A 72,089-nucleotide genomic window follows, 5' to 3' on the forward strand; every position below is an offset into this window, starting at 1 on the left:
TGAAAATCAATTTTCCTGCTCTATTCAACAACTTCAAACTGACAATTGGGGCGAATACATTTCTTATTTTTTTCGTTCATTTCTTGATTAACATGGTATTTTTCATCGCTTAAGTTGTCCCTACATTACACAACAAAATGGTCTCGCCGAGAGGAAGCATAGGCATCTTGTTGAAATGAGCCTTTCCATGCTTGCTTAATTTGGTTTATCTAATAAATTTTGGGTTGAAACACTTCTTACCTCTGTTTTTTTTTTTTATTAATCGACTACCTACTCCTACACTTCAAAACTCTACTCCTTTCTTTACTTTATTTAACCAACACCCTGACTACACATCCCTACGCACATTCGGTTGTGCTTGCTTTCCCATGCTAGGCCCATATACACCACATAAGTTGACATTTCACAGTAAACAATGCATCTTTGTTGGTTATGGCACTCATCAAAAAGGATATTGATGCCTTGACCCTCTAACTAACAAGGTGTATGTCATTCGTCATGTCGTATTCGATGAAACTAAATTTCCAGCCAAATCTTCCACTCCCTCTACTAATCCTCCTTCTCAATTTGTTCCATTTCTTTCATTACCTAAAGTCTCCACTTTAACAATAAACTCTACTCCATCAACACATTCCCTACCTTCTTCTACCCCTACTACAAATTCGTCTACCTATTCTCAGTCTTCTTCCCAAAATGATATCTCTATACCTTCTCTTTCTTCACCTCCTCCATGCTCTATTGTCACCCATAGTCAAACTGGGTCCTTACATCCTCGTAATTTCCTGATTATACTCTTTTCTACTCAACTAAACACCCTTTTAAAGCACTTAACAGTGTGGTTACTCCATCTGAACCAATATGTTATTCACAGGCTTTGGTCTCACCTGATTGGCGTGCTGCGATGGGGGTTGAATTTGATGCGTTAATTGCCAATGGCACTTGGACTTTGTGTCCTCGCCCTCTACATCAGAATATTGTTCGCAATAAATGGGTATATAAACTTAAAAGAAAACCTGATGGTTCTATCGAGCGATTTAAAGCTCCCTTTGTTGTCAAGGGCTTTGATCAAAAGAGTGGTGTTGATTTTGCTGAGACCTTTAGCCCCTAGTTAAATCATCCACTATCAAACTTATACTTGCATTGGCTGTTAATTTTGATTGGTGCATTCGACAGTTCAATGTATCTAATTCTTTTCTCAATAGATACTTGAATGAAACTATATATATGGAACAACTTTGTGGGTTTGTTGATCCCACTCATCCTGACCATGCATGTCTTCTCCGAAAAGCTCTTTATGGCCTTAAAGGCTCCAAGGGCTTGGTACCAACGCTTGTCTCAAGCTCTCATTGATCTTGGTTTTTGAATATTAGATATTGATACATCACTTTTTATCTATATTTTGGGTTCCATTTCTATATATATTTTAGTCTATGTTGCTGACATCTTAATCACAGGAAACCACTCTCCAACTATTTTCTCATTTATTACTTAGCTTAGGTCTACAATTTACTATGAAGGACCTTGGTGATCTGGGTTATTTTCATTGCATGCAAGCCCATCGAGATTCGACTGGTCTTCACCTTCGATAGTCCAAATATATAATCGACTTATTGCATCGTGCCAAAATGATTGATAGCAAACCTTAGGCAGCTCCATGTGTTAGTGGTTCTAAGCTCTCAGCTTTTGAAGGCATTCCACTCTCTAAGGATGAAACAAACACCTATCGCGAGCTAGTAGGTGCTCTTCAGTATTATACTATTACACGGCCAGATCTGGTCTCTCACTGGATTTCTCTTAAACGTGTCTTACGTTACCTAAAGGACAGTGTGGATCATGGCTTGTTTTACCGAAAGGGCTCTATGCAGCTACAAGTGTATTGTGACTCTGACTAGGCTGGTGATCTCGATAGCAGGTGTTCAACTACAGGTTTTGTGTTTTTCTTGGAAACTGTCTTATTGCCTAGAGTACTAAGAAACAATCAGTTGTAGTTTGATCCAACACTGAAGTTGAATATAGAGAGCTCTATCTATTGCCATTGCTGAGATTTATTGGCTGAGAATGCTTCTTCAAGATCTACACATTCCTCTATCTGCTCCTCCTATACTTTGGTGTGACAATATAGGTGCTCTTTCATTAGCTTCTAATCCAGTGTATCATGCACGTACGGAGCAAATTGAAATTAATTGTCATTTCATCCATGAAAAGGTTTTTAATAAAGATATTGTCATCAAACATATCTCCACCAATGATTAGATAGTTGATGTTTTTACTAAAGAGCTTCTCAATTTCTCCTTCTTCATTCCAAGCTTCATGTTGTTGTACCCCACTCAGCTTGTAGGAGTCTGTTAGTGAGGTATCCAATTCAACTACATCTAAAGGTTCCTCACAATTGAAGACCGATTATAAAGGATAACTCAGTTTCAATTCAAATACTTGTATACATTAGAAATGATTTCATTTATAATTTAATTTGATGTACAGCTCATACTCTATAATAGAATTGTTTATAAATGATATACATCACTCTGTTTTGGTAAGTTAGCCAAAACACTTTCAAACTTTCTTTCATTTTCAATATTGTATCTTTCCCATCAATGGTTTTTCATAGGAGCCTAGTTTTGGAATTTCCATCTATTATCCCTTTGCCTTTATGTATAAGGTATTCCGCCGTCACAAATAAATGTCTAGCAATAAAATTAAGATACCTTCTTTTTCATAAAAAATAAATTTACGGTTAAACCTTTTAATATGATCACATTTTATCAAATCATGCCATATAAACAGTATGGAAGGTGTGTCCACACTAACAGGCAAATAGAATTCTTTCCATTTTAACTTTTGGAGTAGTCAGAAAATACAGATTCTAAACACAACATAAGAATGGTAAAGCTCACTATGATTTCCATATTAAAAAGATATCCAAGAACTACACCAACGGGAATTCCCACAACATATGCTACTGAGCTCTGCCACCGTGCTCCAATGAGTCCTTAACTCAAAACTACATATATATAAATAATAAAATCTTATAATAGTTTAATGATAGCCCCAATTTATACTCATTATATGAGTAAGCCTGGTTCGCAGAATGAGGGTTCGTAAGAATTGAACATGATTTTCCTCAACTATAAGTAAGGATTATTAATAAAACTAGGAATACCATCCTCTTAAAAAATATCACGAGGGTGATCGGACAATCCTTTGGCCATGAGAGATGACATTTGCGAGGACTAAAATGTCCTCCTTGGAAGTATTACAGTTTTAAGTTTTGAAAATCTAAAAATTTCCTATCCTAATACACCGGGAGTTGGTTGTTATTACTAATTAGTGTTCATTAAAATGCAACCAAACCAAAGTATTATAGTCATCAGATAATAGCACGAGAGATTGAGAGGGGAAGAGTACCAGAGGGCACAGGTTGAATACTGTTCAATAGTATCGATACAGCCAACAAGGGTGACAACAAAGCACACTGCAGTAATACAGGCTATACATTGTACAGTGCACATGCACAATAATTTTAATATTATTTAATCTAATTTTTCTATTAATGTATTTAATTGTTTTATTTTTTTACAATGACTTCTTGCTACATAATTTTTCTAACAATTAAGTACTTTAACTAAATATGCAAAATATATAATTATAAGTTTATATTTTTTATCATTAATATATAATCATCTCTCTCTCTATTTATATAAATTTAATACTCTGTATATGTATTTATATTTTCTTTCACTACTATTATATAATCCCAATTGCTATATAAATGTATCTTTGTTTTTTTCCTAAGAGTGGGTGTTACAGTTAGTTAGTATATCTAGGAATACTTCTTGGTATATCTTGGAATATTTCATGATTTAGTGTATATTAGAATATTTCCATCTTACAAAATATTATAGAATATTTTACTATTAAGCATTAATTGAATTTGTATTTATGTTTTGAACTTATTTTCTATATATTGAATAGACACACTTGAATATATCAAAATTTTAAATTCTATTCCGGTGGCCATTTCGATTGATGTATTGAAACGGAATATTTCGATATTGGTATATTTCGATGTACTGTTTGGGAATTAAATAAATTATATAAATTTTATATAAATAAATTATATATATAAACAATTATATATCAATACAAAAAAAAAAGTTTGGATAACATATAAATATCATAAAAATAAATTATATGCTTAACATATAAATAAACTTAGTTATTAAAAAAAAACAATCGCACGTAGAAGAACTTGGACGATCTTCCAGAATTATCAATCTTTTATACGGAGAACATAAATATAAGAGACTTAAAGTTTAAATCTTTTTTATTTATGATTTTTTTAATCATTATTATAATTTATCTACATTTTACTCCCACTGTACATACTTAGTCATTGACACAGCACAGCCATTTTCCAAGAGCACGCCCCTTTCCCAAGATTATACGTAAACAATAAAGCACTTCACCTACACTGTCAGCCGGTGACCTCAAAAGCAAGTTGCCTCTTTTTTATTTTTACATCTCACCGTTTTGGATCGAAATACTAATTTTAGCTAGAATACCATAATATCAGTTTTCGGCTTGAATGAACTGAAACAAGCCGAAATGGCTGGAATTTTAGTTGATATGAAATATTTACCTCAACCATTCTGATTGCTATTCTGGCACAAAAAGTTTGGTCATTCCGACCGAAATAAAATGAAAATAAAAGCTATAGAATATATAGTTTTCTACATGGTATTAGAGAATACCAAATCCTGATATCTTTCATAGAATCATTTGTATCCATGCTCCATCTTTTTGTTAGCAAGCTTGTTCTTTCACTTTGCCATTCATAGCACACCATGTCCAATTTAATTTTTTTTTAGCATTTGACAGATAGGGTTCTTTACATGTCAATTACATCCATTTTTCAATCTGATTTTTTTCATATCAGACCACCAATTGATTGTACAAATTGTCGTCGGCATTTCTGTACAAACGTCAACACATTTCGGAAGCTCACACGCCCCCATGCACCTCCCATATTCTTAGCATGTCTAAGCATGCCCACCATGCTCCAATCTTGTTGATCGAATCCCTTCCCAACCGGTCCAGCCCACCTTAGGCCTGCCCATCTCAAGTAAGCCTCTCTTCCTTTTTTATGTTTCTGTCACTTTTTTATTATTGAAAGCCCATTCACCATTTTTAAGCCCATAATACTCTTGGGCCAATCTAACCCAACCCTCAAACCCATGCCACCTCATCTATCCAGTTAGCAATCACGTGTATGCCACGTCATCATTTGACTATTGACCATTGACAAAAAAAAAAGTCCCAAATACCTTCCAACCTTCATAGCAATGTCGTCCCATTGAAAATATCTTGGATGGCTCTAACTTCAATATGTGGGCTCAAAATATGGAAGTTTTTCTTCAAAGGCACAAATTGTGGCATTATGTATCTAGTGATCTTCCTACTCCCAAGCAACATGATAGTGAGAGTATTGAATTTCTTGCATGCCGTCTTGAAGATTGGCATAGTGTATATTATAAAATTATTTCTTAGTTTATTAACATTTCATTTCCATCCATTCATAATTTGCTTCCAAAATTTGGAAATGCCAAAGTTGCATGGGGTTTTCTTGTTAAATGCTACAATTGTACTCATGATACTTATTGTAAGAAAGCATAGCGGAAAGTACCTCAGACTTAGCTTAAAGAAATGCTCCACAAGTTTCTCCAGCGCCACAAAAACCAAGCGTTTTCTCTTAGTGGTAAAGTGTACTACGTAGTTATAAAACTAGAGTAACACTTAACAAATCCACAGCCTATAAACTATTTCAAGAGAGAACAAGTGAGAGAGAGATTTTCACTATTGTGATTGATGCACCATAATCAAAAGGAGGGGGGCTATATATAGCCCCCTACACGGCTGGCCTTAAAGGCCAGCCTTCAATACGCTGGAAACGCATGGCTTTAAGCCATACGTTATAACGCATGCAATCAAAGGGGGGTCTGCCCGTGTGGGCGCCCCCTCCATTTAACATCTCCCACTTGCACACAACGGGTATGACCCTAGGTCTGCATCTCTCTAATGTTCTCAATCTTATTCACACAAGTAAATAGGCGGTGCGACCACCAAGCATATCTTTAGAAAGGGGGGAGTACATACACTAAATCTCTCCCAGAGAAGACTAGCATAGTAATATTCCTAAAGTGTTTGGTTATGTCCTAGACTCATTCGATCGCATCAATTCAAGCATTTTCGAAACCCTCTTGAGTTTCAGAAAACTCAGAACAATGCTTGACTATCTCTAAATCATTTCAATATGTTCACAACCTTAGTCGCTACCAGTATGCAGCGTCATAGTTTGACGTCAGCAAACACTATCGAAGATGCGATATCGAAGAATCTTCCATTTGCACTCATATCATTCAATTTTAGTCAAACTGCTTTCCCAGCAATGCCTCTTTAGGCCGTATTAATCATGGTCATAGACAACATGCCAAAGTAGCAGATATTATAACCTCCATCTTGTGACATAGTCAAAAGTAAAGGACACTTAAAAAAAAAATGAGACTCACACAGTGAGAAAGAGGGGAACCATTTACTCACTTACTCATTTGGTCGAATAAGCACATGTAGTATGAAACACATGCTATGGTGGATTTCTCTCTTTTAAAGAGCATATGTCTATATCAACACCATACAGATCTTAGTCTAGCCGCTCCTTAAGCGTCTAACCCGAGTTCCTCTATTTGTGGGGTAACCCATGCGTAGTCCTCTCATTGGACCTGATCTTAGCTCCCACTAAAACCGACATATCTTTGTGTCAACTAACTTATCCATTGGACAAGTATCTTAGAACACAATGTCTCATCTCTACTCGCTTCTCAAGTGCTAGAGGCGATCGCTCGTGTGAGTGAGCCGATCTAAGCCTGTTGACATATCTTGTGTGTGAATTAGAAAGACAATACGATAAAGACAATAACTAAATCATATTGTATTAATATCCCAAAGGAAAGGTTACATCTCAATGTCATTTGAAACACAAAAAACATTTACAGTCTACGCAGTCCTAAATTCCTAACATGAGCCTCAAAGACATCTCTTGCTATGGGCTTCGTTAAGGAATCAGCAACCATGCGACTTGTAGAGAGGTGTTTCAGAACCACTTCCTTTTGCGCTACCATGTCTCTAATGTAGTGATATCTGATATCTATGTGTTTGGTTCTTCCATGGTACTTAGAGTCCTTAGCATATGCGAGAGCAGCAGTGCTATCGCAGAATATTGTCACCGAATCTGAAGAATCCGTGCCAATGTCTAAATGCTTGAGGAATCTCCGTAACCAAACAGCTTCTTGAACCGCTGCAGAACAAGCTATGTAGTCTGTCTCCATGGTGGATAAAGCTATACAGGGTTGTTTCTTGCTGCTCCATGTAATGGCGCCATTATTGAGCAGAAAGGCATACCCAGTGGTTGATTTACGCTCATCCAGGTCACTGCCCCAGTCGGCATCGCTGTAACCTTTTAGCTACAAATCTGAACCTTGATAGCACAGCACATAGTCTGCAGTTCCCTTGAGATATCGCATAATCCTCTTGACTGCTTTCCAGTGAGCCAGTCCGGGGTTAGATTGGAATCTACTCACTAAGCCAACTGCATAGAATATGTCAGGCCAAGTACACATCATTGCGTACATCAGACTACCCACAGCATTAGCATAAGGGACATGGGCCATCTTTTCCTTTTCTATTTGAGTCTTAGTACATAACTCTTTAGATAAGTTCTTGCTTTTTACAACAGGGGTGTCAATGGGTTTACATCCATTCATTAGGAAACGCTCGAGGACTTTCTTTATGTAAGTCTATTAGGACAAACACAAAAGTCTCTTTGAGCGATCTCTGTAGATCTTAACTCCCAGAATGTATTCTGCTTCACCCATATCCTTCATCTCAAAATTGAAGGATAACCACTCTTTTGTGGCGACTATCAACCCTTTATCATTTCCAGCTAGTAGTATGTCGTCAACATATAATAACAACATAATGAAACTCTTCTTGGACCTTTTGACATAGACACAATGGTCCTCTGTGATCATCGTAAACCCATTCGAAATAACGGCTCGATGGAATCTGAGGTACCATTGTCTAGATGATTGTTTTAGGCCATATATTGATCATTTGAGCTTGCACACTTTGCGCTCTTGACTTTTGACCTCAAAACCCGTTGGTTGATCCATATAGATCTCCTCATCTAGTTCTCCATTGAGAAATGCTGTCTTAACATCCATTTGGTAGAGTTCCAAATTCATGTTTGCTACTATAGCTAGAATCAGGCGAATTGAAGCAAAGCTCACCACTGGTGAAAAAGTTTCCTCATAGTCTATACCCTCCTGTTGGGTATATCCTTTCGCCACTAAGCGAGTTTTGTACTTATCTATCGATCCATTCGACTTGCGTTTGACTTTAAGAACCCATTTGTTCCCAATAGTCTTACGCCCTGTCGGTAGATCAACCAGATCCCAGATCTGGTTAGTCTTCATGGACTCAATTTCATCATTAAGAGATTTCATCCACTCATCTTTAGTAGAAGATGAGAGAGCCTCATGAATTGTCTTAGGCTCATCATCATCATGCGGAGCTACCATAAAAGCTTCCCCTTCAATCTCAAAACGACGACAGGGAATACTTTCACGTGTACTTCTACGCGGCTGAGATTGTTGTGATTGATTGACAAGCGGTGTACTCCCACTCGGATTTAAGTCCCTTTTATCATTTGTAGGAGCTTGAAGAATTTCTTCCTTATTCTCAACTAAATTCCTTGGAGCACTTTCCTCTTGTTCCACAATCTCATGAAGTTCTAAACTCCTATCAACCTCACCTCTACTTGGAAATTCATTTTCAATGAAGTCCACATCTCGTGATTCAATCTCAGTTACACTTCCATCAGTTTGTTCACCTATTAACACATACCCTTTAGAGTGTTCTGAGTACCTTATAAAGATACACTTCTTCCCTCTAGGGCCTAATTTCCCATACTTATGAGAAAGATCATGAACAAAACCCTTTGAACCCCATGGCTGCAAGTTACTCAAATTGGGTTTCTCGCCGGTCCATAATTCATATGGGGTGGAAGTTACTGATTTGGAGGGCATTCAGTTAAGAATGTAGGCAGCAGTCAAAAGTGCATCCCCCCAAAAAGAAATTGGTAGGTTTGCTTGCGCCATCATTGACCTAACCATCTCAAGCAGTGTTCGATTTCTCCTTTCCGCCACACCATTTTGCTGTGGCGTACTCGGCATCGTTAACTGTCTTTTGATTCGTTTTTCATCACAGAGCCTTTTAAATTGCTCAGAGAGATATTCTCGTCCTCGGTCAGTTCTTAGAGTTTTTAAACTCTTATCTAACTGATTCTCGACCATTCTTAGATATCACCTAAAACATTCCAATGCTTCAGACTTATAGGAGATTAAATAGACATGACCGTAACGTGAAAAATCATTTATAAAAGTGATGAAGTAGACACCTCCGTGTCTTGCCCTCACACTCATTGGACCACAGATGTCTGAGTGGACTAATTGCAGTGGAAAAGATGCCCAAGTGGCTTTTCCAAATGGTTTTCTCTTAGCTTTTTCCATTAGACAATGTTCACACATGAGCAAGATGACCTTAGCAAGATTGCCTATCAGGCCTTCTCTAGCTAATCGAGTCATTCTATCTTGCCCTATATGGCCAAGCCTAGCATGCCATGTATATGAATCCAAATTATCAATAGATGAAGAAAGAAAAGCAATAGATTCATTTATATTAGAATAAACCAAATCCAATATCATAAAACCGTCTTGAAGAAAAGCATTGCCATAAAACACATGACCCAAATGAAAGGAAACATAATTGTTTTAAAAAACAATCCAAAAACCAAGTTTTAATAGAGTAACAACTGAAAGTAAGTTTCGTCGGATATCGGAAGCGTATAGCACATTGTGGAGGAAAAGAGTGTGGCCACCCCGCAAGTCCAGCTTGTAAGTACCAAGTCCCAGTACCTCCACGCTAGCTCCATTCCCCACCTTGATATTACAGCTCCCAGTTGGAATCCAGCGATACTCCACAAATCCGACTCTATCTCGCGCTATGTGCTCGGTCGCTCCTGAATCAACAGTCCACAAAGGATAGGAGTCAGCAACCATCACATGACTAGTTACATAAACAGTGCGAGAAAAGTCAGAGTGTACCTTCTTCGGCTCAGTGCAGTCACGAGCGAAGTGGCCAATCTTTCCACAGTTGAAGCACTCTAATTTTGACTTGTTTTTCCCGCGTTTGCCCCTCTTGGTGCGTTGAGAAGTTCCTGACACTTTTTTAATATGTCCAGCAGCTACTCCATTCTTGGACTTCTTACGCTTAGGCCTTGATGCCTTGCACGGACCAGCATTAGCCACATAGGCCGTATGATTGGGCTTAGCAGCCTCTAGGCGCTCAGCCTCCAATTCCAAGTGACGCGAGACATCATCAAAGTCTTTGATTTCTCGTTATGCGTCAGGTTCTGGCTCATATTCTCCCAAGAATTCGGTAGTGATCTTATCACTGCCTGTACTTACTGTTCATCTGTCAGGTTGTTTCTTGCCGACCTAAGTTCGCAGATCATAGTTGACATAGCCCTAAGATGCTGCTTCATCATGTGGTCAGAACGCATCTTATAGGAGTCGAACCTCATGATTAATCCACGCAACCTAGTGGCTGAAGTTCCACCAAACTTCAACTTCAAAGCCTCCCACATGCTTTGGGCATTGTCATAGACCTCAAACTCACACATTAGATCATTGTGCATGCTGCTTAACATAATTATGCGCACGCACCAATTTTTCTTAGCCCATTGGGTATAGGCTTGTTGATTTATCTTGTGTTGTTCCGAGATCCCTTCCCCGGGCATAGTAAGGGTGTGAGATAAGGCCTCCAAGACTTTTTGCTCATCTAAGACATATTGGATCTTGCGATGCCATATGTCATAGTTTTTCCATCTAATTTCTCCCCTTTGTTTAAGTCGGCAACAATATTCTTGGATGCCATTTCACTACAATACGCAAAGAAGGGATATTACTCACACACCTAAGAAATCTGCCGCGTCCTTTCAAATTAGAAAAAGAATAATTCAGACATGTCGCAAGATCGAAAAATCGCTAAGCTTCATAATCATTTCTTGCGCCACAATATCCAATTATTAGATTTCTAGCTCAATTCCTGCGCAAATTAAAAAAAAAAAACAAATATGGGAGAATTTATCATCAAAAATCTCAACCATACTTCCACTATCTTAAGTAGTCATCTAGACCTAGTCACATGTAAAGACATAACCTACTAAAACCGCAGTAACCTTTTGAGCCAGTCTATAAGGACAGCTACCTAGAGCATGGCAACCTGTTGGGCCAGTCTACAAAGACAGCCAGACTACAGAAACCTGTTGGGCCAGTCTACAAAGACAGCCAGACTACAGCAACCTGTTGGGCCAGTCTACAAAGATGGTTCATATGAGACCATTACAGTCCATTTTTCATGTTCCATCAGTGCATTTATAGTTCTTACTGGGGCCACTGTAGTCTTTTTGGCTATACAGTGCATTTATAGTTCTTACTGGGGTCACCATGGTCTTTTGGCTATACAGTGCATTTACAGTTCTTACTGGGGTCACTGCAATTCTTTCAGCCTATCATTCACACTGACAATTCTAAGACTGCTTAGTGGGATTTTTCTATTTTATCACTAAAAGAAATAAAGACTAATGTCTAAACATTCAAGTCTAACATTCATAGATGATAAAATAATCACATTTCCACATGTTCAATACACACATACATGTTATCACATTTAATCTCAAAATTAAATAAAATATCACATGTAATAAAACATTATGGAAAAAAATAGCATGAAAATAAACAAATATTCACATGTTATCACATTTAATCTATAACATTAAATAAAAGATCACATGTAATATAACAATATATCTAAGCATATATTAAATCATGCCACAATTTTTTTTTTCGGTTTAAAAAAAAAACCCAAAAAAAACACTGGGCTGAAAAAGCGCAGCCCCCTTTTTTTTTTTTTTTTTTTTAAACCCAAACATAATGGGCCGAAGGGCCCAAGCCCATGCAAAAAACAGATGACATAAGTCATCTTCTTCCTCCAGCGAGTACTGTTCACGTGAACAGTAACTCGAAAAACATAGCAACTCCAGCCACCGTTTAGGGAGTTCACTGGCCGTGTTTTTCGTCAGAAAAAACCTTCGGAGGTGGCTGGGTGCTGCCGTAGCACCACGTTGGTGCTGGCAGCACCCCTCTGGTGCGCGCAGCATCGAGGTGGTGCTTGCAGCACCACTGGGTGCCTCCACGGTGCACCATGCACCATGGGCTCCATGGGTGCTTGCGGCACCGTGGTGCACGCAGCACCATTGCAGGGGTGTCGCGTAGCACCCTACGGTGCGCGCTGCACCACCATGCTTAGGTGGTGCGTGCTGCACCATCAGGTGGAGGGGTGGTGCGCGCTGCACCACTGCAGCGGCTTCGGCCTAAAAAAAATTTTTTTTTTTTTTAATTAAAAAAAATGAAGCATCACATGTGCGCAAATCACATAAAAAAAAAATACAATCACAGTTTACATGCATATGCCAAAAAGAAACTAGAAGCAATTATAAACCACGCTCTGATACTAATGTAAGAAAGCACAGCGGAAAGTACCTCAGGTTTAGCTTAAAGAAATGCTCCACAAGTTTCTCCAGCGCGACAAAAACCAAGCATTTTCTCTTAGTGGTAAAGTGTACTACGTAGTTATAAAACTAGAGTAACACTTAACAAATCCACAGCCTATAAACTATTTCAAGAGAGAACAAGTGAGAGAGAGATTTTCACTATTGTGATTGATGCACCATAATCAAAAGGAGGGGGTTATATATAGCCCCCCTACACGGTTGGCCTTAAAGGCCAGCTATCAATATGCTGGAAACGCATGGCTTTAAGCCATGCGTTATAACGCATGCAATCAAAGGGGGGCCTGCCCGTGTGGGCGCCCCCTCCATTTAACACTTATTTTTCAACTTAAGAATAAGCTATATTAGATGCATCAAGAATCAAGTGAAACTATTTCTAATTTCTATTCTCGAGCAAGAAATCTTTGGGAACAACTATCTATTGCAGATCCTCAACTGAAGTGCTATGAGGATCTTGAGTTGTGACATATCATGATCACCACAAGTTTATGCATTTCATGATGGTTCTTCATGAGGATTTTAAGTCCATTCAAGTATCTCTCCTGCATCGCACAGCGATTCCCTCTCTAGAAGCTGCTGTCGTTGAATTCATTTTTTAGGAAAACCGATACTCTACTATAAAGCTAAAAATTGTTGATTTTGTTGTTGTTGTTGCCTTTTCACTTACTTCCAAATCTACTTTTGGAAGTTTGCCTGGATGTTCCACTTCATAGTCATCTTCTAAGTATGTCTTTTGCAAATATTACAAATGTCCTAGTTACTCAGTTATAGAAGGTCATAAATTACAGCACAAGAATCAGTCACAGGCCCCTTTCTCACAAGCTACCATAGCAACTTGAACTGCTTCTTTTATGCTGGAGTCTTCTTCTAAGCAGTCCACTCCTCTCATTGCTACCAATGGTTCTCATTTGCATGTCAGTCACCTAGGATCTATTTCAACTACTAAATTGTTAGTTGACAACACATATCTAGCTCCAAAATTATCATTAAATCTCCTTTCAATTGGCCTACTTTCTAAAATAAGCTTTAAGATTATTTTTTTCTAAAGATGGTGTGGATGTGCAAGATCCTCAAAATGGGGCAGCAAATTGGGACAAACCGTAAGATTGGTAATCTTTTCAAACTCTCTTCTCTACATATCCCTTCCTCTACCTTTTGCTTCATTGTTGCAATTACCACCTCTTCCAACCTATGGCATTCTCGATCGGATCATGCCTCTCTACCACTTGTTCAAATTTTATCATCTCAAGCTCATCTAGATTCTTTAGATTTCAAGTCCTTTGATTGTGTAGCTTATCAACTTGGAAAACAAACACATTAATCCTTTGATAAAAGTGAATCTTTTTCTCATGCACCATTTGATTTGGTCCATTCTAACATTTGGGGTCCCGCTCCCATACCTACTTAGCAGGTCCTATTATTTTGTTATCTTTATTGATGATTACTCTCAATATACATGGCTTTATCTTATACATCATTGATCAAAACTCGTCCATGTTTATCAACTTTTCACAAAATGGCCCAAACACAATTCTCACATCCCATTAACGTGTTTGGTTAAGATAATGTCATGGAATATAATAAAAGTCTCTTAATTATTTTTTGAATCAGCAAGGCACACTCTCCCATTGCTCATGTGATCATGTCCTTATACTTCTCAATAGAATGTGTGTGCCGAAAGAAAACATTGTTACATTCTTGACACAGGAAGAGTGCTTTTACTTTCATCTTCTATATCAAAAAATTTTTTGGGGGAAACTGCTCTTATTGCTGTATACACAATCAATCGAGTACCTCACCCACAACAATAAATCTCCATGACAAAATTGCTTATTACTTCCTTCTTCAAATCTTTGATTGTACCTATTTTTTCACTCTTTCTCCCCATGAATGCACTTGAACACCATTCTCGGATGTGTTGTTTTCTTGGTTATGACTTAACCCAAAAAGGTTATCGCTACTATGACCCATAACCAAATGTTTGTGAGTCTCTCATCATGTAGAGTTTTGGGAACATAGACTCTTTACGAGCCTGTTTCACATTCTCACCCTCCTCCTCCACACATTCACCTATTTTCACTAACCCTTCCATTACCTTATTTTCTGACTCGTTTGTAGAGACTGCGAGCTCCTCAAACAGCCCTACTATGATTACTCTCCCTTTAGCTAATGCGTCTAAAGGTCCTCCTGCGCCAACACTGTCCCAGAGTCCTCTTAGCTTCCTCCCCCTTGTCAATCTAGTCAGGTAAGTGTTCTTCCTTCTCATGTTCAGGATTATTAGTACTTTTCTATTCTAGCTATCCTTTATGAACCTCACAATTATAATGAGACTCATACTAACCCACTTTGGCAGAAAACTATGTTTGATGAATTAGATGCCCTTACTAAAACCCACACTTGGGACTTGGCGGACCTTCCTCCAGGCAAAGTAGCAATTGGATGTTAGTAGATATATAAAATCAAGACTTGAATAGATGGAAAAGTTGAACGCCACAAGGCATGCCTTGTGGCCAAGGGTTTCACCTATTTGCCCCATTTGTTGAATGATGGGTTCCAAGGTAGACCGAGCCTTCGAGATCTTTTGCAAATTCCAGATGAGGCAATCACAAGTTCGAGGGCTAAGAAGAGCAAGGAAGTAATGTAAGAATTGGTACAATCCACTTGGACGTGTTTAGTAAGAGCCCAACATTCAAGATGGACTTGAGAAGAGGAGATCCAATTTTTATTCACGTGATACAAACTATGGAAGAGTGCAACATAAATTAGGATGTATTATTATGTTTATTTGATTGAAGGCCTTGAACTTGTTTATCTCATTAAAATGAATTATTTTATTAGTTATAGAAATTAGTCTAAAATAATTGGGCTTGAGAGATGTTTAGCCCACACATATATTTTATGAGCTAGGGTTTCAAGAGAAGTTTTTAAGGATAGTTTAGGGATTGTTTTAATTTTCGGTTAGGGTTTTTTAAGGGAATGCATTGTATTTCGCCTAGAGATATTTTGGAAAAGATTCTTAAATTCTTAGTTTAGAGTTTTATCTTGTTTAGGGGAAGGGTACTGTAGCGTGGCACTATTAATGGTACTGTAGCACAACACTGTTCACTTAAGATATTTTTGGAACAGAGGGATTTATTTTACCTAGAGTTTTGTGAGGTTTTGCTTTAAACACACTCTGTAGCCTCATTTTAAGACAAAATATGAAAGTTTATGAAAATTGACGAATTTTATTCATTGTGAGTTGAGTTTATCTCCTCTTATTCTTAATTGAACTTTTAAACTTATCAAAGGTAAATCACAACATTTATGACGTTTCTCCTTTATAATCTGGATTCTTGAGACAGATTTTTTAACGGATCTAGATTTTAATATAATTTAGGTTCTTGAAACGAGTCTTCAATGGGTTTAGATTCTTTCATCCAATTGATTTGATTTTAACTTTCTTATGTGAGTTTTCAAGTTGATTGTAAGTTCAAAAAATTCTAATTTTGTGGGTTCACATCACTGTTCCTCTAAGACTCATTGAGCTAGAAGAATTGGTACCCGGCCACAGTTTCACACCCGCCAGTATGGGTATACCTGGCTACTCAGACTGGGACCCGGTGACCAGCTTTAGTCCGTAAGGCCTTTTTATGGCTGACAAAGGCCTTGCAAAAATTCTAGTTCTTTCTCGAGATCTCTCCAAATGAAACTTCTTTCTTCCATTCCTTCGAATCATATGCCTATGGAATAATGACACTTGCAGGTCTATTTCAGCGAATAGTGCTAGAAGACCTCTAAAGTTTGGCAACAAAATTCAACTTGAACTGTAGGGGCTAAATTTAATGCGCTCAACTAAAATTTCATCAATTGTTGATAGCACAATGCACCTAATTTTCTCTGTTACTAGCAATATATGTGCTGATAATGGGGTTAAGATTGACTAATGTCTTAGTTGCAAAAGAAAACCTTCAACGGAATTGCTTTTCATAATGCTCAACGACATTCAGGCTTACACCATGTATACCTCTTATCAACTTGTATAGCTTCCAATGTTTAGTGAAAGATAACATTACTCATTAGTAGTAGCCTCAATGTTTTAATAAAGGGAACTTGTTAAAGACATGTTTGGTCCACAGAGAATTATAAAAAATCATTTTACATACGATGTTGACGTTTACCTTAAACCACGCCAATTCCTTAAAATTTTTGTTTTTATAAATTCTTTTTGTAGAATTAATGTTTCTTTAACTTCAATTCAAATCCCATATCCATCAGAACTCTAACCAATAAAAAGTGCACTCACCGTGTACGTTCCCCCCAGCAACCTCCAGCTTTTACAAAATTGGTCTTACAAATGAAACCAAAGCAGATATAAAGGAAACCAAAGCAAATATAAAAACTCCAGCTTTTACAAAACTGAGTCGAGGATGTGAGTTTGGCAATTTCAAGTAGAATCCGATTCTGTAGTAGTGCCCTCCTCGGTGCTTTCCAATGTATCATGCCCTTCCGACGACTCTTGTTCAGACTTTGCAGTCCCTGGACCAGCTGATACCTTTACCATTGATGGTCGCAAGAGTCTATCATCCAGCCTGAAGCCCCGGCGAAACTCATCGATAATGATGCCTTCTTCATACTCATCAGAATCCTCCCGCATAATTGCTTCGTGCAGCTTAAAAACATAAAAAACAGAAACAAAAAGAATATGATGAAAACTGTCCAAATATTTATATTCTAATAGAATGAAGGGTATTTTGACAAAAACGTCCTTCAAAATTCAACATCTAAAGATGGTAAGTGTTTTACAACCTACCAAGGAATGTACTGCTATAAAAGGAATTGAATGCGCAATAGAGACTAACACAAAGTTGCATGTGTGTTGGGCATATTTGATATAAATCACTTACATAAACTCTCCAAGTTGGCTCGAATCAATCAAGACCAGGTTTCAGTCAAAAGCGTATCCAGGTCTTCTTGAAACCTGAACAGACTTGATCAATTATTCGAAAAAGTTCATCAAGTACATGATTGGATTTCGAGCCAACTCGGAAGCTTACCTGCATCAAGCTAGCAATCAGATGGGACAACCAGTATCCTATGCTAGTTTGTAAAAAGGATTCTGATTTCATGTATGCATTCAGTGATCATCAGGAAATATCTTAAACTTTTTGAACATTGTACAGGAAGATTGCCTCTACTTCAGTAAAAATATCTAACCTACATTATCAGATTAAGCATCTTCGCTATTGTTTATCCAACAATGTATCTTCTCCGCAACACGTATTTTTACTGTTGATAATCCCTTTATTAGCTAAACCAAGAAAAGAACAGCAGAAGTGATGGGGTTAAGTACAAAATTAGTCCATCAGGCTTGTCTTAAAGTCAACTTCTTCCCGTTGGTTTGAGATTTTTACTTGTGATTTTTTAGAACAATCAAACGAGCCGCTTGTCAATAAAATATCGAAAACTTAATAAAAAAATGAAAAAAAAAAACATTAAAATCTAAGTCCCTTAAACTAAACATAGTGAATTAACATAACAAAAATAATAAACTCCTTTAAATTATATATATATATATAAGTAACATGGCCCCTAAAGCCACCTCATTGGTTCTGTCACAGGTGGCCATTTGACAACTCCTTGGCTCTAGTTTTTTTAGTCTTCTTTTTGTTTAAATTTAAAATAATTTTTTGGTTTTTTTTTTTAATTTTAAATAAATTTATTTTTGTTAAACTTCAGGTTTTTTTATCATAATAGTTTTATGTTTCTTTTTTCTTTTCATGTTTTGGGTCAGTTTTTTATTTTGATTGGTTTATTCTAAATTTAATGTTTATTCTGAGTTCTTAATGTTTTATGACCTGCCAAGTGAAGCTGTGAAACTGTGTTTGACTCAAAAAAATAAATAAATAAAGACCTGTGAAAATGTCATGGGGCTGATATAACGTTTTTAACAATTTGCTAACATAATCTGATACGGGGATAAATTTGATTGTTTCTAAAACCAATTTGACTTTAATGCAAACCACGTAAATCAGTTTTGTCTGTAAATCTAAATGATAATAGGAAGGACGTACTTGGGCTAATATAAGTCTCACTTTTATACTAGCAGTGATAGAGCTAAAAAACTCACCAATGGATCAAAGGGCTTTCCAACTGTCTCCACTGGAACTACACCAAGTGAGCTAAGTATCTCTACGAACTGCTTGTATATGCTTTGATAGCTATTGGTGATCTTCTCTTCCCCCTCAGTCTCTACCTTAATCTGGGCTTTAGCTCTCTCAAAATTATCCAATACTGGCAACAAGCTTTCCACAACTTCCCCCTGAGCATTTGTTAACGTTGAAAGCCTCTCCCTCTCTGTCCTTTTCCTAAAATTGTCAAAGTCTGCACTAATCCTAAGGACTCGACTCTTCTCTGCTGACAGTTCGTCAGACAAAGAAGCTAATTTCCTTTCAAGATCAATTTTCTCTTCCTCGATGGATTTTAAGAAAGATTCTATTTCAGCAACTCTGGATTCATCATTGCTTGATAAAGCTTCTTTATATGATTGGAGTGATAATAGAATGGCTGAAGTAGGTACTTCCTCAGCACCAGGAGCGTCATCATCACTAGTACCATCTTCAATGCCAACAGCACCATCCAGAATGTCCTGTAGACAAGATCTATTAGCCAGACCAATAAGGATATAAGAATTAATCACAAACTGTTCAGACATTTTGGATCACAGATATTTGTGCTCATACCAAAACACTAATCAAGTACAACATACTGAGAAACCAATGAATCCAAGTATCATCCTCGCAAAGCTATATCAACCCTCCGTTACCAAATGAATCATACTACTTGTGGAAAACCATATAAATCATTTTGTACATTTGTATTGGTCAAAGCGCAGGCTAATAACTTTTGTGTTTAGATTCAATAAATATTGTTAAATTCTTGCTATAATAGAGTGAAGCAGCAGGAAAAACCAATATATCAGTCATGCCTCCAGAAAATCATGCTAATAGTATTGAGGAAGTGTACCCCAGTAAGTTTTTAAGTAAAATTTCTTTTTGATAAGTAGCTTGAATAAGAAAAAAATAACAGCAGCATTAAAGAAAATACAGCAATTAATCCAAGTTTTTGCCTGAAATGTAGAAAACCTTGAAGAGCCTGAACAAAGGAGTAAACAATGGATGTAATCAGCATCAAAGCTGCAAGTATCATTGCAAAAGGAATCAATGCAATGGAGAATTACCAACGTACGATGACACACCTTTACTTGAACAACCCCTCATACATGTAAGGATGCACAAGGAAATCAACTGAACTAAACTTCCAACAAAATATGTCAGCTAAATGAATCTACATCAATTAACGGGCATGGGCTGTATGCATAGTTTTTCTTCATTTAACTATCTTTAATATGGAATAATTCTTTATTGAAAAGCAAAGGTGCAACTCAAGTACACAGGAACTATATAAGAGAGACACCCATTTAGAAGAAGGCAAAAATAAAGGAAAATCATGTGAATGTAACCCATTAAAGTCTATATAGAAGCAGTCAAAGAGAAAAAGGGTATTGATAAAAAAAACATTTGAGCTCTGCCAAAGTAGTTTTGCAGTCCTCAAAGATTTAATTTGTTCCTTTCTTCCAAATGCATCAAATGAGGCAAGTGGGAACAATTGTTTACACTGCTGCTATTTGTGGCTGCAGCCGAATCCAATCTGAGGATAAAATAGATCCACAACTCTTCTGGACATGTCCTACGCCAATCCAACCTGATTGATGAAGCCACTCAACGTTGCACTTTCAGTCCCACAATGAAGTAGAAAATGATCAATGGGATACCCACTCCTATTATACATACAACATCAATCAATCAACATAATGTCTCTTCCTTAAATTCATGGTAAGAATCTTCCCTAAAGAGGACGTCAAAGCAAAGAACACAGCTCTTGAGATAACCTTTATCTGCCAAATATTATTCCAATGAATTGGATCATTATCTTGAGGAATAAGGGTACTATAGAAGAATGAAACTGAACATTCCTCTTTCAGATGGAGCCCAGAGAACCTTGTCTTCACCTTCTCTTCTCCTCTTCTTGTTATAGTAGAATCCAACAGAGTAAAAAACTCACTAAAGGCATCCACCTCACAATCTTCAGCCACTCTGATGAAGCTAATATTACAATGAAGAGAATCGCCATAAATATCCAAATTGTCCGCTACTGAAATATCATTGGTACCAGCAACACCATAGACATCCAAGACAACTTCCTTGAGCGTCTTATCAGCTCACCACAGTCATGACATAATCCAATCCTGGATCTCCCACCTCAAATATGATATTGATAGAAAACTTCAGCAAATCTTTCCTTATATTCTTCCATAATCCCACCCTATGTGGTCCGTAGACCTCGTTTGAACACCACCCCTCCCCACAAGCATCCATAATTAAGTTCCACTACTGCTCTCCACAAGGCCTCTCTCTCATTCTTTTAAAGCCAAAGCCACTTCCCCAATAATGCAAAGCAAATCTGAGCATATTCTAAACTCCATATCCACCCTCAGAAATCAGAGAACATATCTTGGTCCATCTAACAGCCCAACTCACCAAGTGATGTTTTACCTTTTCCCCTAAACCCCACAAAGGAAGTTGTAACAACCCAGGGAAAGCTTAGCCACATTTTCACTATAACCCTAAAAATAGTGAGTCTATTGGAAGCTTCCCTAGCATTATTTTTAAAGCGTAGCTTCACCCAATATGTAGTTAATTCGGGACTTAGCACCCATGATTACTTTCATTGCTTGCCCACACTATGTGGGTTATTTATATTCCTAATGAGAGACTAGAGTGTTACAAGCTCCATCTCTTAAATTACTGTCCCTATTAGGGCCATGTCATGCAGTGCTCCAGTTTCAAATGGCTAGTAGCCTCACAAGGCAGCTCAAATACACTATATGACAACAAAGGAAAGAACTAGCATCATCTGCATTATAACCCAAAGAAAGAACAGTAAAGACCCAATGAAAGCCCAAGCCAGATCTAGACTCCAAAAGGACTGGTCAATGTCACAATTAGGAGTTTCTTGAAATCATTATAAAGGGCAAGAATTCTTCCCTCCCAAGCAATTTGGGATCCCATTCACCACTTTCCTAGACTCAATCGAGGGTAATTCAAGGTATTACAATCCGCTCTTAAATTCCCGACGTCCTCGTTGGGCCATCCATTGTTGCTGGGACAACTCAAGTCTCACACTTCTAGTTTAAGATTGGTTCTTATACCATTTGTAACAACCCAAGTAAGCTCAAGCCACATTTGAACCCATACTCCAAAAGGACCAGTCAATATTATAAATTGGAGTTTCCTAAGATCATTATAAAGGTTAAGAAATTCTCATTCCCAAGCAATGTGTGATTACATTCACCATCTTCCTATACTCAATCAGGGGTATTATAAGACTAGTCAATTTGAAGCTTCCCTAGAATCACTTATAAAGTCTAGTTTCACCTAGTAAGTAGCCAAGGTGGGAATTATCACCCATAACTTCCTTTTTAGCTTACTCTATGCATCTTATTCATATTCCCAATGTGGAATTGGGATGGTATTGTAGTCCTGCTCCAGTTTCTCAATGCTATTAGTGGTTAGCCACACTAGAAGGGAGTGGGAAAAGGGACATGAAATACGTAGGCAAGTTTGAAAAGTTCTTATAATCAATGAAATCATAACATATTTGGACAAATATATCCACTTCAAACTAGCCAACAGATACTTTAATTCTACCATTTTAAGACCATATTATATCACAGCTTGAGTTAATCACATCATTCTCTAATTATTATATCTGTATCATATTGGCCACTCTTAACCTTTTTTGTCTTATTAGTAAGTTACTCACATGGTAAATCTTGGACACAACCAGACAAACCATCCTGACATTTTTCCTCCTTTAACATGAATCAAATGAATCTTTCTTGCTTTCACTTGAATCAACCTTCATTGCATGTAATCAACCACTTTAGTCAACATTCCCTCACACTTTTCTCCAATCCATATATATGTTGGGTTTTTCTATGCGGGCTTGGTTAATTCCAATTAGAAGCTAGTTTAGTTTATAAGTCAAGTCGTATTCCTATGGAAAAGGTAAGAACCTAAAGTCCATAAAAACTTAGTGCTTGATTTATGAAAGGCTTAAGTGCCTAGAGTGATTTTACTTCTCTTATCTTTCTAGGGTACTGTTAACATGTTGTTCAGAGCTCTAGACACATTCAATTTCAGACCTCTTTTCACTTTTCTCCAATCTCAAAACAAACTCTTCTCCTCTTAACCAGTCAAACTACTAAAGCTCTACGCATGGTCCCTAATGATTAGCCTTCAAAAAGCCCTTCAAACATAACTCTAAAACCTACTGCAGAGAACCATGCAACCTATATTAGTTTCTGTTTCAAAGAAACCTGCAAATAAATTATTATAAAAATTCCGAGGTTATGAGCCAGCAACTTTCCAAGATCTGAACGAATGTAGACACCAACCAAACCAAGTCACAAACTAACCTTCAATGAAATTAAGTCATATAGAGGAAAATGTAACGTAAACTTGACCTCTACTGGTGAAGGAAAAACTTGTCATACCTCCTTGTATAATATTTCAATAATCCAGTATTTGAAAGAAATTTTTGTTTAAAGTACCTCCAACCTTATCTCTAATTTTCAACTGGACTATTCTCCTAAAACAAAAAAATGGGAACAAAGCAGTTCTTAAGCTTATTTTCAATCAGATGAAATGAAAGGAATATGAAATTTTTATTTGGAGAAAAAAGACCAATGCTGTTACACAATAGTTTTGATAATTAAGGGTGGCTCCAAACTAATAATTTATTGTGTTCTCATATATAGAAAGGATCCGCATCTCTCTCTACGTGTCTTCTCACTTGAGCACACCAAAGGCCCTTGTAAAGGCTGCGTATTTAAATAGGATTGCAATACTACTGATTTTCCTTCTCTTATATACTTGTACCAAAAATGCTATCAAGAGTTTGTCTAATTTAATTAAGAAAAATTTTAAGTCTTAGTCAATCCCTTAAGTCACGTTCAAATTCAATGCCATATCCAAGCAATGAAATCAATTTACACTCAAGTTACATAGGGAACTTGGGAATCTTGTATGAAAGTTGAAAGATTGATGGGATGTTGAGAAATCCTAGAAATTATTAAATTTTCATAGCTTAAATTCCATCACCATCCTTTGATAGTAAAGTCCGATTTGCTCATTCAGAATTCACCCATTGCGGCCAACCAAACGTACAATACAATAATATCCAAATACAATTACGCAATCAAGCGAGCAAACCGTCTAAGGAGTCAAAATTTTACTTTCGTTTTTCTAATCCACAAAAAATTTCTCAACTTCAAACGGAGCCACAAATAAAACCAATCAGATTCTCTCACAAAATATTAGAACCACTCTCTTACCTCGACTTGCTGAGGTTCTTGAACTTCCTCTTGGGACTCCTCAGCTTGCTGAGGTTCTTGAACCTTCCCTTGGTTCTCAGTGGTCTCAGTTTCTCCAGAGGAAGCAAAAGGCACGAACTTCACGAACCGGGGGGGGAAGGGTAGGTGGGAAAACGGGAGAGAGCTTAAACGAGAGTGTTTGACTGCATTATGTCTGAAGGACGCGCAGAAGGCTTTTGGGGTCTTGTATATGGTGGTGCTTGGGCGTGTCGGTAGAAGTGCACGAATTGTCGGAGTGTTCAGGATGGTGGCCATAGGTGAAGCTCAAAAGAGAGGAAGGGAGGTAGAGAGATAAGGGAGGTGCAAAATTGCAAGGGACACGGAGTGATTATTTTGCTCGGCTTTGTAAACCACGAAACTATTACATCGTACGACTACAATGAATCTGTAAACTGTATTTGTTTTTAAAATGAGCAAAATTTATTATTGAAAAATTATTTTTTTAATCTAAATTTTATATTTATTTATTATTTTTTAAATAAATGCACAGACTTTATAACTGAAAATATTATTTTTTTAGAGTTTTATTATTCATTAATTCTATACACTACACACTATATTTATTTTTATATTTTATTTTTTATAATTTTATTTTTCTTAAATTAATTAAATTTTTTAACTTATCATCTATACATCATGTATTTGATAAGAAAAAAAATTAAAAATCAAGAAATTGTGTATAATTTGTAGTGTGTGAAAATGATGAATAAAATTTTTGTTTCTATTATTATTATCATCATCTTAGTAAAAATAATATTTCTAAAATATTCTTCTTAAAATTTAAACAGTAAATTATTATTTAGGTCATCGAGATTATCTTTTGACGATTTTTCATATTAGTAGTTATGCTTTAACAAGTTTTGAAAAGGTTCTTAGGCTTTGTTTATGCAGTTGGTCTCATCTTATCTTTTCTTAATATTTAAATATTATTTAAACACAAATACTTTTCAATTTCTCTTTCATACTTTTTCATGTAATCATTAAAATTTTTCCAAACTTTCATATAAAACACAAAAAATAATTCAACTTTTTCAAATCTCAACACAAAAATTATATTAAAATTTTATATTCTAACGATAGTTTAATTTCATAATATTTTTATTCAACTCTTTTTCTATACTTTTCTAAAATTTAATTAAAAGATTAACTCAAACTATTTCATTACTTAGAGGGATATTTACTAACCCTATTAGGCCGACTCAACTCTCTTCCTCAAGGGCTCATTTGACCATGGACGGCTCACCTCGACCAGCCTGGAAAATGAGAACCCAAGCCTAGCCCATGACGCACATGCTAGGAGGATGAAGGGAAAGGGACATGTATCACCTGGATGTGTTGTGGCCAGCATGGCCGACAAGAGGCCACGCCACACTAAATGCCTATAGGTGGCCACTAGCAACCTCCTCAGCAAGCAGTACATCTCTTTTAGAGATCCTAAGAGTGGGCACACCTTCTCCCCTTGCTATAAGGAATGGGCGTGTGAAGAGACACACCCACAATCAAAATGGCAATGCAATGCCTGAAGCAGCTAGTAGTCGACTACCTTGCCACCAATGTGGCATCTAATACGACGAGCAATGACCACTTTAGTCAATGTATATAAACCCAACTCTAGGTAGAGGTAAGGGGACTTCCTTCTCCTTTGTTTTCATTGAAGCAATTCTCCCTCTAAACAATACTCCGATTTTCCAGTAACTTAGGCATCGGAGGTGTTCCTACCATCCTGAGCCCCCATTCTTGAAGCATCTTGCGGGTCAACAAGACTCTCCTGAAAAAGTTGCCTAGGATACAAAACACATCCTCAACAGTGGCGTCGTCTGTGGGACAATCTAGAATAACGTGTCATTTGTATGCCAGCAACAATGCATTCACAAACCACTTGCGGGTAGGAAGAATCTTCAAGAAGCATAGAAGCAAGGGTCATCGATATGGAGGACATGATAAAGAAGCTAATGATGGAAGTGGGTAGACTTCGGCAAGAAAATGAAGACTTGAGCATAGCGAACGGCGAGTGATGACTTGCAAAATTTCGTATTGCAGATTTTACAAGATCGCTCGAGTGGAGGCTTCTGGCCGCTCAAGCGAATTCAGGCAGATTCAAACGCTCGACTGCCGCTCGACAGTGAGCTCGAGCGGGTTGCTGGAAAACAAAGATTGCTTGAGCGGAGACATTGGCCGCTCGAGCGAAATCAGGCAGAGTCGAACGCTCGATGTGCACTCGATAGGACGCTCGAGTGAAATCAGGCAAAGTCGAACACTCGATGTGCGCTCGACACCCTGCTCGAGCGAACATCGTATTTTGACAGATCTAGGGTCTTCCGCTGTCACACCATATAAAAGTGATTTTTCACTCTATGGTCGTGCCTTTTGACTAGAGAACAATTTTTGGGACAGAAAAACACAGTTAGAAGGATTCAATTCATCTGTTTTGGAGAGGAAATTCCATATATTGCACGTACGTTGGAATCATACACGAGCACAGATGGGAGAAAAGCATTGAATCATTTCCTTGAGTTTTTGAAGACGAGTTGCGGCTGCAAGGAGTATTTTTCAGCGTTTATTTTCTTCCAATATTCTCGGAACAATTAATGTGAATTCGTTTATGTTGAATTCCATTTCTAGCATGAGCTAAATTTTATTTATTTTAGGAAAACAATGTAACCTAGTTCCGAACTATGCTTGATTGTCTATACTAATTTAAAGCAATTCTCTCTTTGTTTATCTGATTTATTCTGAGTTGATTACCTTTAATTAACTAGTCATTGATTAAATGATATTTAATCTTGTGATTTGCTATCGAAAGAGGGAATCATAGGGTAGATCTTGAATATTTCAGCATAGGTGAGTATAGAGATCGAAAGACTTGTATGAACCTATGTAGTAATTAAATCATTGGTCTTATTGCTTTCTTGCTTTATTAATTTGCACTATTGGAAATTTATTTTTTGATAGAGTTTTATGTGATCTTGGTGCTAGCATTAATCTTATGCCACTTTCTGTTTGCAGGAAATTAGGATTTGATGAGATGAAGCATACAACAATTTCTTTGCAACTAGCGGATCGGTCCATCAAGTATCCACGTGGAATCATAGAATACGTATTGGTAAAGGTGGATAAATTTATCTTCCCTGCTGATTTTGTGGTGTTAGATAGGAAGAAGATGAAGAAATCACACTAATTCTTGGCCGACCATTCTTGGCTATGGGAAGAGCTTTGATTGATGTTTAAAAGGATGAATTAACATTGAGAGTTAATAAGGAAGAAGTTATGTTCAATATCTACCAAGCCATGAAATTTCCAGAAGATCAAAGTACTTGCTTCCGGGTTGATGTCGTTAAGCAATGTGTAGAAGAGGCATTTCAAGAAGATATGCCAGCCGATCACCTAGAATGAGCCTTGCAGCAGGATACATCACTTAGCAATGAAGTGGAGAGCAACTGTACACTTATTCCTCTTGGAAATCCCGATTGATGAAGATTGAAAAGTCTGACTGTAGACTTTAAAACAAGCGCTTATGAGAGGCAACCCATAGATCTTTCTTTCATTCTTTCATTTATTTTATTATCTTTATTTATTTAGTGTTAATAATTTAGTTTTTGATGCAGGTTTATTTAGCATGAATAAATAGCTGAAAAATTTTAAACTACGGAAGATTCATCATGAAACCAGGGAAGTTCATTTTATTTCTTCAATCCTTTTTACTTTTGCATTACAATGAGGACACTGTTTAGTTTAAATTTGGGGGTGTAAACTCCTATAGTCATTTGATCCTCTTGTTTTCTAAGTCTTGGGTTGTTGATGGGTCGTCTGATTCTCTTACCAAGCATGCATTGGAGTAAGATTTAATTCTCTATGACTCTGAAATTTGTGATTGAAGATGGTTTTGATAAAAATTTTCAAAATTTTCTTTTATATCAAGTGGAGTTTTGTGGGTACTTTGGTTTAAATCTTTGACCTTGAACATAATTGAGCACATAGTCATTTTTCTCTTATTTCATTTTGCTTATGAAGAGAAGAAGTTGAATTAATTGAAAGAGGGAAGTTTGATTTTGCTTTGCTCTAGAATCCGTTGATGGGTCATTGAGGCGAAATCCTAGTTGAGACCAAATATTAGAGAAATGATCTAGGCATTTCTTTGGCATAACCAAAAAACTTTTCCAGCCGTCCTAAATATCATGCCATCATTACATGATGTGTTTCCATAGTCAACCCTCTTGAGCCTTCATAAGCCTTTATTTATTCTTTGAACTACATAAACCATGCTCACTCTAAGCCTGAAAAACAATGAATCTACCTTTGATAGTTTGAGAAAATACTTTGGTGGAGAGTTACATTTAAAAGAGAAAATTTGTTTCATGATAAACTGTATTATGTTTGCTCTCTCTGTTTGATCAAAGAAGAAGAAGAAAGAAAGAAGAAGAAAGATAGTAAAAAAAAAAAAAGGAAAAAAAAAAAGAGAAAAAAAAAACAAAAGAAAAAGAAGTCACTAAGCGGAGTATGTATCACCTCAAATTTTGTTAAAAGAATTGTTGGTATTGTTTCAGTGATTACAGCAACAATAATGCCACAAGTATGAGCATATTGCCAAGAAAGAGCTATGATTTGAATCATGTGGGTATCTCTTTTAGTGTTCTTTTCACTTAGTATTTTTCCAGTTTGCTTTGATTTTCCATATCCAGTTCTTTCTTAACCCTCACCCTGTGGTCTATCATTACAACCTTATTAAAGACCTATTGAGGTCTATCATTACAACCTTATTAAAGACCTATTGATCTCTGATTTTTGGTGTTGACTACATTAGTGGAGATGATTTCTGAAAACTGGACTTATGGGGTTAAGTTTTGAGAGAATTCTTCTGATTTTAGTTGTTCTACTTTTATTTGAGTTTGCAAGTGGTTTGAGGTTAAATTGACTATATCACACACACACTCAAGGTCTTAACTTTAGGTTGAAGTAAACGCCTAACTCTTGCTTGACAAATTGCAAAATTTTTGATTGATTTTCTTGCTGTCTTTGATTTTAAAAGAGTAAGATACTAGTGATGAAATCTAAATTCATAAAAGCTTGGTGAGTGATGATACTTCTCTTTGGGGTCGAGTTGATATTGCCTAAACTATCATTTGCTTTTCTTTTTATTTGAGGACAAACAAAGTTGTAAGTTTGGGGGGTATTTGATGACTTGCAAAATTTCGTATTGCAGATTTTACAAGATTGCTCGAGTGGAGGCTTCTGGCCGCTCATGATGCCTTCTAAGATACCTTTCAGCGGTAACTCATGATGCCTTGAAATATTTCCCATACGTTGGCACCAGTCACAAGTTTTCACCAAAGTGTAACTATCACGAAAAATAGAAGGCCAAAAGAACCCACTTTGAAGTACCTTAGCTGTTGTACTATGCACTTGCAGTTTCTTTGCACTAAGCCCAACAATTTCTTTGCACTTGCAGTTTTCCAGAAACTCCAAGTCATGAATTCCAGCAACCTTCTTAGCCAAAGTCCTCTCAGTTGGCCATTGATAGTTGTTTGAGGCAATTTCTTCCAAAAGGGCAGTAGCACCCTCAGTTGTCTTCGACATCAAAGTTCCACCAGAAGCAGCATCAACTATAGTTTGAGTTTGCCTATTTAACCCATTATAGAACATCTGAACTTGCAACCAATCTGGCAATCTATGTTGTGAGCAACGGACCAAGTCTTTATACCTCTCCCACGCTTCATAGAGTGACTCAAAATCATTTTGCTTGAACTGGTCAATCTCACTCCTGAGTTGGGCTGGTTTTACAGGAGGAAAGAGTTTAGCAAGAAACCTCTCAGCCATATCCTGCCAACTAATGATGCTTCCCGGTTGTAGAGATTGTAGCCAACTTCTAGCCTTGTCCCTCAAAGAAAAAGGAAACAATCTCAGTCTAATGGTGTTTTCAGTAACACCATTGATCTTCACAGTGTCGCAAATCTCCAAAAACATTGACAAATGAATATTGGGATCATCCAGTGGCGATCCGCTGAATTGAGCCTGCTGCACCATGCTAATCAAAGCTGGTTTGAGCTCAAAGTTGTTGGCATTAATTGTCTGGCGCATTATGCTCGAGTAATTTCCATTCACAACTGGTCATACATAGTCCTTCAAGGTGCGTGATAGTGCCTCACGTTCTTCTTCAGCCATGACTAGTATCTTATTCTTCTTCGTGATCTAAGAGTTCTTTCAATCTCTGGATCAAAAGGAATAATATCATGAGATCTAGCACGGCGCATCCAACGTCAAAAACACACCTGGAGAACAAAGATAAAATAAAATTCTAAATTAAAACCAAGATCACTTTGTATCGATATTGACAAAAAGAATAAGAATAAACCAATCCCCGGCAACGGCACCAAAAACTTGATCGGTGCAAAACTGCAAGTGCACAATATTGTAGTTTTATAATAAAGTGATAAGAAGAGAATCGTCCTCAGGAATTGGTACCTTACTTTTGCCAAATACCAAAATTATACTAATCTCGATTTTATCTAGAGGAATCACTAAGATTTTTGTAGTTGCAAATTAAACTAAGATCAACTCAAAGAGAAATACGCAAAGGAAATAAAACTGACGTTCAAAGATCAAATTAATGGGAAAGAAAACTTCTAGGAAATCGATTTCACTTAATTCTTCACTATGCTTTTCTCATCCAGCTAATTTAATTTAATTCTTTTTGTTCATTAACAAATCTCTAATTCATCTAACAGCCTCTTTCGATAGTCAATTAGAAATTATTCTTTTTCATCAATTCACACAAGAATATGCAAATTAATAAAGCAAGAAAGCAATAAGACCAATGATTTAATTACTACATAGGTTCATACAAGTCTTTCGATCTCTATACTTTCCTATGCTGAAATATTCAAGATCTACCCTATGATTCCCTCTTTCGATAGCAAATCACAAGATTAAATATCATCTAATCAATGGCCAGTTAATTAGAAGTAATAAACTCAGAATAAATCAAAAAAACAAAGAGAGAATTGCCTTAAATTAGCATAGACAATCAAGTATAGTTCGGAACTAGGTTACATTGTTTTCCTAAAATAAATAAAATTTAGCTCATGCTAGAAATGGAATTCAACATAAACGAATTCACCATAATTGTTCTAAGAATATTAGAAGAAAATAAATGCTGAAAAATACTCCTCGCAGTCGCAACTCGTCTTCAAAAACTCAAGGAATTGATTCAATGCTTTTCTCCCATCTGTGCCCGTGTATGATTCCAACGTATGTGCAATATATGGAATTCCCTCTCCAAAACAGATGAATTGAACCCTTCTAGCTATGTTTTTCTGTCCCAAAAAATATTCTCCAGTCCAAAAGGTACGGCCATAGAGTGAAAAATCACTTTTATATGGTGTGACAGCGGAAGACCCTAGATCTATTAAAATACGATATTCGCTCGAGCGGGGTGTCGAGCGCACATCGAGTGTTCGACTCTGCCTAATTTCGCTCGAGCGTCCTATCGAGTGCACATCGAGCGTTCGACTCTGCCTGATTTCGCTCGAGCGATCAATGTCTCCGCTCGAGCGATCTTTGTTTTCCAGCAACCCGCTCGAGCTCACTGTCGATTTGATGACTTGCAAAATTTCGTATTGTAGATTTTACAAGATCGCTCGAGCGGAGGCTTCTGGCCGCTCGAGTGAATTCAAACAGATTCAAACGCTCGATTGCCTCTCGACAGTGAGCTCGAGCGGGTTGCTGGAAAACAAATATCACTCGAGCGGAGACATTGGTCGCTCGAGCGAAATCAAGCAGAGTCGAATGCTCGATGTGCGCTCGATAGGACGCTCGAGCGAAATCAGGCAGAGTCAAACGCTCGATGTGCGCTCGACACCCCGCTCGAGCGAACATCGTATTTTGACATATTTAGGGTCTTCCACCGTCACACCATATAAAAGTGATTTTTCACTCTATGGCTGTACCTTTGGACTGGAGAACATTTTTAGAGACAGAAAAACACAGATAGAAGGATTCAAATCATTTGTTTTGGAATCATACACGAGCACAGACGGGAGAAAAACATTGAATCAATTCCTTGAGTTTTTGAAGACGAGTTGCGGCTGCGAGGAGTATTTTTTAGCGTTTATTTTCTTCCAATATTCTCAGAACAATTATGGTGAATTCGTTTATGTTGAATTCCATTTCTAGCATGAGCTAAATTTTATTTATTCTAGAAAAACGATGTAACCTAGTTCCGAACTATGCTTGATTGTCTATGCTAATTTAAGACAATTCTCTCTTTGTTTATCTAATTTATTCTGAATTTATTACTTCTAATTAACTGGCCATTGATTAGATGATTTTTAATCTTGTGATTTGCTATCGAAAGAGGAAATTATAGGGTAGATTTTGAATATTTCAGCATAGGAAAGTATAGAGATCGAAAGACTTGTATGAACCTATATAGTAATTAAATCATTGGTCTTATTGCTTTCTTGCTTTATTAATTTGCATATTCTTGTGGGAATTGATGAACAAGAATAATTTTCAATTGATTATCGAAAGGCGCTGTTGGATGAATTAGAGATTTGCTAATGAACAAAAAGAATTAAATTAAATTAGCTGGATGAGAAAAGTATAGTGAAGAATTAAGTGAAATCGATTTCCTAGAAGTTTTCTTTCCCATTAATTTGATCTTTGAACGTCAGTTTTATTTCCTTTCCATATTTCTCTTTGAGTTGATCTTAATTTAATTTGCAACTACAAAAATCTTAGTGATTCTTCTAGATAAAATCGAGATTAGTATAATTTTGGTATTTGACAAAAGTAAGGTACCAATCCCTGAGGACGATACTCTTCTTATCACTTTATTATAAAACTACGATACTGTGCACTTGCAGTTTTGCACCGATCAAGTTTTTGACGCCGTTGCCGAGAATTGGTTTATTCTTATTCTTTTTGTCAATATCGATACAAAGTAATCTTGGTTTTAATTTAGAAATTTATTTTATCTTTGTTTTCCAGGTGTGTTTTTGACGTTGGATGCGTCATGCTAGATCTCGTGATATTATTCATTTTGATCCAGAGATTGAAAGAACTCTTAGATCACGAAGAAGAAATAAGATACTAGTCATGGCTGAAGAAGAACGTGAGGTACTACCACTCACCTTGAAGGACTATGTACGACCAGTTGTGAATGAAAATTACTCGAGCATTATGCGCCAGACAATTAATGCCAACAACTTTGAGCTCAAACCAGCTTTGATTAGCATGGTGCAGTAGGCTCAATTCAGCGGATCGCCACTGGATGATCCCAATATTCATTTGGCAATGTTCTTAGAGATTTGCGACACTGTGAAGATCAATGGTGTTACTGAAGACACCATTAGACTGAGATTGTTTCCTTTTTCTTTGAGGGACAAGGCTAGAGCAAGATATGGCTGAGAGGTTTCTTGCTAAATTCTTTCCTCCTGCAAAAACAGGCCAACTCAAGAGTGAGATTGGCCAGTTCAAGCAAAATGATTTTGAGTCACTGTATGAAGCGTGAGAGAGGTATAAAGACTTGGTTTGACGTTGCCCACAACATGGATTTCCAAATTAGTTGCAAATTCAGATGTTCTATAATGGGTTAAATGGGCAAACTCGAACTATAGTTAATGCTGCTTCTGGTGGAACTTTGATGTCAAAGACAGCTGAGGGTGCTACTGCCCTTTTGGAAGAAATTGCCTCAAACAACTATCAATGGCCAACTGAGAGGACTTTGGCTAAAAAGGTTGCTGGAATTCATGACTTGGAGCTGATAGCAGCCCTTTTAGCTCAAGTAGCTACTCTATCTCATCAGATTTCAGCCTTGACAACACAAAGGATACCACAAAATACCAAATATGTTGCATCTACAAGTATGATAGTTCTAAGTAATGAAGCGAGTCAAGAACAAGTTCAATACATGAACAATCGGAACTACAACTATCGTGGTAATCCTATGCCAAATTACTATCATCTAGGGCTTAGAAATCATGAGAATTTGTCATATAGAAATACAAAGAATGTGTTGCAACCTTAACATTCTCCAGGATTTGATAGCCAACCAAGCGAGAAGAAGATGTCACTTGAGGATGCCATGGTTTCCTTTGTTCAAGAGACCAATGCAAGGTTTAAAAAGACTGATTCATGGTTGGACAACATTGAGACTCATTGTAGCAATATGGGAGCTGCTATAAAGAATATTGAAGTGCAAATTGGGCAACTAGCCACTACCATCAATGCCCAACAAAGAGGAGCTTTTCCTAACAACACTGAAGTGAATCCAAAGGAACAATGCAAAGCCATCACACTTAGGAATGGAAAAGAAATTGAGAGGTCACCATTAAAGGAGAGCAAATCCACCCATACCACTGCGAACAATGGCCAAAGCAAAGATCAAGTAGAAGAAGAGGAGATTGTCAATGATACACTAGAGGAGACCAACTTGCTTCCAGCAATTTCATTTCCTGACAATCATCCTATTCTCGTTCGTCCACTTCCTTACCCTCAGCGTTTTCAAAAGCAAAAATTAGATAAACAATTTTCTAAGTTTTTGGATATTTTTAAGAAAATTCACATTAATATTCCGTTTGTAGATGCCTTGGAACAAATGCCAAATTATGTCAAATTTCTGAATGACATCATTTCCAAGAAGAGAAGGTTGGAAAAGTTTGAACAGTGAAGCTTTTTGAAGAATGTAGTGACATTCTTCAAAAGAAATTGCCTCAAAAATTAAAAGATCCGGGGAGTTTCACTTTGCCTTACACTATTGGAAATTCATTTTTTGATAGAGTTTTATGTGATCTTGGTGCTAGCATTAATCTTATGCCACTTTCTGTTTGCAGGAAATTAGGACTTGATGAGATAAAGCATACAACAATTTCTTTGAAACTAGCAGATCGGTCCATTAAGTATCCACGTGGAATCAAGTTTCAAGAAGATACCGAATCGAGCCAAAATGAGCATGCCTAATCATGAAGTGGCACAGAAGTAGAGGTGGCAGAGGAAGGGAGAAGGCAAATGTTGCACCTAAACTTTGACTCAAACTAGTAAACTAAAAATTTACAGCAGTTTTACCTGCAAGTACATAAGTGTTATAGTATCTAACAGGATCAAATTCATAGGGATTAACTTATATGATAAGAAAAATAAACTCAAACAATGAAAGAAATTACTAAAAAGAATATGCAATCAAATAGAAAAGAAAATTACTAAGATGAATATTTTTAAAATAACATACTAAAACTAAAACGATAAAATAAATCGATATGGAGAACGACTAAGGTTTCGATGATCCGTCTAATAATTTAGAATATTGTTTCCGATTAATTTACTTTAATTAAACTAGAATATTAATTCTATTTAATTGGAAGATTTAACATTTAAGGCCAAGAAAACTAATCATTAATGATTAAGCATGAACAATTGATGGTTAAAATATTCACAAACACGTTTGAATATCACATAAATTTTTCAAGCATCCAATATATTCAAAAATAACAATGAATCAAGATAAATATATAGATAATCAAAATAGCTAATAACAAAACTATTCAATCGATCAAACTCAGAATATAAACTCTCATGTTGATTTGAAAACAATATCTAAATCATTAGACTTCACCCCTAACCTTAGTAATAAATTTTAGCCAACCATGTTCATCACAAGAGCCATGGAAATCAAAGAAATATCCTCCCTCCAAAAATTAAAATAAAACACAAAACTCAACGCAAGGAAAATAACCCTCACAAGATAACAAAGATTGAGAGAAGATACAGCTAAAAACTCCCTCAAACTAAAACCGTCCTCTTGAAAAGTAAGGAAGCTCCAATGCACAAAACCCAGTGTCTCCGAGACGGAAGAAAGAAAACTGCCCTTGCTTCTACGTTCTCTCCCCCGTTGCTTCCAGCCCAAGTGCTTTTTTTTTTTTTTTTGTGCATCCTGTGTAGCCCCCTTCAAAGCTCTTCTTCTACCTTCGATGTGTCTCTTCCAAACCCCAGAAAAGGGCCCCCGCGTTCCATTATGAAGCTAGAACCTTCTCCCAACAAAAAAAATAAAAATAAAACCACTTTTGTTTTCCCCCTGCGTGATCAAAGCTGCCAGACCAAAAACTTTCTCCCATGTCGCTCCAGCCCCTACTTTTCATTCCATCAACATTTTGAACTAATTTATGAGAAGGTTGCAACCTTTGGGGAAAAGGGACAGGTATTGGAGCTTTTACATGCATATCCAACTCAACCTTGTCAAGTTCACCATCACTCTTGAAATTTGAAAAATTGTTGGTTTCACCAACTTTCATTGAAATACTTTTATCAATCATTTTTCAATTGCGTAGAGTGGTAATGGACTTGGCATGTTCAAGCAAAGAACCTATTTGATTCAATTGCAGCTCCTTCTATGCTATCAATCCCATTTTTTTGAATCACAAGAATTTAAATTTCTTACATCAAATTGCCTTTTGGGATTCGGCTGAGCTTGAGCAAGACTTACCATTTTCTTGAATGAGCAATGCGGAGGTCAAGTTATCAATAGAACTCCTCATCTCATTGCATTTTCTAACTATTAATATTAACTTGACCATGCATGAAAGTATGATATCCCGTTTCTACGTATATTTTCACTGAAGGAGTTGTTTTTAATTTAATTAATATATTAGTTCTTTTATTTTAAATTATTGTATTTTAATTAGTTTTATTTTAGTTTGATGTGGTGTTTAATTTATTTTAGTTGTTTTATATTTTTTAAAATCGTTTTCGTCGGATCAGTTTTTGGACTTCGGAGGTGAGGATTGGACTTCATCTATTTTCCCTCATCTTTTCTTTTTCTTTTCTCTTTTTTTTTTTCTTTTTTTTTCCTTTTCTTTTTCTTTTCCTTCTTTTCTTTTTTCTTCTTTTTCCTTCTTCTTTCCTCTCCTCTCCCGCGCGAACAGCTCTCTCCCTCTCTTCCTGTCGCCGTCCGGTCTTCCACCTAGAACCACCGCCATCCAGCCGGTGTGGTCGACACCTCCCACCCAGAAAAATCCCCCTCCGGCCGGTGAACACCCCCACCAAAAATCAGCCCCATCCGAGCCACCGTTAACCCCCTAGAGCCCCATCTTTCCGCACGGTTTTGAGCCATTTCCGGCACCGTCGCTCCACCTTTGGCTACCATATTTTTACCACTTCATCCCCTATCTCTTACCGTCTTAACCCACCCATTTTCGGCCCCAATCCGTTGCCGGAGCAGCTCCCACGAGCTCAACTCCAATCAACCCCTTTTTGCACTTCCACCACCATTTCCACCGCTACCCACGGCAAAACTCATTTCCATTAGCTTCATAAACATCCCTAAGCCATTTTCTATCAATTTCGTGTCTTGGTTTGTCCCCGTTCAAAAGTAGATAATTTATAACCCACGGCCACAGTGTAAAATACACTGTTACGTTATTTTTTCTACGCCATTTGCAACGTCGTGAGTTTTCAAAAAATACTTTATAGCGCTGTAAGTATTTTCCAAACTCTATTTTAGATTTAAATATATTTTTGCTCTTACAATAAATTATTGTATTGGTTGGTTGATTCCGGACTGAGTCCGAGGAGTTCGGAGGTCAGATGGATTGAGGACGGAGCTGTTTGGTTGCTGTTGATATTTGTTTGAGATATTTGTGCCTTGATGTTTGCATTGTATAGTGCACGCATGTTCATATTTAAAAAAGGAAAAATCGGATTTTTGTGTAGTTGCATGCATGTACATGTTTGTAAAATGAAAATTGGGCTTGTAAGTGAGAAATGATTTATGGTATATGTGAACGGTTGGACTGACTGGTTTGAGTCAGAGGCACGTGTAGGGACGGTGGTAAATAGGGATGGTGGTAGAATCCCACCTGAGGTTCCCGCCTACGGTGCACGCAGCGTAGGGATGGTGGTAAGCAGGGACAGTGGTAGAATCCCGCCTACGGTGCACGCGTAGGGACGGTGGTGAGCAGGAATAGTGGTAGAGTCCCGCCTGCGATTCCCGACTACAGTGCTCTAATGGTTTGGTTTTTGGGCCATTATCGGAGATAATGGCGAGATTATGTTTAAAGGATATGTTTTGGGCCAAAATGGGGATTTTGGTGTGCGTGGAAAAATGTATTTTATGGGTTATGTGCATTGCATTCTTTCATGCATATTGTTTGAGTTTAGTATGTTTTTATCTAGTGGCGTTTGGATCTTACTTACCTGCAGCACCATTTTTTGTACCGTAGATTCTGATGCAGAGGTCGAGGAGGAGGAGGAGGCTGAGCCCGAGGAGGCGGCTCAGCCGGAATTTTGAGTTGGAGTTTATGCCTTGTTGTTGGGTTTGAAACTATATTTGTGGCTTGTAATATTTTATTATATATGTTTTGAACGAGTTTGTATTAAACAAAGAAAAATTTTGGTACTTAGTTATATGACTTTGTTTATCCGCTGCGTGTTTTCTTTTGTACACTTGTTGCATGTGGACACACTTGGCACTTGGCGATAGGGTGGTAACCTGTGTTATCATCATCCCGACGTCTCAATTTTTCCATGTACGTACGTGGGATTTGGGGGCGTCACAGGTGGTATCCGAGCGGTTTGGCTCTGAGAAAAACCACATGTCCCATAGGTAGTACCAGAATGTTTTTAAAGTTGTGTTTTAAAATTTATTTTAAGTAAAGTTACTATTTGGCATGTTTTATTTCTTTTGAATTTATTTGAGCTAGTTTGCTTGTATTTATTTATTTAGTTATGTTATTGCATGCTAGTATGTTTTAATTTCTTGTTATGTGGTTTGGTTTTGGTTTTGGTTTTATGTTGTTGGTTTTATTTGTTTTTCTTAAAGGGGGTCAAAGGTTGTGTTGTGACAGGAAAATGGTGAGGCCAAGAAAGTCTACTCAAGGGCCTCGGGACGATACGCCGAGAGATGATGCCATAGCCCAAGCACTAAGGCAAATGACTGAATTCATGCAGCAGAATTTTAAGCCACAACAAGGAGGGTCTTGGCCACAACAAGGAAGGCCTTGGCTACAACAAGGAGGGCCGTGTGGAGTGGTGCAAGCTGGATGCACCTATGAGCGCTTTCTAGCGCATAGAACTCCACCCTTCACAGGAGAAGAGGATACACTTCGGGCTGGAAAGTGGGTCAAAGATTTAGAAAGAACGTTTGAAGTATGTGGTTGCACTGAGGCTCAACAAGTACTTTATGCCAGCTATCTGTTGCAAGGCACTGCTTCTGAGTGGTGGGATACGAAAAGAGTAATGCTGGAATCAGAATTGGGGTCTTTTGCCGCTGTGTCCTGACAGCGCTTTAAAAAAGAATTTAATGATCGATTCTTTCCTGCTTCTGTGAGGCGGCAAAAAGCAAGAGAGTTCACAAGCTTGGTCCAAGGGAGTATGACTGTGGAACAGTACGCCTGAAGATTTATAGAGCTTGGGCGATTTGCTCCCCACCTTATCGCCACGGAGGAGATGCAGGCCGAGCATTTCCAGGAGGGTCTGCGTCCTGATATATGCAGAATGGTAGTCTGCCACCGGATTGCCACTTTTCAGGAATTGGTTGACTTAGCCACTCTTACAGAGTGAGAGGTTAATTTGAGTATGGGCTCCCCTCTAGGACAAAAGGCGGAGTTTTACTGGTGAAGGAAGTAGTTCGGGTTCACCTCATAAGTTTGTTCAGCAGACCAGCACTCGACCACAAGCAGCCTCGGGAGTGTGTATGGGAGGACGAGTACCAGTTTGTGGAAGATATAACAGAGCTCACGCAAGCAAGTGTCATCTGGGTAGTAACCAATGTTTTGAATACGGTCAGACGGGGCATTTTGCTTGTAAGTGCCCTAGTTGAGTTCAAGAAAGCCGTGGAGCTCGTCGCAGTGGTAGAACTAACCAAAGGCAATTAGCTCGGGCTCGAATGTACGCAGTGACTCTTGGTACCGTTGGAGGCAAGGTTACGGAGACTCAGAATGCTGGAGTCATGGCAGGTATAGGTCTAATCTAATCCTTCGTGATGAACGCCTTGTGTGGTTTGTTTTTTTATATTATCGAGGCTTGGAGAGAATGGCATGATCCGGGTGATCTTTTAGGGAAGTAGAATAATTGAGTTCTTTAGTTCCGTGGAGTTTATGAAATGGTTTATAACATAGTAGGTTGTAAGTTCAACAAATTTCAAGGATAGATTTTTATGAAGTTTCAGCAAAGTTTTAAAGTTTGGGGACTTATAGATTTTAGGAAAATAAGTTTATGGTAATTAAGGTGTTAGGTTCAACAAGCTTTGGGGGGAAATAATTAAATTTCGAGTTTTAGATTTCGTGATTTGGATGAGTAATTTGGTAGCAATTGGGGCTTTAGGTTTTAGAAGCTTTTAAGGTGAATGTTTTGGATTAAAGCCACCAATCTTGAGAATTTCAGAAAATGATTTATTATCTATTAATGTTTTAGAATTTGAAAGATTTGGGAGTCGATTTTTCAATTATGGGATGTAAGTTCATTGATCTTAGAAGTTCCAGAAGATGATTCTTATTTGATTTAAGGTTTTAGAATTGCAGAGTTGAAGGACCGATTTATAATAAGAATTGAGTTATTAGTTTTACAGACTTAGTGCTGTAGCTTGATCTACTCTAATAATTGATTAGTTTGTAACCATTAAAATAGGGTTGATTAGAGTTGAGTTATTGATATGAAAATTTTTTCTAGAGTAGATTTCTTTGAGGATTGGAGGTAATGATCTAGTTCGTGTATTTCTTTGAGGATTGGAGGTAATGATCTAGTTCGTGTATTTCTTTGAGGATTGAAGATATCGAGCTAGTTTAGAAAATAATTAGTGTTAACTCGAGCTTGTAGTAGCAGATTTTAGGAAATGATTTTTATCGATTCGAAAGATATAGGTCCATCAGGGTGTTGGAAATAGTAGATTTTGTGTTGATATTGAATATGATTGAATTTGAGGCTATGTGATCCGTAGACTTTTGGGAATGGATTCTTAGCAGGTTTAAGGTCATTCTTGGTACCAAACTTTAAGCAATGGCTAGTTGCTGATGTAAGGATATAAGTTGAGCAGATTCAGGAATGAATCTTGTTGAGTTGAGGATATAAGTCCAGATGATTGAAATGTGGTATTGGATCACCTGTACGTTTGAATGATTTATGGTGTTGGCTAAGAGTACATGAGATCGATGAGTAGTAATGGTAAGTGTGTATGGATTTCAGGGAGTGCTAGTCCTAGTCTCATCTATTTTTGGCTTGGTAGGAGTTGAAGAGGAATCTGTGTAATAATATTAAATTCAAGAGATTTTGGCTTTAAGTTGTTTGGTAAGTTGAACGGAATGTGCAGTCGAAGCGGGTTACCCATTGGGATGATGGTTTGTAACAACTGTTGTATTTATCTTGAGAATTAATTGCGACTTGAAGTCAATGGTAGTTTGTAGTGAGTTAGTTATTGCAAGATTAGATGTTATTCAAAATATAGGTAATGAACTTGAAGTGTGGGATATCGGATAGAGGTTATAGGCGCTCTCGTTGGTTGGCCGGGAAGGACTTGGGCCTTTTGGATATGTTCCTTATCTTTAGAAGAGACAGGTGTATTTTGGGATGATGTTATGTGTTTTCAATTTGGGGCCTGGAGGTTGATTAGTACTGATTTCTGTCATCAATCAATGGATGTATTTTTGTGGAATGTTGATTTTTGATTAGGGCAACGATGGCTAACTGAGGAATGAGTGGAGATTTGTGGTTTTTGGAGGTATATTATTTTCTATGGAAATGTGATAAAAGTTTTCTTGTGATTAGGTGTGGATTGAGCTTGTATTTGATGATGTTAATTTATGAGGATATAACCTTTATGTATTTTGGCTAGTTATCAGAGTGCGCGCGAAAGCATGATTTTTGGAGATACTTAGAAATTTAAATTTTGTGTTTCTTTTGAGGAATTAGTAGTGATTCGAAGTTTTAATGGGAGATTAATCTTTTGGTCGTGTAAATTTCGTTTATTGATGGTTAACTTTGGAAGTGGCTATTAGGTTACCAAAGTTGGAATAGGATGAAAATTCGGAAGGTAAAGCAAAGACATCATCGATATTAGCAATTTATGGTGTGAAGATAATAACTATTGGATTTGTTGGGAGTTGTCGATGATATGTATCTCTCAATTATGTTCAGAGTTGTATCCGGTATCTGTTGGCGCTAATGTTTGACCTCACAAATTTCGAGGACGAAATTTATTTTTAAGGGGGGAGGATATGATACCCCGTTTCTACATGTATTTTCACTTAAGGATTTTTTTTTAATTTAATTAATATATTAGTTCTTTTATTTTAAATTATTGTATTTTAATTGGTTTTATTTTAGTTTGATGTGGTGTTTAATTTATTTTAGTCGTTTTATGTTTTTTAAAATTGTTTTCGTCGGATCAATTTTTAGACTCCGGAGGTGAGGATTGGACCTAATCTCTTTTCCCTCATCTTTTCTTTTTCTTTTCTCTTTTTTTTTTCTTTTTTTCTTTTCCTTTTCTTTTTCTTTTCCTTCTTTTCTTTTTTCTTCTTTTTCTTCTTCTTTCCTCTCCTCTCCCGCGCGCACAACTCTCTCCCTCTCTTCCCGTCGCCGTCCGGTCTTCCACCAATAACCACCGCTGTCCGGCCGGCGTGGCTGACACCTCCCACCCAGAAAAACCCCACTCCGACCAGTGAACACCAGCACCAAAAATCAGCCACATCCGAGACGCCGTTAACCCCCTAGAGCCCCATCTTTCAGCACGGTTTTGATCCATTTCCGGCGTCGTCACTCCACCTCCGGCCACCATCTTTTTACCACTTTATCCCCTACCTCTTGCCGTCCTAACCCATCCATTTTCGGCCCCGATCCGTTGCCGGAGCAGCTCCCACGAGCTCAACTCCAATCAACCCCTTTTTGCACTTCCACCGCCATTTCCACCGCCACCCACGGTTAAAACTCACTTCCATTAGCTTCATAAAAATCCCTAGGTCATTCCCTATCAATTTCGTGTCTTGGTTTGTCCCCGTTCGAAAATGGCTAATTTATAGCCCACGGCCATAGTGTAAAATACAACGTTACGTTGCTTTTTTTGCCGCTGTTTGCAACGTCGTGAGCTTTCAAAAAATACCTTATAGCGCTGTAAGTATTTTTCAAACTCTATTTTACATTTAAATATATTTTTACTCTTATAATAAATTATTTGACTGGTTTGTTGATTCCGGACTGAATCCGAGTTCGGAGGTCGGATGGATTGAGGACGGAGTTGTTTGATTGATGTTGATATTTGTTTGAGATATTTGTGCCTTGATGTTTACATTGTATAGTGCACGCATGTTCATGTTTAAAAAAGGGAAAATCGGGTTTTCGTGTAGTTGCATGCATGTACATGTGTTTGTAAAATGAACACTGGGCTTGTAAGCGATAAATGATTTATGGTATATGTGAACAGTTGGACTGACTTGTGATGACCTGCTTTTGCGTGTATTTTCACTGAATGGTTGTTTTTAATTTAATTACTATATTGGTTTATTTATTTTAAATTAATGTATTTTAATTGGTTTTTAATTTGTTTGATGTTGTGTTTAGTTTATTTAGTCATTTTACGGTTTTTAAAATCATTTTCGGCGGATCTGTTTTGGTTTCCGGAGTGAGGATTGGACCTCATTTCTTTTCCCTTATCTTTTCTTTTCTTTTCTTTTCTTTTTTTCTTTTTCTTTTTCTTTTTCTTTCTTTTTCCTTCTTTTTCTTCCTTTTCTTCTTCTTTCTTCTTCCTCCTCTCCCGCGTACGCATAGCAGTCCCTTTTCTCTCCTTCCATCGCCGCCTGCTTGTCAACCTGGTGCGCCGCCGTCCGGCCACCGTGTAGTGCACCACCCTCACCATTCTCTTCCCCTCCCACCAAAGATCATCCCCACCAATTTTCAAAGCCATCGGACCAACCGTTAGCCACCACGAGCCCCTGGAAGTCACAGCATCTGCTTTGTTTTTTCTCCTGTCGCCGGTTGCTTTCGCAACCCAGAACCGCCGCTCACCGGCGGCGTGGCCTACACCACCCACCTAGTTTTCTTCCCCTCTCACCGGTGAACATTCTCACCAAGTTTCACCTCCATTCGAGCTACCATTAGCCACCACGAGCTCCTCCAAGCCAAACGGTTTTTCACCGATTCTGGTGCCGTCGCACCACCTCCGACCACCATCTCTTCACAGCTTCTTCCCCCACCTCTTGCCGACCTAAACCACCCATTTTCGGCCTCGATCCGTTGCCAAAGCAGCTCCTTTCGGCTTCCTCCGCCGTTTCCACCACCACCCACAGTCAAAACTCGTTTCCTTTAGCTTCATAAATATCTCAAGACCATTCCCTATCAATTTCGGGTCTTAGTTTGTCCCCTTTCGAAAGTGGGTAATTTATTACCCAGGGCAACAGTGTAAATTACACTGTTACATTACTTTTCTTCCGCCATTTGTAATGCCGCGAGCTTTCGAAAAATACCATATAGCGCTGTAAGTATTTTTCAAACTCTACTTTTAGATTTAAATATATTTTTCTCTTACAATATTTATTTGACTGCTGGTTGGTTGATTCCGAACTGAGTCCGAGGAGTTCGAAGGTCGAATGGATTGAGGACGAAGTTGTTTGGTTGATGTTGTTATTTGTTTAAGATATTTGTACCTTGATGTTTGCTTTGTATAGTGCACGCATGTTCATGTTTAAAAAGGGAAAACCGGGTTTTTCGTGTAGTTGCATGCATGTACATGTGTTTGAAAAATGAAAGCTGTGCTGGTAAGTGAGAAATGATTTATGGTATATGTGAACGGTTGGACTGACTGGTTTGAGTCAAAAGCACGCGTAGGGATGGTGATAAGCAGGGACGGTGGTAGAATCCCGCTTACAGTGCTCACGTAGGGAAGGTGGTGAGCAGGGATGGTGGTAGAGTCCTGCCTGTGATTCCCACCTACAGTGCTCGCGTAGGGACGGTGGTGAGCAGGGATGGTGGTAGAGTCCCACCTGTGATTCCCACCTACAGTACTCGCGTAGGGACGGTGGTGAGCAGGGATGGTGGTAGAGTCCCGCGTGTGATTCCTGCCTACAGTGCTCTTGCGGTCTGGTTTTTGGGCCATTATTGGGGATAATGGTGAGGTTAGGTTTAAAGGATATGTTTTGGGCCAAATGAGACTTTTGGCATGAGTTGGTAAGGAATACGTTTTGGGGCCAAATGGGATTTTGGCGTGCGTGAAAAAAATGTGATTTTATGGGATGTGAGCATTTGCATTATTTCATGCATATTGTGGAGTTTATTATATTTTTATCTAGTGATTTTTGGATTTTACTTACCTGCGGTACCATTTTTGGTACCGTAGATTTTGGTGCAGAGATCGAAGAGGAGGAGGAGGCTGAGCCCGAGGATGCGGCTCCGCCGGAGGTCTGAGTTGAAGTTAATATCTTTTTGTTCCTTTGAATAATATTTGTATCTTGTAATATTTTAGTATATAAGTTTTGAACAACTTTGTATTAAACAAGAAAAATTCTGGTACTTAGTTATGACTTTCGTCATCCACTGCGTGTTTCTTTGTGCACATTTGTTGCTTATACACACACTTGGCACTCGTCGATAGGGTGGTGACCCGTGATGTCATCACCTGGACGTCTTGATCTCCCCGTATCCGTGCGTGGGGATTTGGGGGCGTCACAGGTGGTATCAGAACTGTTTGGCTCTGGGTAAAACCACATGTCCCGTAGGTAGTACCAGAATGTTTTTAAAGTTGTATTTTAAAATTTATGTTAAGTAAAGTTGCTATTTAATTTGTTTTATTTGTTTTATTTATTTGAGCTTGTTTGCTTGTTTTTATTTATTTAGTTATGTTATTGCATGCTGGTTTCTTTTGTTTCTGGCTATGTGGTGTTGGTTTTGGTTTTTGGTTTTATGTTGTGGGTTTTTATTTGTTTTTCTTAAAGGGGGGTCAAAGGTTGTGTTGTGGCAGGAAAATGGTGAAACCAAGGAAATCTACTCAAGGGCCTCAGGACGATACACCAAGAGATGATGATATAGCCCAAGCAATACGGCAGATGACAGAGTTCATGCAGCAGAATTTTAGGCCCCAACAAGGAGGGCCTTGGCCACAACAAGGGGGTCCTTGGCCATAACAAGGAGGGTCTTGGCCACAACAAGGAGGGTTTTGGCCATAACAAGGAGGTCCTTGGCCACATTAGGGAGGGCCTTGGCTATACCCAGGAAGGCCTAGTGGCATGGTGCAAGCTGGATGCACTTATGAGCGCTTTCTGGCGCATAGAACTCCACACTTCACTGGAGAAGAGGATCCACTTCAAGCTGGAAAGTGGGTCAGAGACTTGGAAAGAACTTTTGAGTTGTGTGGTTGCACTGAGGTGCAACAAGTATTCTACGCCAGCTATCTGTTGCAAGGCACCGCTTCTGAGTGGTGGGATACCAAGAGAGTAATGCTGGAATCAGAACTGGGGTCTTTCACTGCTGTGACCTGGCAGCGCTTCAAGAAAGAGTTTAATGATCGCTTCTTTCCCGCTTCCGTGAGGCGGCAAAAAGTAAGAGAGTTTTCAAGTTTGGTCCAAGGGAGCATGACCGTGGAACAGTACGCTCGAAGATTTATAGAACTTGGGCGATTTGCTCCCCACCTCATCACCACAGAGGAAATGCGAGCCGAGCATTTTCAGGAGGGTCTACGTCCTGATATACGTCGTATGGTGGTCAACCACCGGATATCCACTTTTTAGAATTTAGTGGATGTGGCCACTCTTGTGGAGCGAGAGAATAATTTGAGAATGGGCTCCCCTCCAGGACATAAGAGGCGGAGTTTTTCTAGTGAAGGAAGTAGTTCGGGTTTGCCTCAGAAGTTTGTTCAGCGGACCGAGATTCGACCATTAGCAGTCTCTGGAGTGCGTATGCGAGGACGAGTGCCAGTTTGTGGAAGATGTAATAGAACTCACGGAGGCGAGTGTCGTCTGGGTAGTAACCAATGTTTTGAGTGTGGTCAGACGGGGCATCTTACTCGTGAATGCCCTAGTCGAGTTCAAGAAAGCCGTGGAGTTTGTCGCAGTGGTAGAGCTAACCAGAGGGAATTGGCTCGGGCTCAAATGTACGCAATGACTCCTAGTACCATTGGAGGCGAGCTTACGGAAACTCAAAATGCTGGAGTCATGGCAGGTATGGGTCTAATTTAATCCTTCGTGATGAATGCCTTGTGTGGTTTTGTTTTGTTTTATATATGTATATTATCGAGGCTTGGAGAGAATGGCATGATCTGGGTGATTTTTTAGGGAAGTAGAATACTTGAGTTCTCTAGTTCCGTGGAGTTTATGAAATGGTCTATAACGTAGTAGATTGTAAGTTCAACAAATTGCACGGATAGATTTTATGAAGTTTCATTAAAGTTTTAAAGTTTGGGGCCTTATAGATTTTAGAAAAATAAGTTTATGGTAATTAAGGTGTTAGGTTCGACAAGCTTTGGGGGGGGGGGGGAATAATTAAATTTCGAGTTTTAGATTTCGTGATTCAGATGAATAATTTGGTGGCAATTGGGGTTTTAGATTTTACAAGCTTTTAAAGTGAATGTTTTGAATTAAAGCTACCAATCTTGAGAATTTCAGAAAATGATTTATTATCTAGTAATGTTTTAGAATTTAAAGGATTTGAGAGTCGATTTTGGGATGTAAGTTCCTTGATCTTAGAAGTTCCAGAAGATGATCCTTATTTAATTTAAGGTTTTAGAACTGCAGAATTGAAGGACTAACTTATAATAAGAATTAAGTTCTTAGTTTTACAGACTTAGTGCTGTAGCTTGATCTACTCTAGTGAGTGATTAGTTTGTAACCATTAAAATGGGGTTAATTGGAGTTGAGTTATTAATATGAAAATTTTCTAGAGTAGATTCCTTTAAGAATTGGAGGTAATGATCTAGTTCGTGTATTTCTTTGAGGATTGAATATATCGAGCTAGTTTAGAAAAATATTTATTGTTAACCCGAGGTTGTAGTGATATATTTTAGGAAAAGATTCTATCGACTCGAAAGATATAGGTCCATCAGGGTGTTGGAAATAGTAGATTTTGTGTTGGTATTAAATACGATTGAATTTGAGGCTATACGATCCGTAGACTTTTGGGAATGGATTCTTAGCAGGTTTCAGGTCATTCTCGATACCAAACTTTAAGCAATGGCTAGTTGCTGATTTAAGGATATAAGTTGAGTAGATTCAAGAATAATTCTTGTTGAGTTGAGGATATAAGTCCAGGTGATGAAAATGTGATAATGGATCACTTGTACGTTTGAATGATAATTGGTGTATGAAGTAATAAATCTTGGAAGTTGAAACTTATGCATCAAAGGTGGGTAGCATGATCATATGTATGAAGTAATAAAGCAGTAGGATCCTTGAATGTTGTTTAATAGTCTTTGATAGATTGAAGATTTAAACAATATGACCTGTCTTGAGATGTTTTTTTGTGAAGTGCTATTGAAGGAATTAGTTGTGCTAAAACTAAAGTTTTTTAGAGTACAAGTAGGTGGGTGAGTTACCAAGAGCATTTCGATTATGTCTAGGTGAAGTCAATAGTAGTTTATGGTGAGTTAGTTATTGCAAGATTAGATGTTATTCAAAATATAGGTAATGAGCTTAAAGTGTGGGATATCGGATAGAGGTTATAGGCGCTCTCGTTGGTTGGCTGGGAAGGACTTGGGCCTTTTGGAGATGTTCCTTATCTTTACAAGAGACAGGTGTATTTTGGGATGAGGTTATGTGTTTTCAAATTGGGGCCTGGAGGTTGATTAGTACTGGTTTCTGTCATCAATCAATGTATGTATTTTTGCATAATGTTGATTTTTGTTTAAGGCAACGGTGGCCAACTGAGGAATGAATGGAGATTTGTGGGTTTTGGAGGTATATGATTTTCTATGGAAATGTGGTAAAAGTTTTCTGGTGATTAGGTGTGGATTGAGCTTGTTCTTCATGATATTAATTTTTGAGGATATAGCCTTTATGTATTTTGGTGAGTTATCAGAGTGCACGCGAAAGCATAATTTTTGGAGATTCTTAGAAGTTCAAATTTTGTGTTGATTTTGAAGAATTAGTAGAGATTCAAAGTTTTAATAGGAGATTAATCTTTTGGTCGTGCAATTTAGTTTATGGATGGTTAACTTTAGAAGTGGCTATTAGATTAAAAAAGCTGGAATGTGATGAAAGTTTGAAAGGTAAACCAGAGACGTCGTTGATATTAGTAATTTATGGTGTGAAGATAATAACCTTTGGATTTGTTGAGAGTTGTCGATGATATGTATCTCTCAATTAGGTTCAGGGTTGTATCTTATATCTTCTTGGCGTTGATGGTTGATCTTGCAAATTTCATCTTCGAAATTTGTTTTACGGGGGGGAGGACGTGATGACCCGCTTTTGCGTGTATTTTCACTGAAGGGTTGTTTTTAATTTAATTAATATATTGGTTTATTTATTTTAAATTAATGTATTTTAATTGGTTTTCAATTTGTTTAATGTTGTGTTTAATTTATTTAGTCGTTTTACGGTTTTTAAAATCGTTTTCGGCGGATCTGTTTTGGTTTCCGAAGTGAGGACTGGACCTCATTTCTTTTCCCTTATCTTTTCTTTTCTTTCTTTTTCTTTTTCTTTTTCTTTCTTTTTCCTTCTTTTTCTTCCTTTTCTTCTTCTTTCTTCTTCCTCCTCTCCCGCGTACGCACAGCAGCCCCTTTTCTCTCCTTCCGTCACCGCCTGTTTGTCAGCCCGGTGCGCCGCCGTCCAGCCGCCGTGTAGTGCACCACCCCCACCATTCTCTTCCCCTCCCACCAGAGATCATCCCCACCAATTTTTAGAGCCATCGGACCAACCGTTAGCCGCCACGAGCCCCTGGAAGTCACGGCACCTGCTTTATTTTTTCCCCTGTCGCCGGTTGCTTTGGCAGCCCAGAACCGCCGCTCGCCGGCGACGTGGCCTAGACTACCCACCCAGTTTTCTTCCCCTCTCACCGGTGAACATCCCCACCAAGTTTCACCTCCATCCGAGCTACCATTAGCCACCACGAGCTCCTCTAAGCCACACGGTTTTTCACTGATTCTGGTGCCGTTGCACCACCTCCGACCACCATCTCTTAACAGCTTCTTCCCCCACCTCTTGCCAACCTAAATCACCCATTTCCGGCCTCAATCCATTGCCAGAGCAACTCCCACGAGTTCAACTCCGATTTGAGCTTTTTCCGCTTCCTCCGCCGTTTCCACCACCACCCACGGCCAAAACTCATTTCCTTTAACTTCATAAATATCTCAAGACCATTCGTTATCAATTTCAGGTCTTAGTTTGTCCCCGTTCGAAAGTGGGTAATTTATTACCCACGGCAACAGTGTAAATTACACTGTTACGTTGCTTTTCTTCAGCCGTTTACAACGCCGCGAGCTTTCAAAAAATACTATATAGCGCTGTACGTATTTTCCAAACTCTACTTTTAGATTTAAATATATTTTTCTCTTACAATATTTATTTGACTACTAGTTGGTTGATTCCGAACTGAGTCCGAGGAGTTCGGGAGTCGGATGGATTGAGGACGGAATTGTTTGGTTGATGTTGTTATTTGTTTAAGATATTTGTACCTTGATGTTTGCTTTGTATAGTGCACGCATGTTCATGTTTAAAAAGGGAAAACCGGGTTTTTCGTGTAGTTGCATGCATGTACATGTGTTTGAAAAATGAAAGCTGTGCTGGTAAGCGAGAAATGATTTATAGTATATGTGAACGGTTGGACTGACTGGTTTGAGTCAGAGGTACGCGTTGGGATGCTGGTAAGCAGGGACGGTGGTAGAATCCTGCCTGTGATTCCCGCCTACGGTGCTCACGTAGGGACGGTGGTTAGTAGGGATGGTGGTAGAGTCCCGTCTGTGATTCCCGCCTACAGTGCTCTGACGGTCTGATTTTTGGGCCATTATTGGGAATAATGGTGAGGCTATGTTTAAAGGGTATGTTTTGGGCCAAATGAGACTTTTGGCATGAGTTGGTGAGGAATACGTTTTTGGGGCCAAATGGAATTTTGGCATGCGTGGAAAAAAATGTGATTTTATGGGATGTGAGCATTTGCATTCTTTCATGCATATTGTGGAGTTTATTATGTTTTTATCTAATGGTGTTTGGATTTTACTTACCTGCGACACCATTTTTTGTGCCGTAGATTTTGGTGCAAGGATCGAAGAGGAGGATGAGGCTGAGCCCGAGGATGCGGCTCTGCCAGAGGTCTGAGTTGAAGTTAATATCTTTTTGTTGGTTTGAATAATATTTGTATCTTGTAATATTTTAATATATAAGTTTTGAACAGCTTTGTATTAAACAAGAAAAATTCTGGTACTTAGTTATGACTTTCGTTATCCGCTGCGTATTTCTTCATGCACATTTGTTGCTTATACACACACTTGGCACTTGTCGATAGGGTGGTGACCCGTGATGTCATCACCCAGACGTCTCGATCTCCCCGTGTCCGTGCGTGGGGATTTGGGGGCGTCACATGACTGGTTTGACTCAGAGGTACGTGTAGGGATGGTGGTAAACAGGGACGGTGGTAGAATCCCGCCTACGGTGCACGCGACGTAGGGATGGTGGTAAGCAGGGACAGTGGTAAAATCCCGCCTGTGATTCCAGCCTACGGTGCATGCGTAGGGACAGTGGTAAGCAGGGATGGTGGTAGAGTCCCGCCTGAGATTCCCGCCTACAGTGCTCTGATGGTTTGGTTTTTTGGCCATTATCAGGGATAATGGCAAGGTTATGTTTAAATGATATGTTTTGGGTCAAAATAGGATTTTGGTGTGCGTGGAAAAATGTATTTTATGGGTTATGTGCATTGCATTCTTTCATGCATATTGTTTGAGTTTAGTATATTTTTATCTAGTGGCGTTTGGATCTTACTTACCTGCAGCACCATTTTTGGTACCGTAGATTCTGATGCAGAGGTCGAGGAGAAGGAGTGTGATGACCCGCTTTTACGTGTATTTTCACTGAAGGGTTGTTTTTAATTTAATTAATATATTGGTTTATTTATTTTAAATTATTGTATTTTAAATTGGTTTTAATTTATTTGATGCGGTGTTTAATTTATTTAGTCGTTTTACGATTTTTAATATCGTTTTCAGCGGATCGGTTTTTGATTTCCGGAGTGAGGATTGGACCTCATTTCTTTTCTTTTCTCTTTTTCTTTTTCCCTTTTTCCTTTTCTTTTTCTTCTTTTCTTTCCTTTCTTTCCTTTTTCTTCTTCTTTCCTTCCCAGTTTCTCTCTCCCTGCGCGCACAATTCTCTTTTCCCCTTCCCGTCGCCACCTGTTTGACTACCTGGTGCGCCGCCGTGTAGTGTACCACCACCACCATTCTCTTCCCCTCCCACCAGAGATCATCCCCACCAACAATTTTCAGAGCCATCGGACCAGCCGTTAGCCGCCACAAGCCCCTGGAAGTCACGACACCTACCTTTTTTTTCCCCTGTCACCAGTTGTTTTCGCAGCTCAGAACCGCCGCTCGCCAGCGGCGTGCCTACACCACCCACCCAGTTTTCTTCCCCTCTCACCGGTGAACATCCCCACCAAGTTTCACCTCCATCCGAGCCACCGTTAGCCACCACGAGCTCCTCCAAGCCACACGGTTTTTCACCGATTTCGGCGCCGTCACACCACCTCCGGCCACCATCTCTTCACAGCTTCTTCCCCTACCTCTTACCGACCTAAACCACCCATTTCCAGCCTCGATCTGTTGTTGGAGCAGCTCCCACGAGCTCAACTCCGATTTGAGCTTTTTCCACTTCCTCCGCCATTTCCACCGCCACCCACGGCCAAAACTCGTTTCCCTTAGCTTCATAAATATCTCAAGATCATTCCCTATCAATTTCGTGCCTTGGTTTGTCACCGTTCGAAAGTGGGTAATTTATTACCTACAGCAACAGTGTAAATTACACTGTTACGTTGCTTTTCTTCTGCCGTTTACAACGCCGCGAGCTTTCAAAAAATACCGTATAGCGCTGTAAGTATTTTCTAAACTCTACTTTTAGATTTAAATATATTTTGCTTATTCAATAAATTTTTTATCTGTTGGTTGGTTGATTCCGGACTAAGTCCGAGGAGTTCGGGGATCGGATGATTTGAGGACGAAGTCTTTTGGATTGTTGATTTATGGTTGGTTGGTTGTTTTGTGCATTGATATTGCATTTAAATGGTGCATGCATGTGTATTTTATTTATTTGAGAAAAACCCAGTTTTATCGGCGTAAATGAGTTTCGGGTGCGTGTGTCTCACGAGCCCAAGTCGGGATGGGTTATTATCTCGGTGGAGCTCCTCTGGTCATTCGAGAGTGGATAATACTGAGTGACATCCCCTGGGTTGTCGCAGGGCAACAACCAAATCGCACGATACGGTAACGCTGTCATGTCGACTCCGTGGTCCCTAGAGTGGCGGGGACTAGAGGATGGACTGGTCAGGGACGGACTGGGCGCGAGTCTGGCCATCGCTCGTTTAGGTGTCACACGCGTAGTCATTACTTGCAGTGTGGCACAGAGCCAAAGTGTGCAGATGATCCCTAGGGGAGATCATGGTGCATGCATAATTGGATTGTTTTTATGGTTTTCGGATACGGGCCATTTTCTAGAAAATGGCGAGGATGTGTTGAGGTTTTGTGATCCATTTTATGGGAAAATGGTGATTTATTGATTTGGGCCATTATCTGGGATAATGACGATGACTGGTTTTTAAGGGATATGTTTTTGGGCTAAACGGGTTTTGGCGTGCGTGGAAAAAAATGAGGTTTTACGGGACATGTCCATTGGCTTTTCTTTCATGCATATTGTTTGAGTTTTATATGTTTTTATCTAGTGGTGTTTGTATTTTACTTACCTGCGGCACCATTTCTGATACCGTAGTTTTGGTGCAGAGTTCGAGGAGGAGGAGGAGGCTGAGCCCGAGAATGCGGCTCCGCCGGAGTTCTGAGTTGGGTTATGATTTGTTTTTGGCTTTGAAACTATATTTGTGTTTTGTAATATTTTATTATGTATGATTTGAACAGCTTTGTATTAAACCAAGAAAAATTCTGGTACTTAGTTATATGATTTTCGTTATCCATTGCGTGTTTCTTCGTGCACATTTGTTACTTTTACACACACTTGGCACTCGTCGATAGGATGGTGACCCGTGATGTCATCATCCGGACGTCTTGATTTCCCCGTGTCCGTGAGTGGGGATTTGGAGGCGTCACAAGGAGGAGGCCTTGTTGTTGGGTTTGAAACTATATTTATGGCTTGTAATATTTTATTATGTATGTTTTGAATGGATTTGTATTAAACAAAGAAAAATTCTGGTACTTCGTTATATGACTTTGTTTATCCGTTGCGTGTTTTCTTTTGTACACTTGTTGCATGTGCACACACTTGGCACTTGGCGATAGGGTGGTGACCCGTGTTGTCATCATTCCGACGTCTCGATTTTCCTGTGTACATACGTGGGATTTGGGGGCGTCACAGAAAGTTTGCAATGTTTCCTCAAAGGTTTTCTTAGATGGAAGCACATAAAGAGTAGAAGCAGAAGAAGGCCCCTGAGGATTTTGATTTGAATTGAACTCATTCCTCCAACTAAAGTTGTAGTGATTCCTCCATCCAAGATTATATGTTTCAAAATAAGGGAAAGAAAAAAGTCTTTTATAAGAATTCATGACATTTGCTTGTCTGTGTAACACTTTTTTAAAAGCGGGGATTGTTGGACAATCCTGAGTTAGATGTCCACTAGTCTCACATGCGCCACAGTTTTCTTCATCTTTTTCAATGACCTTAACTGAATTTACTTTCCTAAGTTTCATGGTCTCAAATTTTCTAGTCAAACTAGTTATCTTATCATTCACATCATCATTTCTTTTGAAAACATACATACCTTTTTGAGACATGACATTAGTCTTGGACTTATTTGACTGATTAAAACAATTTGTATTGTCCCAAAATTGGATATTTTTAGCCAATTGGTCAAAATAGTCCCAGACGTCATCAAAATTTTTATTTAAAAATTCACCATTACACATTATTTCTACAAATTGACACATCTGAAATATTAAACGTTTATATAAAAAACTAATATACACCAAGTCTCATAGCCATGATGTGGCCAAATTAGCAATAATTCCTTAAAAAGCTTCGAACACTGAAAAAATGTCTTATTTTCTTTTTGAGAAAAATTCATAATGTTTCTGCAAAGAGTGTTGATCCTGTGAGTAGGAAAAAAAATTTCAAAAATTCTCTTTACATTTATTGCCATGTGCCAATAGAGCTTGGTCTCAATGAATTAAACCAATTTTTAGATTTTTCTTTCAAAGAGAATATGAACAACTTTAATTTAACAACATCATCATTGATAGTTTGGTTTTTGTAAAGTTGCACAAACCTCTTCAAATTCTTTCAATTGCAAATAAGAACTTTCTGAGTCTAAGTCATGGATTGTGGGAAGTAATTGAATTACTCCCGACTTTAAATCAAAATTTTTCATATTCGTAGGAAAAATCACGTAAGATAGAGTACTTGTCCTTGTTGGCTGCAAATACTCATGCAAAGTTCTCATCGGTAGATTATTTTGAGCATCCTCATTTTTGAGTTTGTCATGAACACTGTAATTGTCAGTCATGGTGTTAGAATGAGAATTCTTGGAATCCACAGATAGCCTATGAACCAATGTTCCTAAAATAATTTCTTATCTCCTCAATCTACCAATTTGATTACGTTGCCATGAGATTATTCATCATAGAGGCTTAAGTACATTAAAAAAAAAAACTAGAATGTATGGACAAGTCTTAAAATTAATTAATGTTGCATCACTTAAAATCTTCTATTCTAAAATTTAAATGCAAAATAAGCAAGAAAATAAACAAGAAGGGAATGAGATTACCAAATGATATGAATATGAAAGCAATGCTATTCAATCCCTCTTTCTTAGCAAACTGAACAAAAATTGCACATTCAAAAATAAGAGAAAGTTAGCAAAAGATTATTATTATAAAAAAATTTTCTTTTTTTTCTTTCTTAAGAAAAAAAAAACATTTATCAAACGTTGCAATTCCTAAAAACGGTGTCAAAAACTTGTTGCGCCTAAATTTTGACTCAAACTAGTGAACCAAAAATTAAGAACAGTTTTACCTGCAAATATACAGGTGTTGTAATACCTAACATGGTCAAATCCACAGGGATTGACTTATATGATAAGGAAAATAAATTCAAATAATGAAAAAGAAATTACTAAAAGGAATGTACAATTAAATAGAAGAGAAAATTACTGAGGTGAAGATTTTTAACATAACAGAATAAAACTAAAATGATACGGAAAACGACTAAAGTTTCAAGGATCCATCTAATAATTTAGAATATTATCTCCGATCAATTTATTTCAATTAAATTAGAATAATAATTCTATTTAATTGGAAGATTTAGCATTTAAGGCCAATAAAACTAATCATTAGTGATTAAGCATGAACAATTCATAGTTAAAACATTCATAAACCTGTTTGAATATCACAGAGATTTTTCAAGCATCCAATGTATTCAAAAATCACAATGAATCAAGATAAATATATAGATAATAAAAATATTTAATAACAAAACCATTCAATTGATCAAACTCACAATATAAAATCTAATGTTGATCCGAAAACAATGTCTAAATCATTAGATTTCACTCCTAACCTTAGTACGAAAGTTTAGCCAACCATGTTCATCACAAGAGCCATGGAAATCAAAAAACTATTCTCCATCAGAAAACTAAAATAAAACACAAAACTCAACACAAGAAAAATAACCCTCACAAGAGAACAAAGATGAGAGAAGATAGAGCTAAAAACTCCCTCAAACTGAAACCGTAGCTAAAAACTCCCTCAAACTGAAACCGTTCTCTCGAAAAGCAAGAAAGCTCCAATCCGCAAGCCCCAGCATCTCCGAGACGGAAGAAAGAAAACTACCTCTGCTTCTATGTTCTCTCCCCTGTTGCTTCCAGCCCAAGTGCTTTTTTTTTCGTGCGTCTTATGTGGCCCCCTTCAAAGCTCTTCTTCTACCCTTGATGCGTCTCATCCAAACCCCAGAAAAGGGCCTCCGCGTTCCATTCCTTTTTTTCACTCGAAGCCAAAGTCTTCTCCCAACAAAAAATAAAATAAAACCACTTCCATTTTACTCCTACGTGATCAAAGCTCCCAAATGAAAAACTTTCTACCATGTCGCTCTAGCCCCTACTTTTTGTTCCAACCTTCAGTCTCTCCAAAAGCCAGAAAAAAGATCATTCTCTTTGCTGCCCCTCGCATTTAAATCTATAAAATATGCAATATTCTAGCTTAATCAGTAGATGCATAATGAGTTGCGTGATCTCATGGATAAGTACGAAGAGATGGCCAAAAAGATGGGCGCATCATCCTCCGTGGACTAATTGCTCATTGGCACCGACTTGCCATACAGCACAAAGATTATGGCAGTGCCTCTCTTGCTCAAGTTTAAGGTCCCTCAAATGGAGATGTACGACCAATCCAAGGATCTCCTTAAGCACTTAAAAACTTTTAAGGCCCACATGACCCTCTATGAGTTTCTAGGGGAGATCACCTGTTGAGCTTTCTACCTAACACTGAAGGGCGCGACAAACGAGTGGTTCGGGAAGCTGGCCCCTCTATTCTTGACATAATTCATGGTGAGTAGGAATAGAAAATCACCTTGGAAGCCCTCTTGGTAGCATCTAATCACGAAACTCATTCATGTCGAAGCTAGCCAAAAAGATCCCCATGATGTTGTGGGAGTTCAAGGACCGCACAAATGGCTTCATCAACACAGAGGAAACCCTACCAGGCTTTGACGGCCCCAGGAAGATCGAACTAGAGTAGGCTAGCAGGAAAGCTAGCGGATCTGCTTGGGGGAAGGCTCCCAAAAAATCAAAAAAGGTCTATCTAAACACCAGATGAGTAGAGAACATGTCGGCCTAGGCGCCATGCCTAAGACGAGCTCACACCAGCCTAGCCTAGCCATACAAGAGGAACTACGTCAGTCAGTTGAAAGCCGCCCAATAAGGCTAAAGGGGCTAGCTATTCTACACATCTTAGCATGGATGATGGATTTCCCCACCATAAGGATCGAGGTCTTGGTTGTCCAACCAAGGGCACTAGAATGAGCGTTGGACATAATAAAGTACCTCGATGCCAACGAAGTGTGCCTAGAGACAAATGGGAAGCACGAAAAGTTATAAAAAGGGCGGTACATTTTACGTTGATGATGGGGATCTTGGACAAGAGGGGCTTCTTGGAACCACTCTTGAGGAATGTCTCACTGGAAGAAGCCCAGTACACACTGACCGAGATACATGAGGAGATATGAGGGAATTATTATGGAGGCTGAGCACTAGCAGCAAAAGTAGTGAGGGTCGGGCACTATTAGCCCCATGCTCTTAAAGATGCAAAAGAATTCATCAGAATGTGCTCGAAATGCCAAATGCATGTGCCAGTCCCACTTTGCCCATAAGAGGAACTAATATCAATCATGTCCCCATGGCCATTTTCGGGTGGACCTAGTCGGACACCTACGCTCAAGTAAAGGTGGGGTAAAATTTGTGGTAGTTGTAGTGAGTTATTTCACTAAGTGGGTAGAGGCAGAAGCCCTACGACTACCGAAACCGTCACAAAAATTTTGTGGAAGTCAATCGTCTGCCAATTTGGCATCCCACAGAGTATTATATCATAAAATGGATGACAGTTCAATTCTCGTCATTACTGCTAATGGTGTGCAAAATTGGGAAACAGGTGCAAATACTCTACCCCAGGCCACTCGTAATCTAACGAACAAGTCGAAGCAACCATCAAAACCCTGTTAGGGGTCCTAGAGATGAAGTTGGTAGATCAGAAAGGAACTTTGGTTGAAGAACTCCCGGGAGTCTTATGGGTATACCGAACAACTATCAGGATGGCGATGGGAGAGACATCGTTCACCTTCACCTATGGTAGTGGGGTAGTAGTACTGGCAGAAGTGGGCGTGCCAACCTACCTAGTACAACACTTTGACCCAAGCTCAAACAACGGAAAGCTAAGGATCAACTGGACTTGCTGGATGAAAGAAGACAAGAGGTAAAGATGCGGATGGAGATTAACAAGAGAAAAGCCAAGCATTACTTTAACAAGTGAGTCAGACCTAGGCCTTTCAAAGTGTGCAACTTAGTTTTGAAATAGATTGGGGTGGGTCACCACACAAGAAGAGGGGAAATTAGGACCACGTTGGGAAGGACCGTTTGTCGTTACCACAAACAATCGACTAGGATTGTACTACTTAAAGGACGCCAAAGGAAACAAGCCCCCACATCCGTGGAACCCCGAACATCTAAGGAAATATTTTCCATAAAATGTAACCAAGCAATGTACTGATGAAATTTATGATACATGAATGAGATTCCTTTTTCCTTCTAAATTGTCTCCTTTGAATAGATGACTTGCCAACCTTTGCGAAAATCAACGAATCCCTTGACTCGTTGCGGATCCTAATTGGACACAAGTCTCTTAACTTACCAACCTTCCTAGAAATGAACGAGTCCCTTGACTTGTCGCTGAAACTGAGTCGAGCACAAGTACCTTGACTTGCTAACCTTTGCAAAAACCAACGAATCTTTGACTCACTGCGATACACAAGTCGGACACAAGTCCCTTAACTTGCCGAATTTTTCGAAAACCAAGGAGTCCCTTGACTTGCTATAATGAACGAGTCAGACATAATTCCCTTGACTTGCTAACTTTCACGAAAACTAACTAGTCCCTTGACTTGCTGCAGAGCCCTAGAATGACACAAATCCCTTGACTTGGTGACCTTCACAGGAACCAACTAGTCCCTTGACTCGCTACAGAGCTCGAGTCCGACACAAGTTCCTTGATTTGCTGACCTTTGCAAAAATGAAAAATCACCACAATGCATGAGTCAAACACAAGTCCATTGACTAACCAACCTTCATGAAAACTAACGAGTCCCTTGACCCACTCGCCGATATGCGTGAGTTGGACACAAGTCCATTTGGCTTGCTAACCTTTGAGCAAATCAAGTTGGGTCCCTTGACTTGCTGACCCAAATGTGACAACCAAGAAGATGATTAGATTCAAAAAAGAAAAAGAGAGAAGAGAAAAAATAAATACAAAGGCAGGGAAAGGGCAAAGGGGGCTCGAGGCCAATAACATTTCATGAAAGATTGTTTACAAAAACGAGAGAGAGAGAGAGAGGGAGAGAGAGAGAGAGAGAGAGAGAGAGAGAGAGAGAGAGAGAGAACAAGAACAACAACAATATAAACGAGTTGCAAAAGAAAAAGCAGGAGTCTTCAAGAGCTAGGTGGTGTGTTGGAAAAGGTGTTAAGCATTAGGTCTTTGCCCAGAGACTTCACTAAGGAGAGGGCTTTTCGGTCAAGAGGTAGAGAAGCTAGGTCAAGAGTCATTAATTTTGTCCTAGGATTCAACAGCAGGTGGTCTTTCAACCTGTCGAGGAGGCCCTCTTTAAAGCCATAACCCAAGGCCTAGTTGCGGACTTCCTTCGCATTCCGCATCTAGGCCGACATGCATTCCAGAGACCTGTGCTCAGCATCCCAACTAGGTTCTTAAGCCTAGATTTGCAGATCGTATGATCGGATTGTGTCGCAAGCCAAGGTCAACTCAGACTCCAGGGTCATGATCCGACCATCCCACTTACGCTTCACCGACTTGGTTAGCTCCAAATACTTGCTCTGCATCCAATTGTATGACCCGACGTCCAAGTTATGCTGCTCCACAAGCTTGGCTTTTTTTCCTGTAAGGGTATTAAACCCCCTCTTTAACTCCTCGAGCTCTTCTTCCAAGAGCCAGGCTTCCAAGTTAGCAACGCTGGCCTCGTCCTAGGCCTTGGAAAGGTCATGCTTGAGGTATGCTACATTCATCGAAGTTGTGCTAGCTCGTGTTGTTAGAGCAGGGAGCCAACTTACAACTCGGTAATGTCTTCCACCATTGCATCTCATTGATGAACCACCTCCTCTAGCTCCTATTTTTCCTTGTAAACATCAAGGTGGGCAAGGAGGACAAGAGACCTGAGTGCACGGACCTCCTCCCTCTCCTCCACAATTAAGGCTACCAATCGATTAGCTCCCTTTGGCACAAACAAGTTTAGGAAGGTGAAAACATGAGTAAACAACCAAAGTGAATCATATCACACTACCTATAGGAAAAGTCCCCTCAACTTGTCGACCTCTCGCTTGATGGCCTCGGCCCTCACCCTTTCAAAACCAAGGCCAATCTCACCAAGACAACTCCCACCAGGGCACGTTAGGATGGCCCGACACCTCTCAATTTCTAAGAGGAGTTTAGGGGTGGCGGCGTAGGTGCCTGAGAAGAGTTCGCACCGCCAATGTCTCAAAGGATGGTCTGCCCTTCGCCTGAGGCCTGCCCTAACTAGGGCGTCACCTCGGGCATCCCCAATGGATGTCTTGGGAAAGCTCCACCTCTACCCTGTTGGCCTTTCATAAAAAACTGTCCCTGACTAGGGTATCACCTCGGGCACCCCTAGAGGAATGTCCTGAGGAACCTCCACCTCTAACCTAATCACCCTGCAACCAACATCTCCAACCATGAGGACCTCTCCCTTCACAATGAGGGGTCTTGGGACTCAAATGCCACCTCGTGCCCTGGCAAAGAGAGCTGTCGGATGGATTGTTGTTGCGTAGGCACTTCTAAGGCTCCTGGTTTCATTGCTTGCCCAACGGTGGGGGACTCTCCAACTCCCAAGGTCCCAACACTACCTATGAGTGTACAGGTTAATCAGACACAGCAAGTGAAGTGACCTCGAGCTCAAATGTTTGGCTAAAGGGCTTGGAAAGAATAGGAAACTAGATTTTTGCTAAGCTTTACTTGGCCACCCCGGACCGTTGTCGTCACAGCCCAAACCCTCTACCACAACGACAAAGGCAACAACGTCTGGGACTTCAACCTGGGAACTTGCGATGAGTGGTGAACTTGCTTCTGGAACGTCTTCTAAAGGCATCATAGGCACACAAGACTCCCTTATGGTAGGTTTAAGAAAGGACGTGAAAAAGGCCATCTCAAGGTTGGCCTTGTCATGGCAAAGTTCCTCAGCCAGGTCTCGAGCCACTAGCGGGGTGAGGCCTAAATCGGTTGGCCGTGTTGGTATCGAGGGCCTACTAGACGATGCCAACACAATGCCCTCCTAGCTTGAAGATGCACTAGCAACAAGAGCCCCTATTCCCGAGACGGCGAGAACTTCAAGGGGTCATCCAACCCTTGAGGAAAAGACTGGCACCCCAGCTGCTATAGTCCCACTGCCTGCAACCTTCAAAGCCCAGGAAGGATCCTCACGATGAGGGCGCCCCCTCTCGGCCCCTAAAGTCTTGCTAGAAGCCCTATGCTCAATGCGGGGTCTACTTCCCCTACCAGTCGCAGTAGGGGTTGGGCAGTCTCTTCTGCCCCGAGAAGAGAAAGACTTCCATAGAAAACGCCTACCTAAAACATAAGACCAGTCTAGTGAAATGAGATACCAAGAAATGTTGGCTTCAATTAACACGACGCCAATCCAAACTTCATCGGGATGGTCCATGGCCCAAGCTTGGACAGTTGCCAACCAGGCCTCTTCCTGCTCGAACACCTTGTCATTCAGGATGACACCCCAAACAGCACATATTGGGAATTCTTGATGAACGGCTTCCCCCTCAGGATATTCCCAGCTTGAGCTCGACACGAAAATGAAATGCCTAATCCAATCCTTGATATGGGAAAAGCACTTCTCCAGATTGGCGATCCGCTTCTTACATCAAGCATGAAGCCTGCATAAGTTGCTATCAAGATGCAACACCCCATGGAGAGAGAAATTCCCTCTCAGTCAAGTCAGGGTACTCTTCAATCCCAGTGCCTAGCGCCATGCAGTAAATCATGCAACATGAAACTAAGCACGTTGTCAGTAGCAAAAGTGGTACAGTCGCACGGCACCTCATGTGCACAAGGAACAACTAGCATGCATAATGACTTAGGCCCACCCACGTCACTGAGCAGAATGAGAAGTGCACGACATGAAGTCTCACCCCATGAGTGTGGTGGGAAATTACAGGGTAACTAGGAGGGATATTTATCAACCCTACCAAGCTGACTCGGCTCCCTTCCTCAAGGGCCTACTTGACCTATGAACGGCCCACTTGGCCAACCTTGGAAAAGAGAACCTGGGCCCACGACATACATGCTAGGAAGATGAAGGGAAAGGGACACGTGTCATCCTGATGTGTTGTGGCCAACACGATCGACATGAGGTCATGCCACACTAAATGCCCAGAGGTGCCCACAAGCAACCACCTCGATAGGCAGTACGTCTCTTTCAGAGATCTTGAGGGCGAGCGCATCTTCTTCCCCTACTATAGAGAACAGGCGTGTGAAGAGACACACACATGGGATGCCTGAAGCAGCAAGTAGTAGGCTTGCCACCAGTGTGGCATCTAGTACAACATGTAGATAAAGCACTAACAACGAGCAAGGACTACTTTAGTCGATGTATATATAAACCCACCTCCAAGCATATAGGTAAGAGGACTTCCTTCTCCTTCGTTTTCATTGAGGCCTCCATACAATAATCTGATTCCCCACTAATTTAGACATCGGAGGATCCCTCACCACCCCGAGCCCCCATTCTTGAATCATCTTGCAGGTCAACAAGACTCTCTCGAAGGAGTTGGCCAAGCTACGAAACACACCGCCAACAGTTACTATTCATAAATCATCTCACAACTATTTATAAATTTCTCATTTTATTTGACTATCCAAATGAGATATCTTTAGTCTTATTGTGATGTTTCAAATGGGTCTCGAATCATAACTCTGTTAGTCTACTACTAACGGGAAAAAAAAAAAAAAAAAAAAGCTAACATCAATTATGTGTCACGTTATAATCAATTATAAGATGACATGTGCCAAATGCATATATATTAAAAACATATAAAAAATAAAATAGAAAATATTTTCAATTTTTTAAAATACATAAAATTAAAAAATATATGTATGCTTACTTTTTAAATAATGATTAAATTAGTGAAATTTATTAGAAAAAACTAATAAAAATAAAGAAACATTTCCATAAGTTCTAAGACACAAATCTAAAAAGGGCAAACATTCAAACAAATGCGGTGTGAAGGTTAAGTTTACATCATCCAACGGGGAGGGGATAGGGGTGGCAATATATAGCATGACCCTAAACTCGATACAAATACAACACAAAATACAAGAGTTTGAGTTTAATATAAATGAGTTTGAGTCAAAATAGGTTAACCCAATAAGGCACTATTAATGAATGGATCAATTGTGGATAAACACGTATAACATGAATAAATTATATTTTCAAATTTTATAAATATTTAGTTTTATATGCCTTTTTTTATTGTTGGGATGTAATATTAATATTAGTATTTGACTACTTAATATTAAACTCTTTTTGTTAATATGTAATTTTATTTTATGAAAATATTAAATTTTTTTATATATTATTAGTTTTGATATTTATTATTTTTTTGATGAATAGTTTCGATGTTGATAATAAAATATTTTATTATGAATCGAGTGGTAATTGTGAATAATTTATATATTAATCCTTATATTATATATGAAATATATTAATTGGGTTAAAAAATAAGTATATAGTTTAATTCAACCCATTTAGATGAAATGGGTTGAAGTAAGTTAAATGAATTGAAACATGTTAAATGGATCGTGTTCAAATTATTTAATAAAAGTTAATTATCAAATAGGTTAAATAGGTCAGTTCAGACTGTGTCACCCAATATTTAAATGGATTGTATTATAATTTTAGAATCTGACATATTTAATTAAATGAATCAGATTCAAATTAATTTATATAGTCTTATACTTATGACTTGACTGACATTAATCATTTCACTCGACTCTCGAAGCATCATGTATCCTGAGCCTTACTATTTGGTTTCAATACAGTTACACAGTGTAAAAATTCAAATGATAATTTAAATGAAACTTTACTATCATAAATGCACGTGCACATCTTATATTTATTAATAGTACTTTATCCAATACTCAATATTCCATGTGTAGGGTTTCGACTGGAGCTACAATCCTCCCAGTTCAATTCTATCATGCCAGTGAGTGGCTAGAGCTGTTGAAAATATTTTTAAAATAATTAATTATATATTATATTTATTAATAATATTTTTATTTTGAAAGTTGTGAATTATTTTAAAAATAGAGAAGATATGAAAAATTTATAAGGGTTATAGTATTTTGGGTCTATTTAGGCCTAATTTGTTTATCCAAATCTAAACTATCTTATCTCATTTTATTTTATATTTATAATTTTTTCAAATCTCCATACAAAATATAATAAACAATTCAATTTTTTTAAATTTTAAAACAAAATTAATATTAAAAAATTATATTATAATAATATTTTATTCAACTTTCAATAAAACATCTCAAACTGTGTAACCAAACAAGGTCTAATATATAATAAATGGCTTGGCTTGACTTACCTAGAGGTAGGGCTGAGCAGAAATCTAAAAATTCGACTCCGACCCCAGAGTCAGGGTCGGAGTTTTTTTTCCCAATGAAATCGGAGTCGGAATCAGAATCAGAGGTGAAGGTGTACCAACTCCGATCTAATCCACTTCAACTCCTACGCCTCGACCCCAACTTCGACTCCGATACCGACTTAGGCTCCGATATCCCAATTCCGATTCCGACTCCGACTCCGCTCCTACTTCACTCCGATATTGTACATATTTAATAAAAATATATATATTTTTCTATATATTAATCATATAAATGTAATAACATATAATAATAATGTATAAATACTAAAATGCATAATAACACGTAACACTAATGGATAAACACTAATATATAAATAATAAATTTATAAAATATATAACTATATAGTTATATCTTATATAGGCTATAGTTAGTTAAACTCAATAATATATATACTAGCATAAGTTAATTATTATTATGAAAATATCTATATTCTTTATACATTAATCATATATATTTTATATAACTATAACTTATATAATGAGTTAAATATTAGTATGAATAAATGTACCTAAAATAATACACTTATATTATAATAACATATAACACTAATGTACCTTACTACCTAATATACCATATAGTAGCAATGTATAGACTATAGTAATCGATTATATAATAACTTATAACATGTAATACAATAATACTAATAATGTATAAGCACTAAACCACTAATGCATAATAACATATTAGCATGTAATACTGATATTTAATAACTAATGTTTAATAACATTTAATACTAATGTATAACATGTACTAGTAATGTATAATAATCAATATATAATAACATATAATGCTAATATATAAATATTAAAGTATAATAATATTTAATAATAATCAATCTATAATAACATATAATACTAAAAATATATAATCACTAAGCCACTAGTGCGTAAAAACATATTAACATCATAACGTGTAATATTAATATATAATAACTAATGTATAATATTATAATAAGAATAAGTTAAACAATACTATAAAATATTATACTAAGTTAATATTGAATAACATATAATAATAAATACTTGTCCTGTCAATAAATACATGTCCTGTCCTTCCAGCTGGATATCACTTTTATTATACTAATACGGCACCGCTTGACTCAATTGGATTGGATATCACTTTTAACTAGGGGTGAGTTCGGTCCGGTCTGGTCCGGTCCGGGGAGGTTTTGTGGACCGGACCGGACCTATTCGGTCCAGGGTTTTCCCACCCTGGACCGGACCGAACTCCATCAGGACCGGTCTGGTCCGGTCCGGTCCTATTCGGTCCGGTCCGGTCCGGTCGGTCCATTCGGTTCAAAGTTGACTTTTTTTTTTTTTTTTTAATCTAATGACATTTTTTTTAATATTTATGTAATTATATTGTAATATATTTAATATATATACATATAGTATTATATATATATATATATTAGTAATATGCTAATACTATTAGTCTATTAGTAATAATACTATAACTAATAAATATATGTAATAATAACTATACTATAACTAATAACTATATGTAATAATAGTAATAGTGATAACTATATATTTATATAATATGCTAATATTTAATGACATTTTTTTTCATATTTATGTAATTATATTGTAATATATTTACATATAGTATACTATTATATATATTAGTAATATGCTAATACTATTATATAAATAATATATATAAATAATATTTATTTTTTTTTTATTTCTATTCGGTCCGGTCCGGTCCGGGGTGAAAAACTCCCGGACCGGGACCGGACCGAATCTTTTCGGTCCCTTAAAAAGGGACCGGACCGGACTCAATTCGGTCCGGTTCGGTCCGGTCCAAACAGTGCCGGTCCGGTCGGTTTTGCCGGTCCGGACCGGCCAATGCTCACCCCTACTTTTAACTCCATAGTCCTATCCATTCTTATTGAACTTTCTTCGTGTCACCATGCCTTCAGACTTCTCACTTCAGCAAACCTAGCCTCACTGCCGAGGATCCCAGCCCCAATCGCACTGCCGCAAGATCCCAGCCCCAGACCGTGGTCAGCGTTCACCCATCTGTAGCCCAGCCTCCGATCTCTTCTTCCTTCGGATCTATACATGTGAGCTAACTTACCCATCTCAGTTTTAGATTTGGTTGAAACTCTGGCCGATCTCTTGATTCTCTTCTTTCCATTTTTTGTTTTGTTGGTTGATTTTCACATATTCTGATATTTTGTTTTGGTAAGATTAATTTTTATGTGGATATTTTTTGTTTTGGCCGATTTCAGTAAATCAATTATGCTCGATTTGGTAACAGGATGAATATGGGTGAACTGCACGTTTTCTCCCTTCCGTAAATTGTACTGAAATATAGAGATGCAAAACTGTAGTGCATGAATAAAAAGGATAGAAATACCACTGTAGTTGACGATACCAAAAACTCCTAGTGAAGCAATTTCCCCCACCATTTCTTTTATTATTTTCAAGTTGATCATTCTTATATTTTTTTAAGTAAATAATAAAATTAAAAGAAAACTAGCTTATAAATTAACATCAGCTAACAGACAACAAATCTATATGGCAATTCTTATATTAATGAATATATTAAACACGAATTCCGAAGGAAATGGATATGAACATAAATTATCCTATTCTACTGCAATATATTTGGCTATGGATTTGGACGTTCCCTGCAAGTACCGGCACAAAGAACGTTAGTCAATCATGCACAAATTATGTTTCTGTAGAGGATTTTGTCCACATACATCCCATATTCATCTATTCTACAACGTCCCTTGTTGTAAATTGTCCATACCATTTATTTTGGTAGCGGCTTTGAACAATGAAAAATAAAATCACCCATAAATCCAGGGAACATCTGCTTCTCATAGCCCAAAGAAAAGATAAGTGGAAGAAATGAATGATTCTTAAAGATTATTTTTCACCCTCATATTACCTCCAGAAGCCCTGCAATGCATCCTTGCATTCATATATCTAGTTAATATGTTATTGTGGTTCTATTTGTTGATGCATTTTTTTATGGAGATGGAGCCCAACAATATGGTATCTTATTTCAATTTTTTTTCTCTATTTTTATAAATTTATATAGTATCTTATTTCTTCACTAATTACAAGTTGGAATGACATTTATTGTAATTTGTATTGGTTCTTTTGTTGTAACTTGTTATTTGTTGATGGATGATGAGACATGAGTTGGTTGGATAATTGGGAGCATAGATGATGATGGAATTTGAATGGGTTAAATGATGGTAGACCATGTTTTGTTGTCTTTGTGTTATTTTGTTTGTTGTTGTTGAAATGAAAATAGTATGGGGATGTTAGATTTGGTTATGTGTTTTTAATTTGTAATTTTGTATGAGTAATTTTAGTTGTAATTTTGGTTATGTATTTTTAATTTGTAATTTTTAATGAATGATTTTAGTTTATAATTTTGGTTATGTATTTTTAATTTGTATTTTGTAATTTTGAATGAATGATTTTAGTTTATAATTTTGGTTATGTATTTTTAATGTGTATCATAGTTGGAAAATTTCTTGTTGCAAGTTTGAATTTAATTTAATTTTATAATGTTTAGGATTTTAATGTGTATTAGGTTCTAAGGAATAAGGATGAAGGATCCTAATATGAATGATTTCTTTTTACAAGCCCAACTTATCGGAAGGCTAGAATACCGATTCCGATAAGTCAGTGTTCAGCCCTCACCATGTGGCTCGAACTAGTGCTAGCTAGTTAGAAGAGAAACAAGGAGAACATTGGACCAAGTCCAATTGCTACATGTTATGGAGACACAATATCTCTCTATAATAATAAGCGTCGATTTCGCTGCTACAGAAATAAGCAGTAAATTCACACATTTTGTTTTTTCTATTTATTGCATAGTTACTTTTTTCTTTCTACTTTTTTTCTTGCCGAACCTCTCTCTCTCTCTCTCTCTGAAGCTCACGAACCCAGCTCTTTGCCAAAGCCTCAAGATCCACTCCACCCCACCGAAAAGTCCGAACTTTTTACTACCAGAAGATTACTCACCTGCAAAAGCCATGACGATCGATCAGGATCTACGATACCCAGTATTCATTTCTCACGTTTTCTCGCTCACCGCTTTTTTCATTCCCCCAAAATTAAACTTTTTGGTACCCGAAACGGTCTATTTCCAATTCCGACTCTACCATAGAATTTGCTAACTTTTTCAGCTCTAACGACCTCTTCGACTTTACGTTCCACCAGGGTCCAAGTGATTTCTTTGAATTTGAAGCGAAACCATACATTTTGGAGCTTCAGAGTGAGCATCCTGAAATTTTACATGGGGAAATTCCCCTTCGCAGTTGCGAGGTGGTCAAGCGACGACCTGGCTCCCTCTGCAAACAACAGGCAATGAAGTGCCAAAACTCTCTGGAAGCTGTGGGCGGGACATCTACCTCTGCTCTGTCGTCTCCGGCCTATTCCACTCTGTCGGTCTCTCCTGATTCAACCCAGACAGCGTCGTAGACGATGGTTTCGTGGCCGTCGTTGGGTCGGGCCTCGCCGGCCTAATCGTCTTGGCCGATCAGCTCAACCTCAACCGGGTGTTTTCCTACCAACATGTCCAAATACACCACAGCAAAACCCAGAAGAAAACAAGCACCTGGGAGTTATAGAAGAGGATGAAGGTCATGAAAAGGAGACAAAGCTAGATATCTTCTTAGATCTGAATGTCTGTAGTCATGAGGATCAGTCCGATCGTGGGTTTGATGCAGAGTTCAATCTCATTGATTTCTTGGAAGCACTAGGAGGCCACCAAAATGCCCACAAAAGAGAGAGGACTTAGCAAAAAGAGGACAAAAGATAGCAGCACACATATTGGCCTTCGCAGAAGCTTTTGGGCACTCCCTCCACCAGCACTGGCACCAACACTACCCAAGCATGACTTCTCTTCCTCTTCATGGTGCTAATTACAATAACAGATCGCTCGGAGTTCAGACGCATTTTATGATCCAAAAGCCTTCTCACAAATCATCTTTGGTTGGGTTCTGGGAACCTCAGGGTTGGTCAAGACCCCTCATTGACCAACAACCAGCAGTTGGGAATTTTCACACAACAGTAGGATCGCTTTCGCGAGGCAGCGTTGGTAGATTTGGATTGCTAAGAACGATGAATGGTTCTCCAGCCCGTGATGATGAATTTAGTGGATTTAGGTCTGCAGATAGTGCTGCTCTTTACAGGACTAATCAAGAGGAGATGAAGAAGCTTGACTTATCTCTCAAGCTTTAAGAGCTGCACGCTTCGTCTTTCTTTTTTCTATTTTTACGGAAATTAATGTTGTATATTCAAAGCTGCCTTGCTTAATGGGAAAAGAAACTTATTTGAGAAGAAATTTTAAATTTTTTGAAATGAAAATTTGAGAAAAAACTTGAGATTTTTTAAAATGAAAATTAATAAATTAAAATATGTATTTATTTTTATAAAATTTTTGACAATAAAAATTCTTTAATTTTTAAAATTTTTATTTTAATCATAAAAGTTAACGAGACTTAAACAGTAGCGTGTAGAGACGTGCAGGGCCTTGATTTCAACTGATGGTGGTGCGGGAATCGATGAATTTGCTTTAGTAACATGACAGGGACGTATGGCATCATAGAATTGACCCCATCAATAACAAAGTGATATATCTTGTGTGAATGGAAGATTTATTAATGATTTCTCAATACTTTTTTATATTTTTAATGTCGATCGACTCAAATGGGTTCAAGTTCTTGCCCTCATGACATTAAACAACAAAAAAAATGGAAATCTCAAAAATTATGTCTGCCACAATGAAAATGCAAAACATGCCTTCCATAAATCTTATGCATGCACCCCCACCGCATGCAATACTGTACCAGTACAAACGTCCATGCATGCGACAGCACAAGGATAGCAAATAAATATTTTATAGCCAATAATTATCGAGCCAATTGCATGCATGTCACATCAGCATTCCCTTCGATATAATATAAATCAAATATCTTCAAGATTCGTACCATGTGGTTTTGGGTTAACTATTGATTAGTGGACACATATAAAATATTATCACTCCATGTATGAGACAGGGAGAGAGGGATCGAGATCAATTGCCTTGGAGGAGAAATTAAAAAAATTGTAAGGACTTGAAATTATTGAAGTTAAATAATTACATGATCTAATTAAAAATTGATAAATGGAAGAAAATCATGTCTATCAGCATGCAATACTATACCAGCACAAACGTCCATGCATGCAACAGCATAAAGATAGCAAATAAATATTTTATAGCTAATAATTATTGAGCCAATTGCATGCATGTTACATCAGCATTTCCTTTGATATAATATAAAACAAATATCTTTAAAATTCGTACCA

At 38.2% G+C, this 72,089-nt stretch overlaps 2 protein-coding genes and 2 non-coding genes across 5 annotated transcripts; 2 read left to right on the forward strand and 2 right to left on the reverse strand.

Moving 5' to 3' along the window:
- Window positions 1–16,920: 16,920 nt before the first annotated feature.
- On the reverse strand, window positions 16,921–24,593 carry LOC122279979 (protein GrpE). Of its 2 annotated transcripts, XM_043090906.1 has the most exons (4): window positions 24,183–24,593; window positions 18,855–19,373; window positions 17,632–17,781; window positions 17,253–17,396 (listed from the first exon to the last, which is right to left on the reverse strand). In XM_043090906.1, exons 1-3 carry the CDS (start codon window positions 24,474–24,476, stop codon window positions 17,677–17,679), a joined length of 918 nt encoding a protein of 305 aa, XP_042946840.1. In that variant the 5' UTR covers window positions 24,477–24,593; the 3' UTR covers window positions 17,253–17,396; window positions 17,632–17,676. The 2 variants fall into 2 exon arrangements, with proteins under 2 accessions (XP_042946839.1, XP_042946840.1); XM_043090905.1 differs by lacking the exon at window positions 17,632–17,781 and having other exon boundaries at window positions 16,921–17,396; window positions 24,183–24,588.
- A 5,290-nt stretch (window positions 24,594–29,883) lies between these two features.
- On the forward strand, window positions 29,884–29,987 carry LOC122280237. The gene has a single exon (XR_006229822.1). It is a non-coding gene; the product is annotated as a small nucleolar RNA R71 (small nucleolar RNA).
- A 3,679-nt stretch (window positions 29,988–33,666) lies between these two features.
- LOC122280218 lies at window positions 33,667–33,773 on the reverse strand. Its single transcript, XR_006229803.1, has one exon. It is a non-coding gene; the product is annotated as a small nucleolar RNA R71 (small nucleolar RNA).
- A 36,861-nt stretch (window positions 33,774–70,634) lies between these two features.
- LOC122278580 (zinc finger protein 3-like) lies at window positions 70,635–70,982 on the forward strand. Its single transcript, XM_043088760.1, has one exon. It carries the CDS (start codon window positions 70,635–70,637, stop codon window positions 70,980–70,982), a length of 348 nt encoding a protein of 115 aa, XP_042944694.1.
- The last annotated feature ends 1,107 nt before the right edge of the window (window positions 70,983–72,089 follow it).

The sequence above is a fragment of the Carya illinoinensis genome, chromosome 10, assembly GCF_018687715.1.
Source record: "Carya illinoinensis cultivar Pawnee chromosome 10, C.illinoinensisPawnee_v1, whole genome shotgun sequence".
Classification (NCBI taxonomy): domain Eukaryota; kingdom Viridiplantae; phylum Streptophyta; class Magnoliopsida; order Fagales; family Juglandaceae; genus Carya; species Carya illinoinensis.

Excerpts from the sequence above, each read along its gene's own strand:
- LOC122278580 (XM_043088760.1), top strand. The coding sequence starts at position 70,635 with ATGACTTCTCTTCCTCTTCATGGTGCTAATTACAATAACAGATCGCTC.
- LOC122279979 (XM_043090905.1), bottom strand. The coding sequence starts at position 24,476 with ATGGCCACCATCCTGAACACTCCGACAATTCGTGCACTTCTACCGACA. Across the intron at positions 19,374-24,182 it reads AAGAACCTCAGCAAGTCGAG|GACATTCTGGATGGTGCTGT; the intron begins GTAAGAGAGTGG and ends TCTTGTCTACAG. Across the intron at positions 17,397-18,854 it reads GAAAGCCCTTTGATCCATTG|CTGCACGAAGCAATTATGCG; the intron begins GTGAGTTTTTTA and ends TATGTTTTTAAG.